Here is a 69,936-nt window from a genome sequence, read left to right on the forward strand (position 1 = left end):
TGTGACTAAATTGCAGAGAAAGTGCTCCCCTGAGTTGACAGGGAAAGTTTCCTCACCAGGAGCAGCAGACACTGATAAGATCACTCTGCTAATAAACCCCTGGGAACCTCAGTTTCTCCATTTGCACCTGCTGCTGGGTCTACTTCCCAGATTTGCGGAGATCAAAGGAGATAATGTATAGTGAGCACTTTTCCAACCTTAAAGCCATGGAAGTGTCGGTTATATGATTACTACATAATGGCAGGCTTCTTTGAAGGGCTTTCAAGGGGACCTGGGGTTAGACCAGTTCTACTTGGCCCCAGAGGAATGAAGCCAGAGCCCTGGGGGAGTGGGGGGACCATAGATTTTTGTTTGATTACAAAGAACTTCCCAGACATTGGAACTGGCTGCCAAGGGAATGGATTGGTGGCCTGGAAAGAAGGGATTTTAGGAAGGAGCTCCCCCATCACTGGAGAACTTCAAATGGAGACTGGATATTACAGAGGATTCCTGCTTAGGGATGGGTTCAACTGGATGGCCTCTGAGTCCTATTCAGCTCTGAGAGTATGTGAGAGGAGAAGGAAGAGAGAGGAAGGAGGGAGGGGAAGAGGAAAAAGAAAGGAGAGAGGGAGCAGAGCGATGAGAGGGGAATGGAAAGGAGCCCGGGGGGGGGGGGGGGGGGATAGGTGGACAGGAAAATGAGAGAGGGGAGAGAGAGGGGAGAGAGGGGGGGAGGGAGGGAGGGAGGGAGAGGGAGAGGGAGAGAGAGAGGGAGTGGGGGGGCAGGAAAGGGTAAAATAGGAAAGGGGAGACAGTGGAAAGGAAGCGAGAAGAGAGCAGCAGGCAGAGAGGGAGAGGCCAGAGGAGTGGGGAACCAAGGAGGGAAGAGGGAAAAGAGATGAAAGACAAGAGAGGAGTGGAGAGGAAGCTTCCTTCCCCAGTCTTGCTCTCCTGCTCCTCCTTTGTTCCTTCTCCTCCTCCTCTGCGTCACGCCCCCATGGCCCTCCCCCTCCCCCTCTTCTTTTCCCTCCCCCTTCCAGGTCTCTCCCCCTCCCCCCCTCTCTCCTCTCCCTCCTCCCTCCCTTTCCCCGGCCTCCTCCCTCTCTCCCCCTCCTCTCTCCCTCCCTGAGGCGGAATGGAATTTTTTTCCCTGGACCGCAGCCAGGAACTAGGGGGGAGGCCGGGCAGGGCCGGGCAGGGGCCTGGGCTGGCCGGGGCCCACCGGCGGGAGGGAAAGAGAGAGAGACACACACACACACACAGAAAGGGAGAGAGAGAGAGAGAGGGAGGGAGCCAGCGAGGGAGAAGGGGGGGGACGGGCTGGGGGCAGGGCTGGGGGTTCCGCTGTGCGGGTCCCGGAGCGTGGGGAGGGAGACACACACACAGGGAGGGAGACAGCGAGAGAGAGAGAGAGAGAGAGAGAGAGAGAGAGAGAGAGAGAGAGAGAGAGAGAGAGAGAGAGAGACGAGGGAGGGAGGGAGGGAGGGAGGGAGACAAGGAGGAGAGAGAGAGAGAGAGAGAGAGAGAGAGAGAGAGAGAGAGAGAGAGAGAGAGAGAGAGAGAGAGAGAGAGAGAACATGGAGGGAGAGGGAGAAATGAAGACAGAGGAGGCAGAGACGGAGGGAGGGAAAGGGAAGGGAAGGAGGAGGAGGAGGGAGGGGGATGGAGAGAAAGGAGGGGGAGACGTATCGAGACTGACGGAGAGATTCAGGAGGCTGAGGAACCGGACGAGAGGAAGATCGGAGCTGGCAAGCTGGGGAGACACCCCGAGGGGCAGCCGGGAGGGCAGCCCAAAGACAGAGCGTGCCTCCGAGGCCTAAGAGCCTGAGAGCCGAGCCTCAGATCCCCTGGCCGAGCAGGGATGGAGAAGGAGGCGAAGGGCCAGTCGGCCGGCAGGATCGCTAGCGGCCAGTCGAAGGGGGCTGGCCAAGGGCAGAGGCTGCAGCCAGGGAGGGGCCGCAGGTGCTGGGGAAGGTGAGTCGGAAGGCTCCCCCAGGTTGGGGGGGGGTTGAGGGAGGAGAATGCGGCCCGACCGCGTCTAGCCCATCCCTGGAAAGATGGAGACTGGGGTGGGGGCGGCGGCTGCGAGGGGGGGGACCAGGGAAGGGCCCCTGGGGGGTGAGGGGGAGGGAGAATGAAATCCTAGATTCTAGAGGGGGGCGGAGGCCGGGGTGGGGGAACAGTCAGGGCGCCTGGGTCCCCACAAGGGTGAGGGGAGCTCAGGCAGCCTGAGTCACCGAGGGGGGCGGGGGCCGGGGCTGGGAAGGAGGCTCGCCTAGGGAGCTGCCGGCACACTGAGAGTTAACGTCTGGCAGGGCGGCGGGAGCGGAGGAGGGGGAGGGGCGGGGTCGGGGGGCTGCCCGCATTAAGGGGTCAAGGGTGAGCGAAGCGGCCCGGGGGGCTGTCTGGGCTGCCAGACAGGCCGGGGTCAGCGGCGGGGGCAGGGACTGTCTGTCGGGGGAGGGGACTTGAGCATCCGGGCCCCCAGCCCCCGCCCCCTTAAGAACCCAGACGTCCCTAACCCCCCAGTAGTCCTCGAGCCCACGGGGACTGGCCTCCGCTCTCCCGAGGTCCCTAGGCCCTCTGGGACCGACCGAGGCGTCCAGATTCCCTGCCCCCCAAGTCCCTTATCCCTCCGGGACCCAGGCATCCTGAACCCGTAGTCCTTGGCCCCTCTGGGCGCCAGGCATTCTCATCTCTCGCCGTCTGCGGCCTCTCAAGAGACCCAGGCATCCGGATTCCCCCAGTTCCTTTCCTTGACTGACTGAAACGGGAATTCTGGACCCCCAGCCCCAGGGTTCTGTCTCTGTCTCTCTCTGTCTCTGCCTTTCTGTCTCTGTCTCCCTGTCTTTCTGTCTCTCTCTGTCTTGGTCTCTGTCACTCTTTCGGACCCAGGCTTCCAGATCACATCCCTCCTCCCGTCCCCCACCCCTTTCCGGGACCCAGTCTTTCCTCAGCCTCCCGGAGCCCAGCTGGAGTCCGGCTCTCGAGGGGTTAAGGGGGCGGTGCAGCCGCCAGCCTGGGTTGCCATGACGCCAGACTGTTTGGGCCTGCTCTCTGACCCCCAGGGGCTCCCTGGGGGCTGGGGAGGGGAGGGGACCCAGGCTTGCTGCCCCCCAGCCCATGGTAGGAGCCATCCCTTTTGATGCAGGTTCTGAGCCAGAGGGATGCTTAACAGGGCCCTGGGCCAGAGGTCTGGACACCTGGGTTCTCTCCTGATCGGTGACCTTGGTCCAGGGGTAACCCCCTACTTGAGCCTCAGTTTCTCCAACTGTAATGAGGGTGCCCTACTGCCTGGTTCCTCGATTCCTTTTCCCCCTCCCCCCTTCCCTGGCCTGGACCCAGGGCATGCTGGGATTCCAAGGCAGGCACAGGGCCAGGGAGGGTGGTCCCAAGGCGAGGGCAGCTGTGCTGTTGCCTCCTCGGACCCTGGTCTGACTCTGGGACTGAAAGCCTGAGCAGAGGACCCTCAGCCCAAGCTCAGGCAAGTCTTGGGACTGAAACAGCCAGAAAAAATCAATAGACAGAGATGGACACAAAAAGCAGCCGAGCCACAGGCTGAGAGGAGAGTGGAAAGAGAGAGAGGCTGAGAGGGTGAGAGGGCGCAGGAGGGGAGACAGGGCGGGGGCTTGAGAGGAAAGGAAAGGACAGAAGGAAGGAGAAAGGCAGGAGGCCACAGAAAGTGGCCACAAAGAATGGACCCGAAATGGAGAGCGCAGCCACGAGAAAGGCTGCTTGCTGGCTGCTGCAGCCTTCCTTCACCACCTCCTTCTTCTCTGCTCTCAGGCGATGAGCCAGTCCTCCTGGAACCCCGCACAGTAGCCAAAGGCCTGGACAGGTAAGGATGCCCCACCCTCCTCATCCCCTCACACCAGAGCGGGGAGGACCACACGCCTCATTCCCGGAGTGGGCTGGAGCATCAGGACCCCTGGGTCCCTGAGGGGGGTAGGGGCAGGGGGATCAGGAAGCCTGGTTCCCTGAGAGGGGCAGGGACTGGGGAATCAGGACACCTGGGTCCCTGAGGGGGCAGGGGTTGTGGCCCAGGCACCCGGCTCCTGGGGGGGCCCATTCTGCAGCCTGGCACCCACCCGTAGATCCGACCTTGCGGGGCGCCGGCCACACACAAGCTCGAGTCTGTGGGTCTGTGTCGGGATTGGCATCACCGCTGGCCCCCCCCACCCCGCCAGCCTGGTCCAGCCCCCGCCCAGCCCGGCCCTGTCCACCTCGTGCGCTGCCCGGGCTGAGGTAGTAGGTTGTACAGTTGAGAAGGACACCTGTGGAGATAACTGTACGACTCACTAGCTTTCCCCAGGCTGTGCCCTGCACCGGAGGAGGAGGAGGAGGAGGAGGAGGAGGAGGAGGAGGAGGAGGAGGAGGAGGAGGAGGAGGAGGAGGAGGAGGAGGAGGAGGAGGAAGGGCGAAGGGAAAGGAGGAGAAGGAGGAGGAGGAAGGAAGGGGAAAGAGGAGGAGGAAGGGGAAGGGAGGGAGGGAGGGTAGGTGGGGGGCTAGCCAGGGTCTGGGAGGTGCTAGCTTGGGAGGCAGAGCCCTGCCTCTCCCCCTGCCCGGGTGGCACTGGAGGAGACAGTGTCTGTGTCACTGTGTCCCTCTCTGGCCTCCACTAGCCGGATGGGCATCTGTGTCTCTCTGGGTCTGGCTCTGTCTCAGTGTGCGTGTGTGTCTTTCCTTGTCTGTCTCTCGGCCTCCGCTCCCCTGCCCCCGCTGTCCTCTTGGTCCCTGAGACCCTTTAACCTGTGAAGACGTCCAGGGTCACAGGTGAGGTTCTTGGGAGCCAGGAGGCCGGCCCATCAGCTGACCAGAGCCAGGATCTTCTGTACCCATGAGCCTCTGACCTTGGCCTTACCGATGACCCCAGCCTCCAGCCCTAACCTCCATCTGCTGGGAACCTGCCGGGGAGTTATTAGGACACCTGAGGCCCTGACAGGTGTTGGAGCCCTTGGGGATGGGTTCGTGTGGGTGGAGGGGGGCCTCAGGATGGCTAGGACCTCAAGGGGCAGGGGCCGGGCACTTGGGTGCCTCACAGATGGGGATCCTAGAGGCCGAGTACCCTCCCCCACTTTCCCTGATGACCTCACAAAGGTCATCTTCTGCTGCCTTCCCTCCCGACCTTCCCAGCCCAGGGCCCCAGCTGTGTCCCCCCTGCCAGTCAAATGGCGCCCCTGGCCTTGCACGTGGCCCTCAGGCTGGTGGTGATGAGCCTCCCAGTGTCCTGGGGCTGCCTTCTCTGTTTCACTTCGGAGCCTGAACGGCAGCAGCTCTGCCGGCTTTTTACAGACCGGAAGAGCCACCTGGTTTCCCAGTGTAAGGCCCAGCTGGAGGAAGTCTTCCAGGGCCTGGCCCACACCAAGTTCAGTGAGGAGCTCCCCAGCCCAGCTTCGCTCAGCAGCCCCGAGTCTCCCTAAGGTCTTCCCCCTTGGACATACTACTCCCACAAGAGATGTAGCTGGGCAAGACCCATCTTAGGAAGCCCCCAGGCCAGGAGACCCTGGAAAGGTCACATAATCATCAATTTAGAGGTGGTGGGGACCTCAGAGGCTAGCTCAACTCCCTCATTTTACAGATGAGGAAACTGAGGCCCAAGAAGGGTAAAACCCTTGGTCACTGGTAGTAAGCAGAATAGGCAGTCAAATTCAGACCCTCTGATTCCTCACTCAGCTAACTCCCTGAGAGAACCATGAGAAAAACACCTAGCACCATACCACCCAGATAGAATGGGCCCAGTGGTACTTCCCTAGACAGAGGCAGATCCTGCCAGCGCCCATTCACATTGCAGACTTGTCCCTAACACTTTCCCCCAGCCCCGCTCTCCAGGGGAAGTTTGGTCGGACTCTCCCCAATCACATCAGAACCCTTGGTAGCTGAGAGCCTACTTCTCAGGGGCAAAGGCCCAAGCAGAAATGAGGAGTTCTCTCCACCTCCCACCCACCCTCCTCTGGTCTGGAGCCTGGTCCAGCCTCTGTCCCCTTGCCACACTCCCCACCCCCCCACCCCCCAGATTATGCCGAGAGAGCTCGAGTGCAGGACGCCTTCAGCCAGACCATCTCCACCTTGGAGGAGAAGGCTGCAGCCAAAGGTGAGTGAGGCCTCCGGCTTCCAAGTGGGCTCATGGGGCCATTATGGGAAGGTGGCCAGGAAAGAGGGGTGGGGTGGTAAAGTTGGAATCATGGGGACATATGACAAAGAGAGAGGAAGAGAGGGGGCCACTGATGTTGAGGGGAGGGAGGGGGGAATCTGTCAGAATGCTCTGATGTTTCTGGACAGAAAGCCTGTGGTAACGTTGAAGGCCTGAGACAGTGATCAATGTGATAATAAAGTCGGGGGTGATGATCATGTTGTGTGGGGGCCTGTTTCAATAATAGATCAAGAGGAAAAGATCTGATAAGGTGAGAATGAAGGAACCTTATGATAATGTACGAAGGAGTGAAGGGGCCTGTTTTAATGATATGATAAGGAGAAGGAAAGGGAAAGTGCTAGAATAATAAAGGAGATCGGGCAATGCTACAATCAGGGAAACTGGAGGAAGTGTGGTAATGTAGGAGCAAGAGGGCCTGACCCAACCTGAGAATGAGTAGGAGCTAGAACAAGGAGATAATAAGGGGAGGGGGGAGAAATGTGAGAGTGAAGAGGGATAATGTTAAGAGCATCCCAAAATCATAGATTTAGACCTAAAAAGGAATCCTATAGACCATATGGGCTAAAGATATAATCATGTGGCAGTGACCCAAGATAATATTGCACTGGGGAGCTAATGAAATGCTGGAAGAAAAAGGAACTAAGGTCATAGCTCATGCCAGACTAACCTTATTTCCTTTTTTTTGCCAGGATTACTAGACAAGTAGATCTGGGGATCTAGTTTGCCTAGGTTTTAGCAAAGCATTTGACAAAAGTCTCTCAGACTATCCTTCTGGACCAGATGAGATACCAGATTCTGGTGATCCCTCCCTTCCACAAGGTATCTGGAGGAACTATGAGAAAGACCCTCAGACTTCTCCAATCTAACCTTCATTATCTCAGAATGAGATCGCAAAAGACCTTGTATGACATTATGTGTGTCACATAATGATCATTTGAAGGACCTGGGGCATTAAACCTGTGAGTCCTCAGGGAGAATGTGATGGTCCCTTCCAAGTATTTGAAAGAGCATCATGGTGGAAGAGGGGTTAGATTCACTCTAATTGGTCCTGGCAGGCAGATATAGGAGCCATGGGTGGAAGTTACAAAGAGGCCAACTTAGGGTTGATGTCATGGGAAACTTCCTAATGATTAAAACCCTCCCAAAATGGAACTGAGTCCTTGTAGAGGAGGTGGGTTCCCCCTCACTGAATGTATTCAAGCAAAGGCTGAATGAGCAGTTTTCAGCGATGCTGTAATAGAGGGACTCTGGTCAAGGTATAAGGCAGACCAGATGACTGCCCCAGTCCTTCCAACCCTCAACTGCTATGATTCCACAGATGACAATAGTGATGGAAAAAGGGAAACTATTCCAATGAGTGATGGGAGAACAGGAATAAAGAAAGGCCTATGATAATGATAGACCAAAGGGGGTCCATTTTAATGATGAATTGAGAGGAGATTTGATAATGTGGACAGGAAGGAATGTGGCAGGGGGAAGGCGTAGGATAATATGGAAATGAGAACGAATGTGTTCATGTTGGGGTGAGGGCGATGTGCCTATTCAGAGGTGACGAGCACATGAGAAGAATCATAAAAAATCATTTAGGCCAACACTGGAATGATGCTGAAATGAAAGGAGCTCTTAATAATATTAGAGTGGAGAGGATATGTTAATATGGGAGTGTTTTAATGATCGAGTGAGAGTAGACGTGGTAACATGGGAGATAAGGGTTCTTTAATAATGATAGCATGGGGGGCAGGGATAATGAAGAGGTTAATACTGGATTAGGGGGCAGAGCTCTTTTCATGTTGAATTTGGAAGGGAGATGATAATGATGGAGTGAGGGAACCTGCAGAAGATTGAAGAGGAAGAGCCTGTGGCAGCAATGGAGTAAGGAAAATGGAGTGGAGATCTGTTTGAACTAGGGATTTTGAGAACCAGTTTTAATTTAGATCTAGGGGCCAGTTTATTGTGGATTGGGGGAACCTGCTTTAATTATTATTTAGGGAACTTAATGTTAAAGTGAGACAAGCCTTAGATAATGATTGAATGATGGAGGATGTAACGATGTGGTGGGGACATGTGAGGAGGCCTCAACAATGGAGTCAGAAGAAACATGGTAATGATGAGGCAGGGAGAAGGGGAAGTGTGATCATTCTGGGGTGAGAGGGACCTCTGATGATGAAAATGAAAATAAAGTAAGAGAGTCTTAGTAGAAAGCTGTGAAGAGTCTGTTTTAATGATGGCGTCAGATAATATACGATAATGTTGGGCTAAAGGGACCTGCTTTAATGTTGGAGTATTGGGGTGTGTGATAATGAGGGACTGAAGAGATTTGGATTCTATAAGAGAATGGGATTGTGGTAATATTGTCAGGAAAGGGGATGTGCTGAGTAAACTTGTGATAGTGATAGAAGAGGAGAGACTATGTGTTAAAACTGGAATAAAGGACCAGAGAGTTCCTGTTGTAGAGCCAAATGCCATCATGGAGATCTTTTGTCCAGAGTTGATATGATGCTGGAGGACCAGAGGAACCCACAGTACTAATGTTGCATGGAAGGAGGCATGTCATAATGTTCAGAGGTAGGAGAATCAAGTAATAAGAGTAGAATAAGGTGGGGGGACCCGTGATAATTATGGCATGGAAGTAGGGCTTTTTTAATGGAGGAGTAAGAAAGGATGGAACGATAACAACAGACAAAGTAGACCTGAGATTGTTTAGGGGGTGGAGGGAGGTGGACTCTGGGTATGCCAGTGAGAAAACTATGATGAAAATAGCATAAAAGATCTGAGAATCTCCGATTTCCAGCTGAATAGGATCCTCAGGGTTATCTAGTTCAGAGATGGGATAATGTGGGTTAATATTGCAGCAAAGGAGTGAGATCTCTTGACATGAGAGTAAGAGGTGTTTGGAGCAAGTGGTAAGAGAGGATCCAATAAGAATGGGTTGAGGCAGGTAGTAGTGGGAGGGGCTGTATAGGGAAGGGGTCTTTGATAATAATATTAGGGTGAGGACGAATGGAAAGATCGAGGAGAATAAGGAAAGGATGTGACCATACAGGTGAGAGAGACCTGATTTTGTGGAAATGAAGGGTTATGAAACCCCAGAATCCAGAGGGAGTAATAGCTATAAGTAGATCTACATATAGAATATTAGGAGTGGGGATAATGAGAGGGACCTGTTATAATGGCGGATTGAGGGAGGGCCAAGAGAAAGTTAGGATCTCCATTATAATATTAGGGTGAGGGGATCTGGGTTGACAATGATGGAACGAGGAGGATCTATGATGATTATGCATTGGAGGGCTTGGCGGTGATAATCTCAGAATGAGGAAACCTTGTTAATAGTGTAGTCATCAGGACTTTAATAAGAAAAACCAGTATTAATATGGCAGCAAGATATGGGATATAATGTGATAATGAGACAAAGAAGGAGCAAATAGTCCTAGATTAGGACTGAAAGAAAATCATAGGATCATAGGCTTGGATATGGAAGGGATCTCAGAGGCCAAATCTAGTCTAATCTCCTCATTTTCCAGATGAAGAAAATGAAGCATAAGAAACCTAAATTACTTGCCTATGGTCACAAAACTGGTGAATATCTGAGCAGAATTTGAACCCACTTCTTCTAGCTCCAAACCCAACACCGATCTATCCACTAGATCTTGCATCCTCTCCATCTTAGATGCCATCTGTTCAAGAAATGTAATGATGTTAGCGTCAACAGGGAAACCTTTGGCAAAATTGGAGTAGAGGAAGTACCAGAGCAATGTTAGCCTAAAGGGACTTGTTTTATTGATGGAGTAAAGAGGATATGAAAATAAGAAAGGCAACAGGGTTCTACGTCAGTGTAGAAGTGAAAAGGGCATCTGGTCATTTTTAATCAGGAGCTTTGTTTAACTCATGGAGACACTGTGATAATGATAATGTCAAGGAGTTTGTGCTAATGTTGAAGTGAAGGGACCTGCTTTAATGATGAAGTGAGAGGGGATGGAATGTAATAATGGAGCAGAAGGGACTTGTGATAGTGTTGGAGTAAGAGGGAACTGTTTTAATGATGAAATGAAAGAGGATGTAATAATGATGTAGTAAGAGGACCTGTTACAATATTGGAGTGAGGAGGGCCTGTTTTAATTATGGGATGAGAGGGGTTGTGATATAATAAGAGAATAAAGGTATTTTATGATAATGATGACTCCATCATTAGGAGGACTGTTTTAATGATGAAGTGAGAGGAGATATAATGATAGAGTAAAGGGAGCTTGTAATACTATTGGAGAAAGGGAGAACCCCTTTAATGATGAACTGAGAAAAAATAAAAATTTTGTAATAAAGGGGCCTGCTTTAATGATGGAATGAGAGGATATGCTAATGAATGTTTTAAGGGGGTCTGTAATAATGTTGGAGGTAGGAGGACCTGTCTTAATTATGGAATGAGGGGTTTTGACAAAAAAAAAGAGAATAAAGGTCATTTGTGATAATGATGGAGTGAGGGGACTGTTTTAATGATGAAATGAGAGGAGATGTAAAGATGGAGTAAAGGGAACTTATATTGTTGGAGAGAGGGAGAATCCTTATAATGATGAACTGAGAACAAATGTAAAAAATTTGTAATAAGGGAGCCTGTTTTAATGATGGAATGAGTGAGGATATAATAATGAATGTAGTAAGGGGGTCTGTAATAATGTTGGAGGTAGGGGGACCTGGCTTAATTATGGAATGAGAGGGGACATGATATAATGATAGAATACAGGGGTTTGTGATAACAATAGAATGTGGAGTGAGAGGAAATAATGATGGAGCAAAGGGGCCTGTTTTAATGATGGAATGAGAGAGGATATAATAATGAATGTAGTAAGGGGGTCTGTAATAATGTTGGAGGTAGGGGACCTGTCTTAATTATGGAATGAGAGGGGACATGATATAATGATAGAATACAGGAGTTTGTGATAACAATAGAATGAGGGGATCTGTTTTAACAGTGGAATGAGAGGAAATGATGATGGAGCAAAGGGGCCTGTTTTAATGATGGAATGAGAGAGGATATAATAATGAATGTAGTAAGGGGGTCTGTAATAATGTTGGAGGTAGGGGACCTGTCTTAATTATGGAATGAGAGGGGACATGATACAATGATAGAATACAGGGGTTTGTGATAACAATAGAATGAGGGGATCTGTTTTAACAGTGGAGTGAGAGGAAATAATGATGGAGCAAAGGGACCTGTTTTAATGATGGAGTGAGAAGAAATGTATTAATTGTGGAATGAGGAGGGTCTTGTGATAAGAAGTAAGAGGATGGTGGGATGAAAGTGGCCTGTGATTACTTTGCACTGGATTGAACTGAGGCACTCTGTGATAACCCTGGAGGTGTGATGGCTCTTGAGAGATAAAGAGATGTCTCCTAGACTGGCCTCTGTGTGAGGTAATGCTGGGGTGGGAGAAGAACAATGAAGAAAGGATCCGTGGGCGTGGCATAAGAGATGAACACGTGGGAGTCCTGAAGCCCCTCTAGATATCCAATCCAATTCCATTCATCCAACTTCCATCTATTAAGTGCCTCCTGGGGCTGGGAAATGAGTGATAGATACTAAGACAAAAAAAGGAAACAATCCCTGCCTTCAGGAACTTACATTCTATTGGGAGGGGAAGGGAGAAGGGATAAAATATGTGGAAAAATAGATATTTGTGGGGGAGGAGGGGACAGCCTCTGCAAAAGCTAGGCGCCAGGAGATGAGAGGTCATGTAGGAGGCAGAGCTGGTAGGCCAGGTTGACTCATATGGAATGCAAGAATGAAATAAAGTCAGGAAGGTAATAGGAAGCCAGCCTGGGAGCCTTGAAGTGCTCAGCAGAGAATTTTGTATTTCATCCTAGAGGCCACAGGAAGCTGTCAAAAATATTTCAGTAAGGATGATACAGCCTCAAGGGTTGGAGAAGTATGCAAAAGGTCTCTAGTGACAGGCATGTGGGTGTGTCCAAAAAACAGTATTGGCAGCCAGAGTGATCTATGACTGAGTCATGGGGCTCTAAATGGGTAGGAATGCTAAGGATGAGTGATGGATGATATAAGTGGGTCTCAGGAGTTGTGAGAGGACTCCTTAGCCCTGGATGTCCCCCTCAACTTTTGGCTGAACATTTTGCTTCAAACTTAATAGAGGCACAAAGTGCTCATATTGTAGAATCTAAAGTCAGAAGGGATCTCAACTTGACAGATGAAGAAACTGAGGCAGAGAGAGGCAAAGTGACTGCATCTGGCCACATAGGTCATGAGTGTCAGTAGCACATTTGGTGTGATATATCCTAGGAATCTGGAAATAACTTCCCCTAAGAGCTCTTTAAAACATCTCCTTTGACATTCATTCTATTGGACCCCATCCAAATAATAATAGCAACAGACACAGAGAGTGTAGGGCCATGTTGGCAAATCTATGGCATGTATGCCAGAGAGAGCTGCCTTCCTCCCCCTCTCCACACCACCTGAGGACATTTCTCCCATCATCTGCTCCTCTGCCCAGTAGCCCAATGGGAGCACTTCTTTCCTCCCCTATCTGGGGGTAAGGGGGTGGCTCCCAGGCAGTGTGAAGGTTGCAGTTTGGGCACACAGTCTCTAAAAGGTTCACCATCACTGTCCTGGGGGAGGCATGCAAGAAGATGAGGACCTCAAGACCATTGCATATGAGGGTCCATTCAAAGAATTGAGATTATTAGGCCTGGAAAAAAGAAGACTTAGGGAAGCACATGAGAACCATCTCCCAAGTATCCAAAGGGTTCCTTCATGTAAAAGAACTCTTGTCCTTCTTAGCCCCCAAGGATAGAACCAAGAATAATGGGTAGATGGTGAAAAAGGTCAATTTAGGCTCAAAGTTGGGAAGGACTTCCTAGGAAGAGCGCCATTGTGAAAGTGGAATGGGCAGCCTTGGAAGGTGGCAGGTCCCCTCTCTGAGCTGAGACTGAATGGTCATTGCCAGGCATGATGGAGTGAGACTCCAACTCCTGTCCTGTGGCATGGCAAACCTTTAAGCTTGCCAAGGTGCAATATGTATATTATCTACATTAGCAATTCTGAGCTGGCTCACAACCCCTATGATGCTGATAATATGGACATTATTAACCTTATTGTACAGATGAAAAGCCTGAGACTCAGAGGGAGGAGGTGACTTGACCAGGGTCATACAGCTAGTAAGAGTCAGAAACAGACTTTGAGTCTAGGTCTCCCTGGCCATCTCTGCCCCTCTCCCCCACCCCCCATCTTGACTCCTTGGTGAGCCAACTCAACTCTCCATGGTCCTTCTTTCTTGACTCTCTTGCCCCCTTCTCATGTCACCCTACCAAGTCTCAGTCCAGCAGTCTCCCTCCCATGCCACTAGGCTGCCTCAGATAATACTGAAAAGACCAGTTAGATTGTGATAGAATGGAGGCATTTGGTGCCCTTGGAGTGATACAGATTCCTGCAGCAATACTACAGGTAAAGGAGTCTGCCATCTGTTAAGTACCTACTATGCGCCATCCCTAATGTTCATATGGGAAATAGCCTGACCTGTGGTAGAGTCTTCCAATGTCTTACTGATCTGATCAGCCAAAAGGAAATGGCAAACCATAATGTCATTTTGGCCTTCTTTGAGTACAAAGGAAAACCAACCTACTGTGTGTCAGGCACTGGAGAGCCAAGAAAGGGAAGAGTTAGTCTCTGCTCCCAAGGAACTCAGTCTAGTGAGGGATCTGGAGCAGCTCTATCCCGGCTCATATTCTGATCCACTGAGGGTTTTAATCACCTCTGAGGGGCCAGTCAGGAGGGAAGGGCTGATTGGCAGCTGCCACAGATCCCTGCTAACATGGGAATCCCTCAAGCAGAGCTCTGCTCCAGACTCCTTTCTTGCCAAACTCCCAGGGCAACTTCACTCACTCCCTCTACTGTGCAGAGGACTCCCCCGGGCTCAATCTCCAGCCTCAACCTCTCTTCCCAAGCTCCAGAACCAGATGGAAGGAAACAGAAAAGCATTTACCAATTGCTTCCATTGTGCCAAGTGCTAAGTGCAAGGGCGACAGATTAAAAAGCTACACAGTCCCTGCATTCCAGGAGCTCACATTTTGGTTAAAGCAGACTAAACACAGAGAGGGCCCCTGGGTGGCACAGTGTATAGAGTGCCAGACCTGGAATCAAGAGGAACTGAGTTCAAATCCAGCCTCAAGCCTACTGTGTGATCCTGGACAGGGGCAGGGGGAATCAGGAAGCCAGCCTCAGTTTCCTCATCTGTAAAATGGGCTGTAAAAGGAAATGGCAAACTACATTGGTATCTCTGCCAAGAAAATTTTAAATGGGGCCATGAAGAGTTGGGCACAACTAAACCACAGCACACATCTAGAAGGTTCTTTTGAAGGGTCCTTGGGATGCTGGGGCAGGGGTGATAGCAAGGCCCAGATGTCCAGAGGGCACAGTAAGTAGTACAGAAAGGAGAAGGCCCAGTGACAAGATGGAAGGTAAGGACTGGAGTCCTCCATCTTAATCAGTAAACATTTATTAAGCACCTACCATGTGCCAAGCACTGTACTAAGCACTGGGGGTCCAACAAGATGCAAAAGACAGTCCCTGCCCTCAAGGAGCTCACAGCCTAATGAGAGAGACAACAGACAAACAAATATATACAGAGAGCAATTACATGCAGGATTGGATAGACATGTATGCATAACAGAGAAAAAATACCTACAGGATTAATAGGGAACAATTAAAAATGAAGGGCAGCTAGGTGACTCTGTGCATTGAGAGCCAGGTCTAGAGATAGGAGGCCCTGGATTCAAATGTGGCCTCAGACACTTCCTAACTGTGTGACCCTGGGTAAGTCACTTAACCCTCATTGCCTAGCCTTTACCATTCTTCTGCCTTAGAATCAGTTGGTTCCAAGACAAAAGATAAGGGACTAAAATCTTAAAAAAAGAGGAAGAACACTAGAATTAAGAAGAGTTAGGGAAGGTTTCTTGTAGAAAGTGGAATTTTAGTTAGTACTTAAAGACTCCTCTCTCTCTCTCTCTCTCTCTCTCTCTCTCTCTCTCTCTCTCTCTCTCTCTCTCTCTCTCTCTCTCTCTCTCTCTTTCTCTCTCTCTCTCTGTCTCTGTCTATCTCAACTCTGTCTGTCTCTCTCTGTCTCTCCCTCCCTCTGTTTGTCTGTCTGTCTGTCTCTCTCAATCCTTCCTTCTACTAACTTTCATACTATATCTCTTCTGCCCTTGTGGCTAAATTCCTTGAAAAGACTATCTCCAATCGATGTCTCCACTTTTCCTCCTCTCCTTTCTTAACTACAATACGGTTTCTGTCCTTGTCATTCCACCCAAACGGCTCTCTCCACAGTTACTAATGATCTTTTTCAATGCCAAATTCAGTGGCCTTTTCTTAGTCCTCATTGTCCTCAACCTCTCTGCAGCCTTTGACCCTGTGAATCACTCTCTTCCCTGAAACTGTCTTCTCTCTAGGTTTTCAGGATGCCTCATCTCCTGGCTCTCCTCTCCTAAAAATTTCCGCTACATAATCTTCACTGGGCCTTCACTGCAGCAAGGTAATCCTTTTACATCTCCCTCATTCATTCATGACTCCCTTCTCTACAGGACTCCCCTTCTCCACCCTCTAAACTGTAAACTTCGCCTCATAGTTCACTACCAAAATTGAAGTCAGCCACTGAGGGTTTCCTTTTTTCCTTTGTGATCTCATCAGCTCCAATAGATTCATTTATCATCTCTGCCATGATCCTCAGACCTGATTTTCCAGACCTAACCTCTCTCTTGAAACTCTGGACTCACATCTCCAACTGTCTACTTAACGTCCCAACTAGATATCTCATAGCTATCTTCAGTAAACAGAACCAAAACTGAAACCATTATCCTTCCCCCAGAACCCTCCTCTGTTCCAACTGAAGGTGCCACCATCCCTCCAATCCCCCAGACTCTTAGCCTTGGCATCTTCCTTGGAATTTTTACTCTCTCACCCAACCTGTTGCCATTTCCTGTTGATTCTACCTTTGAGCCATCTCTTATAGATGCCCCCTTTTCTCTTCTGATACTACCAACACACCAATGCAAGTTCTCACCACCTCATGCCTGGACTGTTGCAATAGCTGCTGGTGGGGCTGCCTGCCACAAGGCTCTCCCCAGTCCTGTCCATCTTCCATCCAGCTATCAGAGTGGTCCCTCCAAAGTATAGGTCTGATCACACACACACACACACACACACACACACACACACACACACATACACTTCATTGCCTCCGGGATTAAATATTAAATCATCTTTTTGACTTCTAAAGCCCTTCACAGTCTGGCCTCTTTCCACCTTTCCACTCTTCTTACATCTTAAACTCCATTCTCCCCAAAGTATTCTGTAATCCAATGACCCTGGCCACTTTGCTGCTCCTCAGTTAGTCAATCAGCAACCAACAAGTGCCTACTAAGTGTTGGGCACTGCTAAGTGTTATAACATAGGTACAGTGGATAGAAGGTTGGACCTGGAATCAGGAAGTCTTGAGTACAAATCCAGACTCAGACACTTCCTAGCTGTATAACTCCGAGCAAGTTACTTAACCTCTGCCAGCCTCAGTTTCCTCAACTATAAAATGGGGATAATAGCACCTTCTTTATAGGAATGCTTATAAAACACTTGTTTCCTTCCCTTCCTCAAGTCCAAAGGGAAAAGATAGTCACTGCTCTCAGACAGTTTATGGTTTGGGTACAGAACACTCTATTTCTCAACTCTGGCAGGCCCCAAGCGTGATGTTCTCCCTTCTCACCCACATGTCCTTGCCTTCCCTAACTTCCTTCAAGGCTCAGCTCAAATCTCACCTGCTATAAGAACCCTCACCTGTAATCTGAGGGCCTTCTCTCTTAAGATTACCTGGAAATTACCCCATACAGATAGAGACAGACTAGATAGACAGACAGATAGCAGGGTAGAGAGATAGACCAACAGGAGGGCTAGATAGACAGACAAACTAGATAGGTGGATGGATGGATGGATAGATAGATAGATAGATAGATAGATAGATAGATAGATAGATAGATAGATAGATAGATAATAGAAAGAGTAAATGGATGGATGGATGGATGGATGGATGGATGGATGGATGGATGGATGGATGGAGAGAAAGAGAGATGGAGGGAAGGAGAGGGAGAGGGGTGGATGGATGGAAAGATCGATAGGTAGATAATATAAAGGGTAAATGGATGGATAAACAGGATGGATAGATGAGAGAGAGAGATAATAGAAAGGGTAAATGGATAGATAAACAGGATAGATAGATAGATAGATAGAGCAAATGGATGGATGGATGGAGAGAAAGAGAGATGGAGGGAAGGAGAGAGTGAGAGGGGTAGATGGAAAGATCAATAGATAGATAGATAGATAGATAGATAGATAGATAGATAGATGATAGATAGAGAGAGAGAGAGAGAGAGAGATAGATAGATAGATAGATAGATAGATAGATAGATAGATAGATAGATAGATAATAGAACAGGTAAATGGATAAACAGGATGGATGGGTGGATGGATGGATGGATGGATAGATAGATAGATAGATAGATAGATAGATAGATAGATAGATAGATAGATAGATAGATAGATAGATAGATAGATAGATAATAGAACAGGTAAATGGATAAACAGGATGGATGGGTGGATGGATGGATGGATAGATAGATAGATAGATAGATAGATAGATAGATAGATAGATAGATAGATAGATAGATAGATGGATGGATGCATGGATAGATAATAGAACGGGTAAATGGATAAACAGGATGGATGGGTGGATGGATGGATGGATGGATGGATGGATGGATGGATGGATGGATGGAAAGATGAAGATGGATAGATAGAAGGACAGATAAGATGGATGAATGGATAAATAGACAGATGAACAGATGGATGGATGGATGGATGGATGAATCTTAAAGGCACAGAGATGTTCACATCTGGTCTGTCTCATTAGACTGTGAGCTCCTTGAGAGAAGGGCCTGTTTTTCCTTTCTTTGTGTTTTCAATGCTCAGTACAGTTGCTGGGACAGAAATGCTTGTTGAATACTTGTTGACAGACTTTTTGGGTCACCCCCTATTTGGGGCCTTCTTGACTCTCTACTGCCTCCTAAGTAAACATTTTACCATCCTAATAGCTTGTGGTGTGCACAACAGTCTCTTCTAGTCTAATCTCACATACACTACGCCCTAGAGAAATTGGATGGCTCTAAGCCCCTCAAAACCTTCTGCACTCTCCCTCCTCCATGACTTTACTCATCCTGTTCCTTATGCCTAGGAGGTCCTCTCTCCTCCTCTTCCTTCATCTGATGAAACCCTGCCCCTCCCAAACATTCCTTCCTGTGTTCTCCTCCAATCAGAGATGACCAAGCCTCCTGGAACTTCACACACTGGACTTAAGCTATCAGATTTATCAAAAGAGACCATGTTTGAAGCACTTTGTAGACCTTAAAATGCTATCCAAATGCTGTCTATTGTTTTTATATTATTACTTGACTCTAGAAAGTACATAATACTAGGGGAGCAGCTAACTCAATGTTTAGAACACTGAGCCTGGAGCCAGGAAGACCCGAATTCCAATCTGGCGTTAACTACTGTCTACTTCAGTTTCCTCAACTGTAAAATACAGATAATAATAGTGCTCATCTCCCAGGGTTTTGTGAAGATCAACTAAGATGCCAAACGTAAAACATGTTGCAAACCCCAAAGTGCTATAGAAATGCTAGCCAGCAGCAGCGGCAGCATTATTATTATTATTGATTACTGTTGTTGAGTTGTTTCTCAGCAGTGTCCTACTCTTCATGACCCTGTTGGGAGTTTTCTTGGCAGAGATACTGGAGTGGTTTGCCATTCCTTTCTCCAGCTCACTTTACAGATGGGGAAACTGAGGCAAATAGGTTAAGTGACTGGCTCAGAGCCACGCAGCTAGGAAGATGAGTCTTCCTCACTCCAGGCCCAGCACTCTAGCCACTGTGCCACTTAGCTGCCCCAGACATTTATTTCTTTATTTATTATTGATTACCATCTGCTCTCATTCATTGTCTCTTGTCCCTGATCAGGCTGTGAACCTCAGAGGTTCATTCTTATCTTTTATCTATCTAAACTTCCTCTCTTCCCCAGGACCATGGCCAGGACTCCTCACTTAGAACTCCATGTTTCATGGTAGTCAGAAGGGTGGGAGACTACTGGACAGAGTGGAGTGTGCCTTTTTCTGAATCAGATGCTTTGAATGAATTGTTTTTCCTAGTCACAAGGGATGATTCATCCTGGAGGAGTTGGGGTTCAAATAACTGTCAAGTACAGATAAAAGGCACCAAGGAGACTTTTAAATGTTTCAACTTATTGTACAAAGAGTATTTGATTTGAGGCCAGGAGATACAATGTCTAAATCTTAGCTGGCTTTAGACAAGTCACCGGTTTCTTTAGCTGTCACAGAAGAAGATAAACTTGAGAAGTCTGAAGTCTCTCCAGCTTGCTCAGTCCATAATCCTGGGAGCCTAATTAGACTACAAAGTGATATGTGAAGAGCTGTGGCCTTGGCACATTTGGGGAGTTCCAAACCTGGCTTTCAGCAGTGTAGAGAACAGCTTCCCACTGTGAAAACATTTCCCCCAGAAATGGGGCCTGGCCATCCACTGGCAAATAGGAGCTCTAAGAGTTGACTGGGCGGCCCTGAGGTGTGAAGTGATCTGTTCATGGTTGGGTGTGGCTATTTAATTTAATTCAGAGGTGGGATCTGAGGCCAGGTCTGCCTAACTATGGCTGATCCAACTCTCATTTTTAGTATTAAAGAAATGTTTGGTGAAGGGAAGGCTTCTATTTGGGGGTGGTGAGAGAGGAAGAGGGAGGGAGGAAGGAAGGAAGGAAGGTAGGAAGAAAGGAAGGAAGGAAGGAAGGAAGGAAGGAAGGAAGGAAGGAAGGAAGGAAGGAAGGAAGGTAGGAAGGAAGGAAGGAAGGAAGGAAGGAAGGAAGGAAGGAAGGAAGAGGAAGGGAGGAAGGAAGGAAGGAAGGAAGGAAGGAGGAAGGAAGGAAGGAAGGAAGGAAGGAAGGTAGGAAGGAAGGAAGGAAGGAAGGAAGGAAGGAAGGAAGGAAGGAGGGAGGGGGGAGGGAGGAAGGAAGGAAGGGGGAGGGAGGGAGAAAGGGAGGGAGGGAGGAAGGAAGGAAGGAAGGAAGGAAGGGAGGGAGGGAGGAAGGAAGGAAGGAAGGAAGGAAGGAAGGAAGGAAGGAAGGAAGGAAGGAAGGAAGGTAGGAAGGAAGGAAGAAGGGAGGGAGGGGGGAGGGAGGGGGGAGGGAGGGGGGAGGGAGGGGGGGAGGGAGGGAGAAAGGAAGGAAGGGGGGGAGGGAGGGAGGAAGGAAGGAAGGAAGGAAGGAAGGGAGGGAGGGAGGGAGGGAGGAAGGAAGGAAGGAAGGAAGGAAGGGAGGGAGGGAGGGAGGGAGGGAGGGAGGAAGGAAGGAAGGAAAGAAGGAAGGAAGGAAGGAAGGAAGGAAGGAAGGAAGGAAGGAAGGAAGGAAGGAAGGAAGGAAGGAAGGAAGGAAGGAAGGAAGGAAGGAAGGAAGGAAGGAAGGAAGGAAGGAAGGAAGGAAGGAAGGAAGGAAGGAAGGAAGGAAGGAAGGAAGGCAATGGGGGTTAAGGGACTTGCCCAGAGTCACACAGCTGGGAAGTGTCTGAGACTAAATTTGAACCCAGGACCTCCCATCTCTGGGCCTGGCTCTCAATCCACTGAGCCACTAGTTGCCCCGAGATAGTGTAATTTTTAAGAAAAGCTATCCACAAAAGCTCCCAGGTTCCTGGACCACCAGTTTTTGTCTTCTCTCCTTTGATATATTTGTTCACTGGTAATTGTGCTATTCAAAATGAAAAAGAAAATCAAAGTTAAACTCGGCTAGCCTAGGGGCTGTGTAGACATAGGAGAGCACTGTGTTAAGTGCAGTTGTGATAAGCCTGTGTTGTATGGCTACCGTGGGATAACCCTGGATCTGGAGGAGAGCCTGATACGCAGGAGGTGTGAGATCACTGGATTCTAGGGAGCTATGTGAAAACTCAGAGATGTGCTGTTATCTGAATGCTTCCGCTGGGGGCAGAGGCACCCAGAGGCTGGTGGCAGCACCCAGACTCCAGGCTCTCTGCAGTCTCAACACAAGGAAAAGGAAACTCTAATTTCCAGGGAATGGCTCACTTAGAGGTAGGATGAGTACAAGGGGCTCATGGGACATCATGGTTCAGGGATCCAGCCAGCAGCTGGAGGAACAGGAGACCTGAAGGCTGGGGGTGGAGATCTGGGAATCCATGGCATAAACCCTTTGGTGAAAAAAGAAGATAGGGACACTTGGATAATAAGCATCTATTATGTGCCAGACACTGTGCTAAGAACTTTATCAATACCAGCAAACCTGATCTTCAACAACTCTGGGCGCTAGGTGCTATTATTTTTATACCCATTCTACAGATAAGGAAACAGAGGCAGATAGCACTAAGTGACTTCCCCAATGATCACAGAGACCTGATATGAACTCAGGACTTCCCATGCATGCTGGGCCACCTAGCTAAAAGGGTATCCAAGAGGACTGGCTAGGAGGGAGATAGGGAAGCAGTGAAACTAGAGAGAAAACCAAGAAAAAGGGTGACGTCTCTGAGGACAGGAACAGAGACGGGTGCCCCCTGGTCAGCAGAGGGGGTCAAGGAGGTGCAATTTTGTCATTAAGGAAACTGTTGGTGCCAACAAATTAACTCTTCCCCCCACCCACGCACCCACCATTTTTCTGGCTTAGCCAAGGCGATTTTATTATTGTACACACAATGGGTGAACCAGACCGTGAACACACAAACAGGTCCCACAGCCTTGATCTCTAATCAAGTGGAATATGGCTGATTAATCTCTACTCTCATTCCGAGGCTGAGAAGACAAAGAACGTATTGACTTTAGAGAAAGCAATTCCAGGTGGGGTTGGGGAGGAAGCCAGATTCCAAGGGGCGAATACATCCGCCGGCATTGTCAGGACCCAAAGAGATCCTGGCAGGCTACCGAACGCTGGACCGAAGCAAAGAAGCTTCCATTCAATCGGCCTAAATATCAGATCTCGCATTTGAGTTCCAAAAATCGATCTCACGTTTCCAGGCTGCGGAAGGCATGATCAGACAGCAGCCAGGCTGGAAAGAATCTGAAGCCTTTAGTGGCCTGCCAGCTCCAGAGGAATCAGCGGTGAGATAGGGCAGCTAAGATCGTGAACACGCCCAACAAAACAAGGAGCCATTGAGTGGCACTGAGAAGCATCGCTTCCCAAAATAGGGAAGTTTTAGCCCCGCAGATCTCCGCCTTAGTCAGTTGTGCTTGTTGTTGTCCAGTCAGCTTTTTTTTTTTTCAGTTATATATGCCTCTTTGTGACCCCTTTTGGGGTTTTCTTGGCAAAGATATGGGAATGGTTTGCCATTTCCTTCTCCAGTCATTTGACAGATGAGAAAACTGAGGTAACAAGATTTAAGGGACTTGCCCACAGTCACATAGCTAGTAAGTGTCAGAGGCTAAATTTGAATTCAGGTCCTCCTGACTCCAAGTCTGGCACTCTATCCAACACTGTCGACCTAGCTGCTCCACTTGGGTTGTACACCAGAGTCTTAAAAGGACATTGATAAGGGGCAGCTAGGTGGCTCAGTGCATAGAGAGTCAAGCCTAGGGACAGAAAGTCCTGGGTTCAAATCTGGCCTCAAGACACTTCCTAGCAATGGTGACCCTGGGCAAGTCACTTAACCCCCATTGCCTAGTCCTTACCATTCTTTTATTCTTCTGGTTTGGAACGAATATACATGATTAATTCTAAGACAGAAAGTAAGAATTGTGGTTTTTTTTTAAAGGATGTGCATAAGTTGGAGAGCTCCAAAAGAGAGCAACTGGGTTGGGGTCATGAAGAATCAGACACAACTAAAAATGATTGAGCAACAACAAAACCAATAATAATAATAATCCAGGAGAGAGGTGAAGAGAGCCTGAAGAAAGATGATGTCAAGTAGGACACTGAGAAAGTGATTGATGCAAGAAATTTTGTGGTGATTAGGACAAAAGGAGTTGGAAATGTGTGGCTTTGGGCGAGGGGGCAGATAAAAATCACTATGAGTTTGAGAACCTGGGAGCTGGAACAAATGGCGACTTTAGATGGATAAGAGGGAAGACTGGGAAAGGGATGAGTCTGGAGGAAAAGATAAAGAGTCCTTTTTTGAACCTAGAACCCTAGCTATAAAGCTGAAAAGGACTTTAAAGGTTGTCTAGTCCAATCTCTAATTTTATAAATGAGGAAAACTAAGGCCAAGAAAGACTAGAAGTTGCCCAAGAACACACAAGTAGAAATTGGTAGAGTCGCTGGAATATATAATTTGAAATTTTCTGTAGGCAACTAGCTGCCTTAGCTAGCAATGCAGGACTGGAGGTCAGGGGAGAGATGGAGGCTGGATACGTAGACCTGGTAGTAATAATCTATGTAGAAATGATAATTTAATCCATGGAAGCTAATAAAGTCAGAGAGAGATATAATATTGTATCATAGTGTCTCATATATACTATATACTATAGTATCATATTATATCATATTTTATTATATAGTAGCATATAGTATAGTACAGTGATGGTGAACCTTTTAGAGACTGAGTACCCAAACTGCAAACTGCGTGGAGAAGAGAAAGGGAGAAGCCCTGCTCTGTATCCCTCTGGCTTTCTAGTAACAAACTCTGAAGAACTCTGTGCTAGGGTGATGGCAGGTATGCCTATAGAGAAAGCTCTGAGTGTCCCCTCTTTGGCACATGTGCCATAGGTTCACCAACACAGGTACAGTGTATATATAACAGTGATGGCAAACCTTTTAAAGATGGAATACCTGGCCCTGCCCCCACTCCACCCCCCCCAGATTGAGTGCCATGTCCCTCCCCCCAACCACATGCCAGGTACACCCCACCCTTACCCCACACAGGGAAGGGAGGAAGCTCTCCCATTCAGCTGCTGGGTGGAGGAATATCCTCAGTGAGTATAGAGAGGGGGAGGGGAGTGGCCAAAGGGCTCTGTTCCCCTCCAGCTCTGCAATCTGTGAGCCTCCCACCTTACCCCTGTGTGTTCCCATTGGGATGTTGGGCAGAGGGGCAGGGGTGTGTGAAAAAAATGTCATCAGGCACAGTGGAAAGGGGGAGGGGAGAAGTTCTACCCAAGTCCCTCTGCCTTTATAGTAACAAACACTTGGGGGGGGGGGGTGGCTCTGTGCCCAAATAAAGCTCTCTGCATGCCATCTTTGACATCCTTGCCATAGATTCATCATCACTTGTATATAGTATAGTATGTCATGTCATATATAGTATAGTATATAGTATAATTAGTGTATCATATCAGATCTTAATATCATCATATAGTATCATATTAGCATAGTATAGTATAGATTAATATAGTATCATCTTGTATCATATAGTATATTATATCATAAGATATATTTTATAGTATAGAATCATAGTAAGCCACATATAGTATCATACTATATTTTGTATAGTATCATATTGTTATATAATATCATATATAGCATAGCATAGATAAGATATATGATACTATACTATAATATTCTATACTATTGTATTGTATTATATCATATCGTATAGTATAGAATCATAGTAAACCATATTATATCTTATTGTATAGTATCATACTATGTTCTGTATAGTATAGTATCATATTGTTAATATATAATATATGTATAGCATAGTACAGTATAGTATATTATAGTATAGTATCATGTAGTATATCTTACATATTATAGTATTGTATTATATCATATCATCATATCTTATAGTATAGAATCATATTATACTTTATCATATATATTATATAGTATCACATTATATCATATTATATCTTACCATATAGTACCAAATCATATTACATAGTATCCTTATATTGTATCTTATATATCATTTTATCATATTTTATTGTATATAATATAGTATAGTATAATGTAGTGCAGCATAGGCAAACGTTTTCAAGATTGCATGCCCAAACTGCTCCTTCAAGCTGCCTGTGAGTCCCTTGTATTACCCCAGACAGCAGAGGGAGAAAGTGCTTGCATTGGACAGCTGGACAGAAGGGTGGGGCATGCAAAAAATGTCTTTGGATGCTGTGGAGAGGGGGAAGGGAGTGTCCTCCCCCACGCCACCCTGGCATGTGTGCCACAGTTTCGCCAACATGAGTGTAGTGTAATGTATATAGTACAGAGAGAGAAAAAGGAGAGAATCCAGAGGAGAGTGCTAAGAAACCCTCCTGGTTAGGGTTTATCACATAAATGATGAGCCAGCAAAGGGGACTAGAGAGGAGCATTCAGGGGGTAAGAGGAGAACTAGGAGAGAGCACTGTCATGAAAACATGGAGAAGAGAAAGAATTCTAGAGGGGCTGGTCAGCATGGCTATTCGTTGCATTATAAAAATAAACTACTATGAGATTATTCCAACTCTACAAGCTCTTCTCATCATTCATAGCAGGCATGACCACCATGACAGTGATTGCTGGCCCATTCCAGGCATTCTCACACAGTGTCTCGAGTATGGGTCACGAAGGGGCAGTGGGGTATGGTTGGAATTGGGAATCAGGACATCTAGCACTGGCTGTGAGTGAGTGCTTAGTGCAGTGCCTGGCACATAGTAGGTGTTTAATAAATGTCAGTTGATTGATTGACTGGTGTGTCCCGAATGCCCCAGACAAGCTAATGTGATCCTAGTCTCTTCCTTTTCTGGGGTCACAGGAGGGTTTGCATGAGATACCTCCTGATCTAAGAGTTATTGGGGCCATTTCCACCCAACCCCTTGTCACTGTGTCACTAAAATGTTGTCCAGAGCCCCAGAATCACAAGATTGTGCAGCCAGAGTGAACCTGGGTAGCCATCTATGTAGCCCTTGGCTGAGAGAGAAGACCACTCTCGAGACTAAAATTCACAGAGCAGGTTTGCCTCAGTGTCCTCAACTATGTAATGGGGATAATGACAGCATGTACTTCCCTGGATATTGTAAAGATCAAATGAGATAATATCTGTAAAGCATTTGGCACTTAGTAGGTGCCATATAAATGTTTATTCCCTCTCTGATCTCCCCTTTTTTTTTAACCCTTACCTTCCACCTTAGAATCAATACTGGGTATTAGTTCTAAAGCAGAAGAGTGGTCAGGGCTAGACAATGGGGGTTAAGTGACTTGCCCAGGGTCCCACAGCTAGGAGGTGTCTGAGGCCACATTTGAACCCAGGACTTCCCATCTCTGGGCCTGATTCTCAATCCACTGAGCCACCCAGCTGCCCCCATCTCTTCTCCCTTGGTAGTAGATATTCTCTCTACCAATAAATAACAGCTTCAGACCTGGGACAAGTCACTTGCAAATATGGGATATCATAGACTTGAGGCTTAAGGTTCAAAAAAAATTTTAAGGGTATCCGGTCCAACTTTTACCTGCAAGGTACATCTAGAACATTCCCAATAACTCTAGCCTATATACAGAACCCTCCATTGATGGGGAGCTCATCCCTGCTGATCCCTAATATCACAGAGTGTTATAATCTCAGAGGACATTTAATCCACCTTGATCGGATCAGGAATCCCTTCTCCAGCCTCTCCAACAGGTTGGCATTCTGCCTCTGATCTTCAGACCTGGTTGTGGTGGTGGTTGGTCAGTTGTTTGTGCCTGACCCTATTTGGGGTGTTCTTGGTAAAGATACTGGAGTGTCTGCCATTTCCTTCTCCAGCTCATTTTATAGATGAGGAAACTGAGGCAGCAGGGTTATGGCACTTGCCCAAGGTCACTCAGCTAAGAAGTATCTGAAGCCGGATTTGAACTCAGAAAGATGAGGCCACCCTCTATCCATTGTACCATCCAGCCTCCAAGACTCCAGAATTGCCCCACCGCTCTTGTCCAGTCTGTGTAACAGAGGGCTCCATGAGAAAATGTCACAGTTGGATTCCAGCCTAACTTTCTAGTCTCGTTTCATATTACTCCCTTCATGCATTCCGATTTTCTAGACAGACTAGTCCACTTACCATTCATTGCATGGGAAAATTCCCTCTCTGGCCTCGTCTCTTTGCTCAGGCTATCTCCCAGACCTTGAATGCACTTTCTCTTCATCTCTGATTCTGAGAATCTTTAGCTTTCTAGAAGTTAGATGGCTCGGTGGAGAGCGAGACAGGCTCAGAGACAGGAGGTCCTGGGTTCAAATGTGACCTCGGACACTTCAGCTATGTGACCCTGGGCAAGTCACTTAACTCCCATTGCCTAGCCCTTACATTCTTCTGCCTTAGAAGTATTGATTCTAAGACAGAAGGTCAGGGTTGAAAAAAAAAAAGAAATCTTTAGCTTCCTGCTAAAAAAAGTATGCAGAAAAGAGCAGGAAATTCAGAGGGGAACACAGAACATTAGGATAGCTTAGAAACAAGCATTCTGAATATATCATATTATGTACTTTAAGGGGGGAAATCCAAAATGGAGGTTCGTGGTTTCATGGAGAACCCCATTTTTCTCATCTCCTTTGAATATAGAAATGCCCATGTGTACTGGCATCTTTCTGGTTCAGAACAACCCCCCAAAATTATATAAGATTTTAGAAAAGCTCGCTTCCTCAAGGCTCACCTTCTCCGGGAAGCCTTTCCTGGGTGGCCCCAGTTGCTAACACTCTCTTCTCCCTCATCAGATTCTCTGTTCTTTACTTCTCTCTTCTTCTGTTGTATCTCTCCAGATAAGCAGAAGCTTTTTAGAGGCAACAGCTGTTCTTCTCTTGTCTTTGTATCTCTTGTGTAGAGTAGGCACTGCTTGGTGAAATGTTAGCTTCTCAAGGAGCAGGGAAAGAGGGGAGAGAGGGAGACAGTTTGGAACTCAAAATTCAAAAAATAAATGAATGTTTGGGGCAGCTGGGTGGCTCAGTGAATAAAGAGCCAAGCCTGGAAATAGGAGATCCTGGGTTCAAATCTGGCCTCAGGCATTTCCTACTGCCTAGCCCTTACCTTACCACTCTTCTGCCTTCAAAATCAAAGCTTAGTTTCCATTCTAAGATAGAAGAAGAGGGGGTTTTTATGTTTTAAAAAATTGTATACATAGAGTTGAGAAAATAAAGTTTAGATGGAATTAAATAGTTGGAGGAGGGGGGCAGAAGCAACAACAAGGTGTAAGATCACCAGACCTAAAGTCAAGAAGACCTGAGTTCGAGTTTGAATTCAGATATTTACTACCTGTTCATTCCTAGGCAAGTGACTTAATTTTCCTCAGCCTCTGTTTCCTCATTTGTAACATAGTAATAGCACCAACCTCTTAGAGTTATTGTGAGGCTCAGATAAGAAAGTATTTGTAAAATGTGTTGCAAACTTCAGAGTGCTATAAAAACGAGCACCATTACAGTTATTGCCATCATTATTTTTATTTAATTGGGTTTCTCTTCCAAGGCCTTATATGTTATCATAGATTTAGAGCTAGAATGGGTCTCAAAGCCAACGAGAGAAGGCAGCCCCCACCTTTTACAAAAGAGGAAACTGAGTCTCAGAAGCATTAAGAGATCTCCCCTACACCACACAACTAGTGTCTGAGGCAGACTTGGAACCCAGGTCTCTCCGACTCCACGTTCAGTGTCCTGTCCAATGAAAGATGCTCTTTGCATCCATGTAGCAATCTCTCTGGGTGAAAAAGTCCTTCCTCTCGTGCCTCCCCCAGGCCTGAGCAGCCTCCTTGGCTCGAGAAAGCTCTGCCAGCAGAATCTACCAAGCTGGAAGAGTTCCGAGTAGGAGCCCAACAAAGACCTTGTGTCTGCTGTCCAAGGAATGGACTGGCGGGCGGAGGGCAGGGAAGCTCGTCAGGGGGTTGGCTGGATTCTTCCAGCTCCAGTAACCCTTGAGGAGCCCTTATGAGGCATGCAAGGACCATGGAAGGATGGAGAACTGACAAGTGTATTGCTTCTGTAGCCAGAGATCACTCTTACTCTATGGCTAACATTTAGAGAGTGCCAGTAAGGTTTATAAAACCTTTCCATATATTATCTGGGAAGTAATTACATATAGTAGACACAGGTGTATATTATAGATCATCATGCATTATACATCTATCTCTATATTATAATACGCATGTTATATTTGGAATATAGAATTCATATATATACTGTGTGTATAATATATGTGATATGAGACGTGTAATAAGTACACCCATGTATATTACATATATAATCCATATATTACATATAGTGTATGTAATAAGTAAATTTATATATTACATATACAATACCTATGTTATATCTAATAAGTAAATCTATAAATATATTACATACATTATATGTAATAAGTCCATATATTACATATATGATACATATAAATTACATATTATATAATAAGTAAATCCCTACATAGCACATATACAATACATATAAATTACATATATTATACCTAATTAAATCTATATATTATATGCATTATATCTAATAATTAAATCCATATGTATCATATATATAATACATATAAATTACATATATTGTATATAATAAGTTAATCTATATATTACATATATAATCCATATAAAATAGATAAGTAAATATATATTACGTATATAATCCATATATCACATATATATAATAAGTAAATCCATATGTATTTGTGTTTTATATATATATATATATATGGACTATTATCATCTCTGTTTTGCACATGAGGAAACTAAGACCTAGAGAAGTTAAGTGATTTGTCCAGAAATACTGGGACAGGCTTCAAACTGAGGTGTATCTGACTCCCAAGTCCACCATGTTACCTCACTTGCATAGATAAAGGGGAGGGGGGTGACTCCCTGCAATAAGAAAATAAAATTAGGGCAGGGCACAGAGATAGGTGGTTCAGTGAATAGAAAGAGGTCCTGAGTTCAAATCTAACCTAAGACACTTCCTCACTGTGTAACCTTGAGCAAGTCACTTAACCCCAATGTGTAGCCCTTACTACTCTTCTGCCTTGGAACCAATACTTAGTTTCAGTTCTAAGATGGAAGGTAGGGGTTTAAAAAAGAAAATGGGATATGGGAAAACTGAGAATCCCAGAGGTAAAATGACTTGCCTACAGCCACTCATAGAATCATTGATGTGTAAAATAGTAAGTAAACCTGGAAGGGACTTTGGAAACCATTGAGTCCAAAACATGTGCATGTACAAACATACAGTGCCCCCCCAGCCCCATTTTATAGTGGAAATGCCAGAAGGGGGAAGGATCTGTCCAAGGTCACAACCATGAGTTAGTGGCAGAATGAAATTTGAACCCAAGTCTTCTGACTCTAATCCCAGTACTCCCTCCCAAGCAACATTTCTTCATTTGGTTACAAAATTCTCTCAGGACCCTGTTTGTTTTTTTTTTTCATTTTTTATTTTCAATTCACTCCCCCTTCAAAAAAAAGATCATTTTCACATTCACAGCAGATAACAAAAAGAGGACTGTATACAAAACATGAAGCTCCTTTTCATACTGTTTTGGTTTTTAAGGTATATATTCAATTCCTCACATTACTTTACCTGTTCCTCTGTGCTTCCCTCTGAACTTCCTTCTGCTCCCATCTGTGCATTTTTCAAACTTTTTATGGCACTGGTATTGCCAGCCAACCTCCTCCTTTAGGCCACCACCTCCCCAAGCATTCCCTCCTTCCAACTTAAATACAAAGCTCTAAAGAAACACTGGTTTCTTTTTTCTGGAACTAGAAGGTCAGCACCACATCATCCTATAGCCTTGAACAAATTTACCTTTTTAGGTTTCTCTTGGCTCTTATATATACATTTCAAAGTTCCTACTTAGCTTTTAGTCTTTTTTTTAAACTTTTTTTTTGGCCTTTTAGCCATAAATGCCTGAAAGATCCTCCATTTCATTAAAGGTCAATCCTTTTCTCCTTTGTAGGGTTATACTCTGTTTTACAGGGCAAGTAATAGCTGGTTGTAAGTCTCTGACTTTTGCTTTTCAGAAAACTGAATTCCAAGCTCCCCCCTCATTAATAGTAGAAGTTGCCAGGTCTTGTGGATCCTTGGTCCTTTAATTACTTTTTTCTGGATACTTGCAGAGTGTCTAGGCTTTCTAAAAAATTTTTGTTCTTGAGAAGATCCATGTTGATAACTCCTCTGAACTTGTTTTCCATTTTGATAAATACCTAACTTACATTTTTCTATTTGTTTTTTGTTCTCTTATTCTTGTCGTATCACAAAGTCATTTATTTCTGTTTGATCTAATCTAATTCTCTTGTCATCTATTATCGGAGTAAGTTTTACCATTATATCTTCCAAGATATTATCTTTCCAATTCTTTCCTTCAGGACCTTTTTATCTCTTATTTCATTTCTTCTAGGTAGTCATGTAGTCACTGTGGAAAATCCTTTTTTTTTCCTTTTTGTCTCTGCTTACAACAGTTATGGAATTACGTTTTCCTTCGTTTGGGACATCTCTAGATTCCGATAATTTTTCATACCGATTAGCAATTTTTAAAATTTACGTCTCTCACCATCTTTGGTTTCCTGATGCAAGCTTTGTGCTAAGTCCAGATTTCATGCCCTGCTTTGCTTCTTTGCCTGCCCAGTCTGACCCTGAGTCCTCTGGACTCCTAATATTGACTTTTCCTGCTGGAGTTTGACCCTACTTGGATCCCTGAGGTTCAAAGCAGTGGATCTTCAAGGTCTTCCATGGCATCTAAGGATAGACAACTTGGAGCTTCAGAGCCCAGGGTTCCTAGGCTGCCCTGGTGGGATGCTGCTGTCTCTGCACCACTTTGCTCTCCAAGGACCCCAGTGTTGGTTTACAACAAGCCTGAAGCTTTCTCTGGGCCCTTCTGCTTCGGTTGCTTCTGGACAGAGTCCTCCAAGCTCTGCCACTTCTGGCCCTTCTCTGGGCTCATTATAGGAGGGTACAAGTTTGTTTGTTCAGCCTAGTTCAGCCCAGCTTTATCGGTGGTCTCGTTTCCTATTATCCATGGGCTCTTGGCTGACTTTTTGTGCAGTTCTAGGTTGGAAGAAGCCATTTACTGTGTTCCATTGGGTTTCTTGATCGTTATTTAGGCTGGTGCAAGTTTCAGCCCATTCTTCCCTGGGCTTGTCCCCTCGTCTTGACCCTAGAGACTAGCTCTTATGAGTACCATTTAGCCTCGCCCAAAGCTTCCGGGACTAAGTTGGGAGTTGGGATCATTCAATAAAGAAATGGGAACAAGAACTCCCTGAGTTCAAGAAATGTCAAGGCAAGGAGGACACTTCAACAGTCCTTCCTATCCACTTTCATTCCTTCACCTCAGGGAAATGCCTCTCTGACTGAGTGATACTGTGGTAATTTCTGCACTAGGAAGAGGAAATCCGTACATGAGGTGTGGAACAGTGAAAATAGCTCCAGATTTGAGTTCAAATCCCACTTATTATACTGTATCTTTTGCATGACTTGATTTGGAGCAAATCATACCCTCTCTGGGCTTCTGTATCTCTCCCTGTAATAGGAAAGGGTAGATTTGAAAGGCCTTTACCCTTTTAAATCCATGATCCTGGAGGCAGCTGGGTAGCTCAGTGGATTGGGAGCCAGGTCTGGAGATGGGAGGTCGTGGGTTCAAATCTGGACTCAGACACTTCCCAGCAAGTCACTTAACCCCCTTTCCCTAGCCCTTCCCACTCTTCTGCCTTGAAACCAATGCACAGTATTGATTCCAAGATGGAAGGTGAGGGTTTAAAAATAAATAAAAAAATAAATAAATCTATGATCCTATGAAGTAGATATCAATCAATTTATTGATATTTATTTAGCGCCTACTACATACCAGGCACTGTGCTAACTGCTGGATCCAAAAGAGATTTGTTAAAGGATGTTATTCAGGTCAGCTAGAGATGGGAACGGAACACGAGGAACCGACAAAACTGTGGCTTTTGTGAGCAGGCTGAATAGCATCTCCAAAGCTTTCCGGTTTTGTATCGGAAAAGTCCCAACTCTGACATGTGTTAGAGATGGCCCTTCTTTGGGGGATGGAGGGGGTAGATTCTAGGATGGTGCTGGCTGCTCCCATGACATCCAAGTCTATCCCAAGAGGTCTTTGAGCTCAGTTAAGGGGCACCTTGGATAGACAGGAAACGTTTCTTGATTTACCCAACGTGGGATGAAAAGGAATCTTATCTGTCATTCCAGATAATGTCGGGCCTCTGAGCCCAGATGGAACATTTTATCTATGAAGTATTTACTGGGAAAAGAGGAGGGGGAACTTCTCCACTGGTTTTAGGAGGCAGAGCAAGAAAAAGGAAAAAAATGATGCAGAAAGGACATGAGCCAGTCGATAGGGGCTTCCATATTCTTTCCCCTCTTCACTTCTACCTCACCAGGATCCCTAACTCTTCTAGCTTCAGTTCTAGAGCCCCTTCCTACAAGGGATCATCTTGATTCTGCCAATCCTTCTTCCCCCCATAAAATCACTACATTTATATCATTTGAGTTTTTTTTTTTTTAATTTTAAACATTATTTTATTTAGTCATTTCCAAACATTATTCATTGGAAACAAAGATCATTTTCTTTTCCTCCCCCCCTTCCCACCACCTCTCCCTCTCCCATAGCCGACACACGATTCCACTGGGTATCACATGTGTTCTTGATTCAAACCCATTTCCATGTTGTTGGTATTTGCATTAGAGTGTTCATTTAGAGTCTCTCCTCAGTCTTATCTCCTCCACCCCTGTAGTCAAGCAGTTGCTTTTCATCAGTGTTTTTACTCCCACAGTTTATCCTCTGCTTGTGGATAGTGTTTTTTTTTCATAGATTCCTCCAAGTTGTTCAGGGTCATTGCATTGCCACTAATGGAGAAGTCCATCACCTTCGATTGTACCACAGTGTATCAGTCTCTGTGTATAATGATTTCCTGGTTCTGCTCCTTTTGCTCTGCATCACTTCCTGGAGGTTGTTCCAGTCTCCATGGAACTCCTCCACTTTATTATTCCTTTGAGCACAATACTATTCCATCACTATCAGATACCACAATTTGTTTAGCCATTCCCCAATTGAAGGGCATCCTCTTGTTTTCCAATTTTTGGCCACCACAAAGAGCACAGCTATGAATATTTTTGTACAAGTCTTTTTCCTTATTATCTCTCTTTGGGGTATAAACCCAGCAGTGCTATGGCTGGATCAAAGGGCAGACGGTCTTTTATCACCTTTTGGGCATAGTTCCAAATTGCCCTCCAGAATGGCTGGATCAATTCACAACTCCACCAGAAATGAATTAGTGTCCCTACTTTGCCACATCCCCTCCAGCATTCATTACTTTCCATAGCTGTCAAGTTAGCCAATCTGCTAGGTGTGAGGTGATACCTCAGAGTTGTTTTGATTTGCATCTCTCTGATTATAAGAGATCTAGAACACTTTTTCATGTGCTTATTAATAGTTTTGATTTCTTTGGCTGAGAACTGCCTGTTCATGTCCCTTGCCCACTTATCAATTGGAGAATGGCTTGATTTTTTGTACAATTGATTTAGTTCTTTGTAAATTTGAGTAATTAAACCTTTGTCAGAGGTTTTTATGAAGATTGTTTCCCAATTTGTTGCTACCCTTCTGATTTTGGTTACATTGGTTTTGTTTGTACAAAACCTTTTTAATTTGATGTATTCCAGATTATTTATTTTGCATTTTGTAACTCTTTCTAATTCTTGCTTGGTTTTGAAGTCTGTCCTATCATTTAAGTTTTGCATTGACTTACTGGTATACATATTCTTCCTTCCTACCTACCTTTTTCCTTCTTTCTTTTTTCTTTCATTCTTTCATTCATTACTTCCTTTTTCTGTCTTTCTTTCCTTCTCTTTCTTTCTTAAACACTTATTTTCTGTCTCAGTAACAACTCTAAGACAGAAGGGTAAGGACTAGGTAAATGGAGTTGTTATTTATCCAAGGTCACACAGCTAGGAAGTGTTTGAGGTCACATTTGAACCCAGGTCCTCCCAACTCCAGGCCTGGTCCTCTCTCCACTTAACTGCCCTTTGTACATGTTGTTTTTCTTCCCACCCACCCCCCAAACCTTTCTAACTTAGATTCATATTAAGTATTGGTTCCAAGGCAGAAGCACAGTAAGGGCTAGGCAACTGAGATTAAGTGACTTGCCCAGGGTCACGCAGCTAGAATGTGTTTGAGGTCCGATTTGAACCCAGGTCCTCCCAACTCCAGACATGGCTTTCTATCCACTGAGCTACATAGCTGTCCCATGTCCATGTTTTTTTCTCCATGAACTCATCAAAGACAGGGATTGTTTCATTTGGGTTTTATATTCCCATTGCCTAGCGCCATAGACATTCAATAAATGATTAGACTGAAGTAAATACCCTTTTGCTAGAATTCTCTCCTCTTACATTTACAGCTCCCTCCTTGGGACTCTGGCCTCCCTTTCCACTTTCACCTATACTCCTCTGTCCCCCCCCCCCCCAAACCCAGCGGTCATGGGAGGAGGGACAGCCACTCCTTGCCCCCCACTGTCTCCTCCAGACTCTCTCTCTGCCCCCATCAGCCCCCCAGAAGAGAGATGCTGGTGGTTTTCTCTCAAGCCCAAGAGCATTCTCCTTTCCTTGATGTCTTCAGTGCCTGCTTGTGGCTCACCAGAGATGTCTTCTCCCCACCTCCTGCTCTCCTATCAGGTGCCTCCAGCCTATGTAGAGAGGCTTACTGGCAGCCTCAGCTCTGTGACCCAATCATCTGCTCCCCACTAGATGGCCATTAACTGGAGAGTGCCATTCATTCATTACCCACAAGTATAGATCCGCCTCCACGTTCATGAATTCCAGAAATTTCTTCCTGGCCCATAATCGTTTATCTCACTTTCCCTCTTCCTCATGAGCTCAAATCCTGTTCTTCATCCTCACCATGATTCTCAGTTCCTCCAGCCTCCAGGTTCTCTCCCTGGCCATCACCCCTGACTGGCTCTCCGCTCCTCCCTTCCCTGTCTTGGCCTCTTATTGAACCAGTCAAATTCCCCCCCCCCCCATTCTCCATCTTCAGACTCCTTACCCTATGACCAAGCTTGCCCCACCAAAGCCCAGCCTTGGATTACTCCCCCCCCCCCCTTTTGGCTGCATTCACTCCTATTCCTGTGCTGCTCAACGGACCTGGAGAAAATCATGAAACCGTGCCAACGGGTCCAGCAGAAATGTATGTTATCTAATCTCAATGCAGCCCGTTTACATCCCCTTAATCAAGTCACCATCCCACTCACCCACCACAGTGGCTGTTCCAGACCTTCTCACCTCTATTCAAAATTCCCACCACTCTCACTCCCCCTCTCCTATCAGCTGAGGGCATTGCTTCATAGTTAACTGAAAAAAGAAAGAAAGAAAGAAAGAAAGAAAGAAAGAAAGAAAGAAAGAAAGAAAGAAAGAAAGAAAGAAAGAAAGAAAGAAAGAAAGAAAGAAAGAAAGAAAGAAAGAAAGAAAGAAAGAAAGAAAGAAAGAAAGAAAGAAAGAAAGAAAGAAAGAAAGAGAGAGAGAGAGAAAGAAAGAAAGAAAGAGAGAGAGAGAGAGAGAGAAAGAAAGAAAGAAAGAGAGAGAGAGAAAGGAAGAAAGAGAGAGAGAAAGAGAGAGAGAGAAAGAAAGAAAGAAAGAAAGAAAGAAAGAAAGAAAGAAAGAAAGAAAGAAAGAAAGAAAGAAAGAAAGAAAGAAAGAAAGAAAGAAAGAAAGAAAGAAAGAAAGAAAGAAAGAAAGAAAGGAAAGAAAGAAAGAAAGAAAGAAAGAAAGAAAGAAAGAAAGAAAGAAAGAAAGAAAGAAAGAAAGAAAGAAAGAAAGAAAGAAAGAAAGAAAGAAAGAAAGAAAGAAAGAAAGAAAGAAAGAAAGAAAGAAAGAGGAAGGGAGAGAGAGAGAAAGAGACAGAGACAGAGAGAGACACAGAGAGGGAGAGAGAGACACAGAGAGAGAGAGACAGAGACAGAGAGAGAGAGAGAGAGAGAGAGAGAGAGAGAAAGCCATTCCCCAAGAATTCCTCCTTCCCTCCTCCTCATCTCACATTACTTGGATGCCTTCCCCCACTATCTCCTCCTGCACCCGTCTCCCAGATTGACATGACCCTTCTCCTTGACACAGCAGACTACATATGCAAGTAGTCCCATTCCATCCCATGTTCAAGAGCAGATTGCCTCCTGGATCATCCCCACTCTCTCCAGGCTCCCATCCCTGCCTTCCTCCTGGCTCCCTTTCTGCTCAGTGCAGATTTCAGAGCTTCCCTCCAAGCAGTCCCTCATTTTCCAACACCTGCACCACCACCACCACCCCCCAAGCACTGGTAAGGGCAGAGGGTTCATCCTTCCCTTAATAGATCTGAGAGATTTTCTTCCTCCTGAATTGAAGAACACATTCACCCTCTCTCTAGTCTATCTCCTTCTCAGGTCTGGAGAACTCCCCCAATTTCTGCTTACTGTTTGTTGGCTTAGATAAATGTGACTTCTTGCTACCAGAGATTCATTTTAGTGTAACCAGTAACAGAGGGCGGAAATGAGAGGGGGGGGAGGGAGGGAGAGAGAGAGAGAGAGAGAGAGAGAGAGAGAGAGAGAGAGAGAGAGAGAGAGAGAGAGAGAGAGAGAGAGAGAGAGGGAGGGAGGGCGGGAGGGAGGGAGAGGGAGAGGGAGGGAAGATTGGGAGAAGAGAAAGAAGGCGGGAGGGAGAGAGAAAAAACTATGTTATCAGCCTCTTTAGAGAGGTCAGGGAGAGTGATTTTTATTCAAAATCCCTAAAAGAGAGCCTTGTGCCCCTAGACTGCCAATATTTGAGAGTGATAGACAAATTTAATTCTATCACAATATCCTACATAAAGATAAGAGACAGAAAGAATAAGCGTCCAGCCATAGTCATTCTTTTACTCTCTACCAGGGAGGAAATCACCATCTCCCTTGGAGATGGGGGTGAGCCAGATCTTGGAGCAGATATAATGAATTCTCATTCCACTCACTACAGAGGCTCTTCCAAACCTTTTCATGCCCTACTCCAGCCTCCCCTGGTACTCCCTCCCCCATCCTTTCAGCCAAGAACCTTGCCTCATATTTCACTGAAAATATTGAGGCCATTCACTAAAGGCTCCCTCCTCCTCATCTCACTTCACTCAGATATTTTTCTTCACTATCATCCCACATAAAGAGGTAACCCTCATCCCTGCCAAGGCAAACCCCTCTACATGTGCCCTTTGTCCCAGTCCACTCTGTCCTCTCCCACAGATCAAGCCCTTTATCACCTCCACTTTCTCCCCATCTGCTGGCTATTTCTGTTTCTGAAAAACACACCCGTATCTCCCCCATCCTTAAAAAGAAAAAAAAAATCCTTCACTCAATCCAGCTAGCTATTACCCTTTCTCTCCTTCCCTTTGAGCCTAAATTCCTTGATAAAGCCATCTACATTGAGGTCCTTTACTTCCTATCTCTGAAATCTTTTCCCCATGCCCTGCGGTTTGGCTTCTACACTTCACCAGAAATTGTTCTTTACAAAGTTACCAATGGTCTCTTAATTTCCTAATCTAATGATCTTTTCCTAATCTCCAACCCTCCTAATCTCTGCAACCTTTGATACTTCCAATCACCTTCCTATCCTGGAGGGTTTCTCCTCTAGGTTTCTGTGAAACTGCTCCCTCCTGTTTCTCCTACCTCTCTGATCACTCCTCACTTTCCTTTGCTGGCTTTTGGGGCAGGTTGTGTCCCCCAGGCCCAATCCTGAGTCTTCTTCCTTGATACCATCTTACTCTGTGATCTCTTGCCCCTGATAACACGCATCAGTATCCAGCCCTAACCTCTCTTCTGACCTCATTTCACATTGTTTTGGATTTCTCAAACTGAATGTTGGGCAGCTCAAATGCAGCATGTCCAAAGCAGAACTCATATTTGCTTTCTCTTCTAAATATCTCTTGCTGCCAAGGACTCCACTAGCCTCCCTGATCCAAGCTGTTACCAACCCTACCCATCCGGCTACACACACCTCCAAGTGCTCCAAATGGGGACACCCTCCACCCCTCTGTCTATGTCTATGTCTGTCTATGAATTATTGTAAGAAGAGTTGCCTGAGTTAAGTGACTTGCCCAGAGTCCCACAGCCACAAGGTCAAAAGTAGAATTTGAATTCGACTCTTCCTTACTTCAGGGCCCAGCATTTTATCAACTGTGTGGAGGTGCCACTCTAAAGTATTTTTTTTTTACATTTTTGCAGTGCTTCGAGCTACAAGTAATCTAGATAGGATCATCTCAACGAGCCTCCTCGTTTTACAGATGAGGAAACTGAGGCATAGAGCAGTTAAGGGACTTGATCAAGGTCATACAGGGAGTACCAGATCTTGGAGAAGTTAGTGTTGTCATTCCTGGGGTGGGAAGGCAGTATAGCCAGAGAGATGGGCTAGGAGGATCTCTGGTCCCACGCCCCTGACCTGAAACTCCATTCCCACCCAGCCCTGGCCCCCAACTCCTACCTTCCCCCCCAGAGTCCTACGAAGTGGCCTTCCTAAAGGCTGCCCAGAACCTGAAAGATGTCGTAGACAAGCTGAGCAAAGGTAGGACCTCTGAGTCTCCTCCCCAACACCCCCTCCAGGAGACACATCCACTGAAGCCCCGCCCCGTGGAACTCTGAATTGCCTGACCCCGCCCTTTAGGGGGGATATTAAATTACATGGCCACGCCCCTCCACGGAAGGTCGCTCTGTCTGGTCCTGCCCCCTCTATCAAATGTTAAATCTCTGGTCCCGCCCCCTCCATGGATTGCCGGTCTGCCAGGTTCCACCCTTCAATTTATTTAATGTACATGCCCCGCCCCTTTGTGGTATATTAATTGCATGGTCCCGCCCCTCCCATGGAATGCTGGCCTATCATGCACCGCTCCCTCCATGAAATGTTAAATTACATGGCCCCGTCCTCTCCATGCTATGTTCAGTTACATAGTCCCTCCCCCCTCCATGGGATGTTAAGCCATCAGGCCGACATCCTCCCCGAGATGCCAAATTATCCTGCCCCGCACCCTCCTAGAGACCCGGGAGGAGAGGGAGGAGGTGGTTCCATGGCCCAGGCTTAGGGATGATCGAAGGAGGAAGCTGACGTTAGCTCTCCCCACTTTCTTTCCAGCCCCCGCCTGCGAGCCTCCCTGCGGTAAGCGCCATAAAGCCCGCCCCATCTGGATAGAACCGGCCAATGGGAGGGCTTGGAGTCGGGGTTATGTTGGAGGGTTTTTCTGTTTTTTTTTTTGTTGTTTTTTTTTAATTCATTCCGGAGTGAGAGAAGCCTGTGCAGATCCAGGACGTCTCCCTAGGCGTGCGGGGCGGAGCCTGGCCCGAAACGACCAATAGAAAGGGATAGGGTTGGAACTGAGCCTAGACTGGGCCAGTGAGGACGGCGGAAAGGGGAGGTCCCCGACGCTAGCCCTCCAGGACCCCGGACCGCCCTCTCTTCTACATCCCGAAGGGTTCCAGGAGGTGTCCCGACTCTTCCACTGCAAAGTGTGCGCTGCCCGTGACTGTAACCTCCCGCTGGAATGCCCGAGTAGGGGGTGGGGCCGGGAAAAGGCTCTGGGGGTGGGGCCATCAGGGGCGGGGCCCAGAGAGTCGGGGGAGAAGGGGGCGTGGCCTGGAGAGCGGGGCCATCAGGGGCGGGTCCCAAAGAGTCCGGGGGGAGGGGAGGGGGCGTAGCCTGGAGAGTGGGTCCCGGAGCTTCTTTGCCGGGATGAGGGCGGGGCCCGAGGATGGTAGGGCCGGGAGAATTCCACCTGGGTGGGCTAGGTTTTTAGGCAGAACCCGACCCCCTCCCCAGTTCAGGACTTGCTGGTGCCCGTGGGAGGCCAGGCTATCTTCTCCTGCTCTGTGCCCTTCCCTATTCCCTCGGAGCTGACCTACACCTGGCTGTTTGCGGGGAATGTGAGTGTCCCCGAGTGTAATTGGTGGGGGGGCATAGCTGGCCCTATCTCGAACCCTGATCTCAGCCATCCAGCCTCATCCTTTCTCTCACCTCCCTTTGAAATCCTAATCCCTAACAAAGGTTCTCTTTTTGCCTCCTCCCATACGATTCTCCACACTTTGCCTTCCATTCTCCACCTAACCTCAATTTATCTCTATACCCCCATTCCAACCCTGTCCTCCCTCCATTACTTTCTGTCTTGTGCCCCGCCATCCCCATCCCTGCCTCTAATCCACTCCCTCCATTTGTCCATCCCCCCAACCTTTCCATTCTCCATCCCCAATCCTTGACCCCCTCCTTTCATCGATCCAGCCCGCTAATTTTCCTTCCACCCTCCCCGCTCTCCCTTCATCCCCTATTCCCTCCATCTGTCTCCCTAACTTTCCTCCCAGCCTTCCCTCGATCCCCTCCCCCTCCTTCGATGCCTCTGTCCGGGTTTCTGCCTCTCGTGTCACCGACTTTTTGTTTCTCGGTGGTTCTAGGTCTTTCTGGGTCTCCCCATGGGTCTCCCTCTTCCCTTCCCACCCTCAGATTCGGACCCGGGACCTCACCTACTTTCGGGAGATGCCTAGAGCACGGGGCATGTTTGCGCGGATCCGGCCCGTTCGGCCCCCACACCGCGGGACTTTCAGCTGCCTGCTTACCCACGACCAGCAACCCCTGGCCAGGTTGTTCTTTTACATAAATGGTGAGGCCCAGCCTGAGCCCGGGCGGGCGGGCGGGCGGGCGGCTGCTGGGGCTCGGGTTAGTGGGGGAGGGCCTTGTTCCCCAGGTGGAAGGTGAGGACAGCTGCCTGAGAGAGAGAAGGGCAGGCTCTCGTCCCGCCCCCGGTCTCTGTGTCCCCAGTGACTGCTGGGAAAGATCGGGGTGAAGTCGAACTACAGACCTTGTTTCGGGAAGTGCTGCAGTCTGGAGACTCCCAGGAGGATTATGCAAAACCCTTGAAGCCCAGCTTCCTCCAGCTGCTGACCCAGTCTCAGGCCCTGACATCTCGAAACCTGCTGCTGCTTGGCCTGGCAGCTGGCCTGGGCACCATGAGCCTCATCCTCCTGGTGCTGTGAGTGATGCCCTCCCCAAGCATCGGACTCCCTGAACCTTCCCCCCAGGCGGCCTGGTTACCCCCACGAAACCCCCAGGGATCCAGGCTTCCTGACTTCCTTACCCTTTGAGGCCCGCTTCGGTCCAGGCGGAGCCTCTGAGGGCTCTCACATTTCTCCCTGTCTCACTCCCCCAGGTCACTGAGTCTTTATTTGGACAAAGAGAGCTAAAGGGCCTTCGTCCTCTACCCTCCCCTCCCTCCAATAAAGCTGTTTTCAACCCCAAGGTAGTCTAGATTCCTCAGACGAAAGCTGCCACGGCCTGGCCCAGGGATATGGCACCCCAAACCCGCCAGGGCAAGGCAGCTCTGGGCCCTCCATTTCAGAGCAGGGACTGATTTCTGCCCTAGCCCTTAGGCCTGGGCCTGGGCCTGGCCTGTAGTAGGAGGTGAATAAATACTAGCTGACTGAATTAAGGGTGCTCAAACCCTTTCCCTCTGGAGCCCACCAGCTGCAGAGACCCTGCCCCATCTCCCACCACCACAATAAGAGGCTTCAAGGACTGAAACACACAGAACTCTCAAATCCAAATCCTAGGCAGCCTCTGGAAGTCCTTCCTGGGCTCCCTGGTGTGACCGCTGCCCTCATCCAACCAAATTTAGAATCAGAACTGCCATCTAACCTCATCCAGCCTCTAGTTTACAGAAGGAGAAACTGAGGCCCAGAAGTAGTAAGTGGCCAAGGGGAGATATGAGCCCTGATCCTCTGAGTCTAAATCCAGCTTTAAACACCTGGCACCATACTGCCTCCAGGTTTAAAGATGAATGGAAAGGAAGGCTTGCAGAGGACTTCCGGACCCCAGAAGAGGCTCCCTAGGATCCTCTCCCTTCCACAGTCTAGGGGACTTAGGTGGAATCTTTTCCCCTCTTTCCTCTATAAAAAATCGTATTTATAAGGTGGGAGGCCAGGGCTCCCCCAGCTCTACGGGTCTTCCCCATTCTGACTCTCCAGGCTTCTCAGATCGCAGAACTCTCTCCTCCCTTTCTGTGGCCGCCTGAAAAGGGTTAATTCAAACTCCGAGGTCCACAGGAGCCAGGCTCGGTTGCTCATGCGCAGTAATAGGGCGGTCTTAGCCGGAGAGGCTGAGCACGGGGTGGAACCGAGACTAAGGAAGGGGCTCTGGCTGAGCATGGGAGCAAAGCCAGGAGCTTCGCTCTCCGCACATGCGCAGTTCGTGCGCGAGCTTAACCCTTTCCCTGCCCCGAGAAGATGCTACCAGTGGTGTTCGAGGTCCTATCCAAGGCAGTAAGGGACGGGTCTGAGCCTGGGATTGACAAAGGGGTTTGGTCCAAGGGAGAGCCAGATAGGCTAAGTGGGAAGCAGAGATATATATTCAGGGAGAAGCCCAGCAATGAGAACCCCAAAGGCTGTCCACCTCTATATATTATATATATAATATCCACATATTATATAACATTATACAATATATTTACATATTATATAATGCTTTTACACATCCCATGTAATATTTACATGTTATATAATATGATTATATTATATATTTTTATATAATCTTTTTTAAATTGGATTTTCTTTGTGGTGAGGGGAAAGAAAGGCTGCTGGGTTGGACTTGGAGCCCTCAAGCCCTCGTGGGAATCTCCACTCCCCACTTGCTATCTCTGGGGCCTCAGATTTCTCCCCTTGACAAGGGAGGGGATTGGACTGACGGCTCTGAGGCCCCTGCAGGGTCTCTACATTGATCTCCCAGGCAGCCTCCAGCACATTAGTGGCTGGGTGACCCCAGGCGCCGCAGAGCTCTTCCTTCACCCAACTCGCTGGAGGGAACTTCCTCTGTCCCAGAAAAGGCCCGGGCCTGTAAATCACTCCCAGATGGAGAAAGCGGCAGAGAAAGGATTTGAACCCATGTCCTCTTTCAGAGAAGCCTCTACAGACTCGATGGTGGGCAAGCTTTCAGTTACAGCTGCCTGCTTCTATGGGTGGCAGGCAGCGCCACTCTCCAGTGGGTTAGATAACAACTGTTGGCTGTTTTTTCAACGGGGATTCTGGGAGGGCTGGGGGGGAGGTATGGGACGGCGCTGATTCCGTGGCTCCATGCCCAGCCTCTTTTCCAGTGGCCTCCAGCTTCTGGGCCCAGTGACCAGACAGATACTTCAGTAGGAGGAAGTCGGAGGCGATGACAGAGAAGGACTGGGCAATTTGGCCCTCCCTCCGGTTCACTCTCAGTCAAAAGGGCGTCTCCATTCCTCAGTCCCCCCCAAATCCAGATACTCAGCAGAGGGGCCCGACATCCCATCAATCATTGAGCGCAGACCAGGTTGGAAAATAAATAAAAGTCTTTATGGTTCTTTGGGTAAATGGGAATTAAATAACATCAGAGTCAGAGGCTCCGGAGGCCTCTTCACCCCCTTCGGACAGAGGACACCCCTTCTGCCCAATAAATACCCCTTCCCCTTGGGTCACAAGCATCCTCGGCCCAGCACGGCCCGGCCTGATCAAACTGCCAGGCCCTTGGTGATGGGGGGCTGCAGGAGGTGGCCAGCCGCAAGGCTGGCGAGGATGCAATTCTCCTGGACAGAGAGAGAACAGAAGAGCTCAGAGGGGTACCCTGGGAGCTGCCTTTGCAATCTCGGACACATGGCAGGGGGCCAGAGCTCTACAGAGAGAACGTAAATACACATCCCAGCTGGCAAGAACCCGGAGTGTCCAATCCGACATCCCCCCCTTACCCTCTATTTTACATCTAATATCTGAAATCACAGAGGAGGGAGGACTGAGCACCCATCCCTGAGCTGTACTCCCCCTAACCAAAGTCGGGGGAAAGCTGAGGCCCGAGAGGGCAAGAGACCTTCCCAAAGCCACACAGATAGTCAGGGGGGGGGGGGGTGGAGACTGAGGCCGGAGTCCCAGAACCCAGCTGCCTGCTGGATAAAAGGAGATTCAAAGGATCATAAGTCTTGGGGTTGGAAAGGCCTTTGGAGATCATCTCCTCTGAGCCCCTCCTGGGAAACTGAGTCTGATCTCCCTCAGATGAGGAATCAGAGGCTCGGAGACTGGAAATGATTGATCCAAGGTCACCCAAGCAGTAGCTTGAAGCTGGCGGGGTCAGGATCACGGAGGGAGACCTGAAAGGAGCCTTCAGGATGCTCTGGTCCAAAGTACCCTCTTTACAGAAGATAAAACCGAAGTCCTGTTGAGGTCAAGAGGCTTGTCCAACATCCCCCGAAAAGCCGTGCTGGGGCACAGCAGAGCTCCTCCAGAGTTCCGATCTCCCAGCCACCTCGAACAGATGGTCACACCGACACCCGGTAGCCCCCAGCCCTGGGCCTGCAGAGCCTGCGCACTCCCACCCAGTAGAAAGCCAGCATGAGCGCCCAGTAGGCCAAGTAGGCGACTGCCCCGATGGCCAGATACCGTGCTTCGGTCCTGCGTGCCTCCCCGGTCCAGTCGGCCTGCGCCTCCTGGATCACGCTGCGCAGCAGACCCCCGAGCAGCAGAGCGGCCCATAGCGCCAGCGGCAGCGCAGGGGCATAGTTGGCGGCCAGGCGGCGGCGGCCAGAGGTGCCCCAGCCACTCTGGTTCATGGTGAGCAGCGCCAGGAACTTGGCAGGCAGCAGGCCACACATGTAGAGGGGCGCGTAGAGCGAGAGCAGCACCATGCGGCCGGAGCCCCGCAGCCACGCCGCAAAGGCTGCCTTGGCCGCCGCCACGCCCTGCACGCAGAGCAGCACCCAGAGCAGCGCCCACGGCGAGCCTGCGTAGAAGAGGCGCAGCACGGTGGCGGCCACGAAGAACGGGAAGAGACCAGACACCACGGCCTCGTAAGTCATCCACGCGTGGTGCCGGTGCCACCACAGGGCGTTGTACAGCCACTCCCGGAAATAGGACTTGGACCAGCGCGTCTGCTGGCTGAGCCAGCGCAGGAAGGACGCCGGCGTCTCCGAGTAACAGCGGGACAGAGACGTGTACCTGGAGGGGGGGAGGGGGCTCGGTCAGGGTCTAGCCTGGGAGGAGCCTCTGTGGCCATCCCCAGAGTTGGCACAGAAGCAGCCCTCCGCCAGGGAGGGGCGGCACCTTCTCTACAAATGACGACCCCACATGGGTGAGGTGGGTGACGGGAGCAAAACACCTGGTGAGGAGGGAGTGTCAGGGCAGCTAAGTGGCTCAGTCAGAAGGACCTGGGTTCAAATTTGGACCCAGACACTTCCCAGCTCAGTGACCCTGGGCAAGTCACCTAACTCCGTTTACCTAGCCCTTGCCCTTCTGTCTTAGAGTTGATACCAAAATAGAAAGTAAGAATTGAAACATTAAGTGACTTGCCCAGGGTCACACAGTCAGCCAGGCTGTCAGAAGAGAACTTTGAACCCAAGCCTTCCTGGCCCTTATCCACCATGCCACTGCTGACTCTTCCATATCTGGTCAGCCTCATAATGGAAAAGAATCCCCATTGTAACCTGGAGAAACTGAGGCATAGAGCAGTCTCCTGTCTTACCCAGAGCCACACAGGAAAGTCAGTGGTAGAAGCAGGATTTGAACCCAAGGTCCAAGCACCTTAATGTAGCACCTATGGTGCACACAGCACCATCCTCATTCCCTTTGTTTGTTAGCCTGGTGAATGGAAAGGTGGATGGATGGAAATAGATGGAAAGTTGACTTTAGAGCCAGAAAGATCTGAGTTCAAGTCCCTCCTCTGACATTGCCAGTGGGACCCTGGACAAGTCCTTCATCTCTCAGTGCTCTTGCTAACTCTAAGTAAGTTGCAGAGAGGATGCCAACATGCACTGATGGGGGTACATTCCACACCTGGCATTTCCCTATATACTAGTAAAATCAGAGGTTCTATCCCTGTCTCTATCCCTATGTCAATTAGGCTGGGGGAGCAGGAATTCCTTTCTTCCTAACCCTTTGACAATTAAGATCAAGCAAGATAAATCTGACCTCAGACACTTACTAGCTGTGTGACCCTGGGTAAGTCACTTAACCCTGTTGGTCTCAGTTTCCTCATCTGTCAAATGAGCTGATAAAAGAAATGGCAAACCACTTATCTTTGCCAAGAAGACCCCAAATGGGGTTATGAGGAGTCAGACTCACTGAAATGACTGAACCCCAGCCATGGAAGACATAAAGGAGGAAGAGGATTGGCCGCCGTGACTGGACATCCCATACAGGGCCCAGATGGAAGGAGAATTTCCAACAGATGGTGAAGTCTTGCAGAGGTTCCTGTTTGCACGTGACTTGGGGCATCAAGCCAAAGAACAATAAGGAGAAGTACACATCAACTAGGTGGAAAACCCATGGAGCTGATCCAACCGTCTCCATTTCCCAGAGGCAAAGAGCTGGGGCTCCGATCGACCAAGGGGAGGCCGATGGGTCAGATGGCCTTTGAGAAGAAGGCTTTGGGGCGGGCTCTCAAACGTCTCCCTGAAACGAGGTCGATCTATTGAACCTCAGTTTTTCCCAGTGACGTCCCATGACTTCTGGGCAGGGAATTCCTCAGCCTTGAGAGAAGTCAAGTTTGGGGCCCCACAAAGGGCACTGGAAAGGCTTGGGGCAGAAGGGAGCAGGTTACGTATGGCGCATTGAGAAGGGTCCCCAAAGGTGAAAAGATATCACTGGGCAGATGCCTGAATAGAAGATGGACCGATCAGGTGATGAGATCAAGGGGAAGCCCCACAATCCAGCAGCATCCATGTAAAGTAGAAAAATATAGGAGGAGACCACCGTTGGGTGGACCTCCTTGGGGATGCTTTTCGGAGGACCTAAATAAGAGCCACACAGACTGAGAAGTCAAGAATGGGCTAGGATGGCCTCAGACACTTCCTAGCTGTATGGCGCTGGGCAAGCCACTTAATCCCCATTGCCTAACTTACTTCTGAACAATTCTAAGACAGAAGGGAAGAGTTGAAAAACTTAAAATTAATTTAAAAAAAACAAAAACGGTCCAGGATTTGTGTCATTGGGTACACTAAAGTATCTAAGCAAGATAGACTTGAAGTCAGAAAGACTTGAGTTCAAATCATGTCTCAGACACTAGTTATCGGACTCTGGATTCTATTTGCCTCAGTTTCTTGATCTGTAAAATGGGAGTAATAATAGCACCCACACCCCAAGGTTGTTGCAAGGGTCAAATGAGTTAATATTTATAGAAAGTGCTTTGCAAACCTTGTTTTGTTGTTATCTGACCATCAAAGCAAGATTGGGGAAAGTTGTGGATCTAATTTATTTTGAATTTAAGGGGATATTTAGCAAAATCTTTCATATTAGAGAACAGCTGGAGAGGCAAAGGCTAGCTGAAAAACGATCAAGTGAATTAACAACTTGGTTGGATGGCGTGCCCCAAGATGGATGATTTCATGTCGGCTTGGAAGAGGGCCCCTGCTGGAGTGCTGCATGAATCTGTGCTTGGGCATCTGCTGTTTTACACATTTCCCAAAGCTTGGGATGAAGGCATCAATGACGGCAACAATAGCTGTCATTTCTCTAGCACTTGAAGGTTTGCAAAGCACGAGGCAAATAGCTCATTCTGTCCCAAGAACAGCCCTGAGATATTATAGATGCTCTCATTATCTTCTCTTTAAAGATGGGGAAACAGAGGCAGACAAGATCAAGGGATTTACCCAGAATCACAAAGCCAGTAAGTTTTTCAGCCTGGATGGATGGCACAAAGATGGGAGGGATATCCAGCTTGTTGGATGGCCAATCAGGGAGGAGGATCTGGATAAGCTAGAATGATGGACCACATCTCATAGATGGAATTGAGGCGGGATCAATGGCAAGTCATAGACGTGGGATTCAAAAAAATCACCCTCACAAGTACAACATGAGAGCGATGTGTGTTATTTGTTCAGTTGTGTCTGACTCTCCGTGACACCATTTTGGGAAATGTTCTTGGCAAAGATACTGGAGCAGTTCTCCATTTCCTTCTCCAGTCTGGTCTGACAGTTTCCTCCACAAATGAGGAAGCTGAGGCAAATAGGGTTACACGATTTGCCCAAAGTTATGCAACTATTAAGTGTCCAAGGCCAGATTTGAACCCAGGAAGATGAGTCTTCTTGACACCAATTCCAGCACTCTATCCATTTGTGCTACCTGTCTTCCCCTTAGGATGATGTAGCCAGACCTTATTTGAGCCCAAAAGATGTGAGTGTTTTAGTGAGCTGTAAGAGTAATGTGAGTCAAGGCCATAACTGAGCCCCAAAGAAAGCTGATGGGACCTCAGACAGAACTGAGAAAGGCAGTGTAGGAAGGGAAAAGGTAGCCTTTGCAGGACTATCTTGATCAGACCACACTTGAGGCATCACATCCTGCTTGGGGTATCACTTTAAGGAAGAGCATTAATGATGCCTAGGGAAAACATCCAGGGGTCAAGGACCAAGATGGTAGAGGGTCTTGAGACCATAGCTTATAAATATGGGGTGGAAGATCCCAGCTGTGTGACCCTGGGCAAGTCATTAACCCCAATTGCCGAGCCCCATGTTGGTGAATCTAAGGCATGTGTGCCAAAGGGGGGCTGCTCTCCTCCCCCGCTCTACCACACCAGAGGACATTTTTCACATCACCCATCCATCTTCCTCACAGTCCAATGGGAGTATTATCGCCCTCCCCTGTCTAGGGTAAGGCAGGAGGCTCACATGAAGCACTAGGATGCAATTTGGGCACTTGGTCTTTAAAAGGTTCACCAGCACTGGCCTAGCCCTTACCGCTCTTCTGTCTTAGGATTGGTCTTAGTATCCATTCTAAGGCAGAAGGTAAGAGTTTGAAAGAAAAAAAAAAGATGCATTAAAGGAACTAGGAATGTGTAACCTCAAGAAGACTTGGGGCAAGAGGGTCTTGGGAGAAAAGATGGCTTCAAGTTTAAGCAATTAGATTTTTCTCCTTGGTTCCAATGGATGGAGGCAAGATCAGTGGGTAGACAGACAGCCAGTAAAGAGAAGCAAATATAACTTAATCTCTCAGTACCTCAACTATCTCATCTGTACAATGGAATCAAAGTTATTCCCTCTCCCTATGTCACATGAGCGTATTGAGGAAAGACTTTGTAATCTCTGTCTCTTTGCAAGCAAGAGATACTTGTCTGAGTTATTGGCATAACCACCTTCACATCTTGCCTTCTTCACTAGCCCGTGTTATCCACTCCACCCCCATACAGTCACTTGAGCACAGCCATCGGTAGAATCCATTACCCATTTGGCATTGGGTACAGCCTAGCTAATTTAACGCTATCCCACTGAATAGAGTTCATCCTTCCCCCCACCTTGTCACATAGTACAGCACTTAATATACCACCCTGCTTTACCCAGCCCTCCTCTCTAAACCCAGTATATTCCCCAGCTTCCTCCTTACTTGGTGGCATAGCCCATACTGAGCATGCGGTTGGTAAGATGGCGGTCATCTCCAAAAGTGCAGTGGGTGCCCAGAAACTTCTGATTGTACCAGGCCTCCAGGAACTGCTGCAACAGGTCATTCCTATACAGACCTACCGGACACAGAGACACCCCCATAAGTGCCTGGGTGCAGCCCATTTCCCCAACCCAATCCCCAGCCCATCCTCACCTCCAATAGCACCCCCATCACCGATATCCTTCTCCATCCTCATCTCTGTCCCTATCCCCATTCCCCATGCCATGCCAAACGAATAGACAATCTTGACCCCAACCCAACCCCCTCACCACCACGGCCATCCCCATCCTCATCACCATCACTGATATCATCACCATCCTCCCCACCTTCATCTCTGCCCTTTTCTCAATCTCTACCGCCATTCTGCCTCCATCCCCATCATCTCTGTTCCCATCCCCGTCTTCCTCCCTGTTGCCCAGATCATCCCGAGCCCTCTCAAAAGCATTCTTGCCCTCCATAGTTCCATCCTTACATATACATCACCATCCCACCCTTATCCTCATCTCCTTCCCACCCGACGTCCATCCTTTCCCCCATGCCCATTCCTCTTCCTAATCCCATCCTCACCTCACTCATGATCTTACCCCAAATCCCACCTTCCACTCCAACCAAGAACTTCTCCCTATTTCCACCCCCAGCCTCGTCCCCAGCTCTGCCCTCACCCGTACCTCCTCCTTTGGCTTCTCCCTACCCCGCCCCATGCTCTTCTCCATTCCTATCCTCGGCTCTGCCCCATCCCTCCCGCCATGGCCATCCCAGGCTTGGCCCCTCTCGTTTTCCCTTTCTATCCAGTCTCCTGTCCCCAAGGGCTCCCGACCGGGCTCACCGAGAGGGCCGCTGACGCAAGAAACACATCGGAAGTAGCTCTGGCAGGCTCGCTCCACGTTGAAGGCCACCCAGTATCTGAGGCTACTCAGGAAGCTGACCCAGGAGTCCAAAGGATTGAGAATCCGCACATCCCCGCCCACAGCCCCAACAGTCATGTCCTCATCCAGCACTCGGGACAGCTCGAGCAGGGCCCTGGGATCCAGCCTCGTGTCCGAGTCACACACCTGGGCCAGAACACACGGTCAGCCACTGATGGCCAATAGCCAAGGCTCTGGAGAACCAGAGAAGGAGGCCTCCGGGCTCTGGGCAGCTCAGCCAGTTCATTCATCGGTCGGGGCCATCCTACCACCTCCAAACTCCCTCCCTCCCTCCCTCCCTGGGGACTTGGAACATTCCCAGAATAGACTCCCCTCAGCCAGTCACGGAAGCTGGCTGTCTGCTCTTTGAGCCCCCCACACTGGGACCTCTTCTATGAGGGCTGGGAGGCAGAACAGAGGGAAATCGGGGGGTTCAAGGGGCCTGGGAGTCTTGGGTGTCAGAGGGGGTGAGGAATCAAGCCGTGAGAAGGGCCCTAGAGTTCGGGTTCAGAGGCTAGGAATCGGAAGAGATTAGGGTCAGAAGGCACTGGGGGCCAGGTCGGGGGTCTGGAGTCCCAGGGGTCACCCCAGAGTCCGGGGTTCTTGGCTTCCAGCAGCCCCTCACCTGCACATAGTCCACGGAGTCCCCGAGGGCCTTGAAGGCTGTGTACATGACCTCTCTCTTGCCCCCCCAGCGCTGAGCCACGCATACACAGCGGTGGCTTCTCACCAGGGCCTCCACGGTCAGCCGCCCTGGGTCCTCGGCCTCCACCTCCACGTAGCCACAGGCTTCCAGGTCCCCAGCCCGGCCAGCGTCCCCCGACACGTGGGGGGCCCAGGGCTGGTGGTAATTCCCATCCCACACGAAGGTGGCGGGGCTCTCGGCTTCAAAAACTTCCCGGAACATCTCCACCATGTACATGTCCTCCTCCCGGTTGCCATCCACCACCAGGAGCACCCGGAGGCGCTCCCTCGGGTACTGCAGCGCCCGGGCTGACAGCAGGCACTGACGCAGGTAGTCAGCGTCCTCTTGGTAGGCGGAGATGGTCAATGCCACCCGCCGAGAGCACTTGGGCTTCTCCCGAGCAGCCCGGGCAGCAACGCGCCGGTGTTCTAGGTAGGCAAAGAGGCTCTGGGCCACCAGGTGGGCTGAGAGGAAGGCCCCATAGAGTCCAAAGGCTAAGAGGCCGTAACGATCGGAAGCCAAAGGCACCCCCACAGCATAGGCCCAAGAAATGACCCCCAGGATCAGCAGGGCAAAGGCAATCGTCATGAGCCGGCGAATTGGCCCCGTCCAGGCGCGGCGGGGACCGGATTTGGGGGTGTCCTAGAACAAAGAAGGCACAGAATGAGTTTGGATCTCGCCCCATCCCCAATTTCACTGAAGGAAACTGAGGCCCAGCCAGGGAGGGAAAGGGACCAAAGTGGGTCGGCAGCATCCCCAAAGAACTCTCCAGAGTTTACCCTGACTGTGTGTCCTCCGTTTTCTCAGACAGCCTTTGGGCTCCCCAATACAAGTCCCTGATCTTTCCTTCTGTCTGCCATCCCTTGCCCTTGTCCAGAGGGCAGAACATATAAGAGGGACCCAGGTGGGAAAAGGAGTGGATTGAATTTGTGGTCTCCTCTGGGTCCCAAGAGGCAGGAGCCTGGCACCTGGTCAGGAGGGAAGTCAGGATCGGTCCGTCTCTTCTGCCCATTTGCCCGACCCAGTAACCTTTCCCCTCCTTCCATATCTCTTCATTCCACTGGGCTCTCCCACCGCTACCACTCCCGGCTGTCCTTTAGTCTCCATGACATCTTTCCCAGATAGAGAGGGAAACTGAGGCACTGCCCTCTCCCCTCTGTTCCTGGGCTCACACACACACACACACACACACACACACACTCTTCCCACAGTGACAGCGACAGCACCATTGACCCAATCCAAAAGTACCAAGAGACACACTCCGGAACCCACCATCAAACACATCTAGACGTTTGGACACAGAGACAGTCACTCCCATATGTGTGAGGCCACACACACACACACACACACACACACACGCACACTCACACACCTGTCCCATGATCCTCAGGCTCCTTCCTCCTGCCCTTCCAGTGTCCTGCTCTCTCTCTTTCTCCTTTGCCTAGTCGGAGGGGGGGCATTTGTAGCTGGGGGCTGACGTCAGCACTGGGCAGGGCCCCCTAGGTCTGAGGTCATGGCAGGAGCTGCTGCCCCACCCGATTCCCGCTCTTGGGCCCCCACCCAAACCCCCCCACCCCCAGTCTCCACCTCAGGACCCCATCCTCTACGGGAGACAGACAGCTGCATACCTTTCTGCCTCTGGAGGAGAGGGGAGGGAGGGAAGAACCGTGGAAAGGAATTCCCCAGCCAGCCTCCCCTCACCAGTCATCTCTCCCATCTTCCTCCATCTTCCCCATCTCTCCCCACCCCAATCTGCCATCTCCCCTTGTCTTCGCCCAGGCTCCTCTCATGTTCTGCCCCCTTCCCTGCCTCCCCACATCTTCCCCACACATGTCTCCCTGCATCTTGCCCATTTCCCCCATCTTCCCCATCTCTCCTGCTTTCTCTCCAGCTGGCTTCTTCTCCTCATCTCTATCTCTCTTCTCATAATCCTCTCTCCCAATTCTTTCCCTTTTTCTCTTCTCATCTCCCCCTCCACCCCTCCTCATCGCCTTCATCTCTTTCCATCTCTCCTTCTACCAAAGTCCTCCCATCTTTCTCCCTCTCCCCCTTCTCTCCTACTCTTTCCATTCCCTTTCTCTTCTCCAGGCAAACTCCCTCCCCTCTCAAGGATGACTGAAGTCCTGAAAGATCTGAGGTTAGCAATGAATGCCAAGGACAGTGCAGAAAGCTTCTTGAGGTCTGTTAAGGGTAATGTGTATTAATCACTTGTTTATTGTTATTTAATTGTAATTCTATTTTAATAATTAATGATTATTCATCATTAGCAGAACAATGCTAAGAGGAAGACCAAAAGGTGACAAGAACACTGTTCAGAGTGAATGGGACTAAGGAAGATAATGAATAATAGGGAAGGCAGAACTACTCAAACCCTTACTTTGATTCTGTTTTTCTGCCCAAGTAAGATGATCTTCAAATAGGTAAGGGCAGAACAAAAATGACCAGCAGGAGGGTGTGGAAATGCAAGATGAGGGAGGAGAAGGCAAGGCACCACCTCAATGCCCTCTGTGAGCTCAACTCATCAACCCTAAACAAACTTGGATCTCCAGGCACAGGAAAAGCCATTGGCTGTGATTGCTGAACCCTTGTTGGTGAAGGTTCCTGGAGAATGGGGAGCTAAGCAGCACCAGATAAGAGCAAATACTCCCCTGATTTTCAGGAGCCAAACTATTATCAAACGAATGCTGAATGAACTGAAGTGGGTTCATGAAAGGCTCCCACAGTGCGGAGTACTCAGAACCCCAAACAAAACTTCTGGAGGAGCTTTTCCAAAAGGAGCACCAGGAAGGAGACGCTGTGCTAAAGATGAGTCATACTGATGTCAGTAAGAGCAAATCACGTCAGACCAACATCACTCGCCTTTTCTTTTTTTCTTTGGATCTTGTTGATAGGTCAGAGCAATGTCAGAATATTTCATCTGGGCACTTGACAAAGTTTCTCACAGTCTTCTGGCAGGACAGATGACTAGATAATGGCTAGTCCAGTCCAGTCTAGGCAATTCAAGACTAATTGAATGACCAGACCAAAAGTAAACATATCAAAGTTAGTGTCAAAGAAGGTCTCTAGTAGAGTGCCATAGGGATCTATCTTTGACCCTGTGCTCCTCAAAATTCTGACTAATGACTAGGGTGAAGGTCCAGATGGCATGCTTATTGATTTACAGATGACACAAAACTGGAAAGATGCCAAAGTTATAGGATAACAGAGACAGGAAACCAAAGGATGTTGATAGATCCAAATGGTAAGCTACACTTAGATCAGATTAAATTTAGTAAGAGGAATAAATGAGGTCCAAAAAGTTATTGGTCCAAGCACAAGATGGCAGAGGCATGACTGTGGCTAAAGCCAGATCTGGAGACTAGCCTCAGATACTTGCCAGCTATGTGATTCTGAGTGAATCATTTAACCCCCATTGCTTGCCTCATAGTCATTACCACTCTTCTACCTTGGAACTGATGCTTGGTATAGATTCTAAGACATAAGGTAAGGGGTTTTTTATGTGTAGAGGATCCTGGGGTCCAAGTGGAGCACAAACTTAATAGGAGCCAACAATGTAACAGGGCAGGCACAAAGGTTCTCATACACCTTAGCACACATCAAGAAGACAGCATCTAAAACTAGAGGAGATGGTTGGATCCAATGCACTCTGTCCAGGATATGTCATAACTGCAGGACTACAGTCTATTCTGGGGCCATGGCAAAAAGAGGGTGACCAGGGTAGGGAGAAGAGGGGAGGGCAGGACTTCACACCCCTCAGTGGAATAAGCAGTAGGAATGTGTAACCTGGATAAAAAGAAGACAAGTGTCTGTCTGTCCCATTAGATACTGGAAGGGTTGTATTGTGAGAAAGAGATTCAGAGAGAAGGGGGAGGGGGGAAAGAGGGGAGAAAGAGAAAAAGAAGAGAAGGGGAGACAGACTGACAGACAGAGGAAGGGGGGGAGAAGAGAGAGGGAAGGAGGGATGGAGACACAGAGAGAGAGAGAGAGAGAGAGAGAGAGAGAGAGAGAGAGAGAGAGAGAGAGAGAGAGAGAGAGAGAGAGAGAGAGAGAAAGAGAGAGAGAAAGGCCAGTCCAACTTGGCTTGGTTTTTCCCACCTAGTCCGGAAATTATAATTTAAGAGTATGCTCACTCTCCCTCACCCTCCTTTCTCCCTCTCTTCCCCTCCCCTCTCCCCTCTCTTCTGTCTCTCCCTTATGTCTCTGTCTCCCTCTCCCCCTCTCCCTCCTATGTCTTTCTCTTTCTTTGTCTCTCTGTCTCTCTCTTCTTTATCTATAGATCTGTTTCTATCTCTCTTCCTCTCTCTCTCTCCCCCTCTCTTCTGTCTGTCACTGTCTCCCTCTCTATCTCTCCTCCCTCTTTCTTTTTCTCTAATCTCTATCTCTTTTGCTCTCTATCTCTCCCCTTCTCTATCTGTCTCTCTCTTTGTCTCTTTCTCTGTCTCTCTTTTTTCTTTGTCTCAGTCTATCATCTCTCCCTTCTTTTCGTATCTGTGTCTCTCTCGCTCTCTCCCCCTCTTTGCGGTGTCTCTGTCTCTCTTCTTTCTCTCTCTTATTCTGTCTCTCTTTCTCTCTCCTTCCCATATTCTCTGTCTCTCCCCTTCTCTTTCTGTCTCTCTGTCTCTTTCCCCCTTACCCCCTTGCCTCTTTTGGTATCCATATAATTAAGCTTCTATGTGAACTTGCTTCAAGAGTCTGAATCTCTCTGAAATTTGTCTGAGTCTCTCTTAGGTGGGTTTCTTTGACCTGTTTCAAGAGGTGATAGATTTTGTGGGTCAGCTGGGTAGCTGAGTATATTAAGAGCCAGGCCTAGAGATGGGAGTTCCTGGGTTCAAATCTGGCCTCAGACACTTCCCAGCTGTGTGACCCTGGGCAAGTCACTTACCCCCATTGCCTTAACCTCTTCTGACTTGGAACCAATACATGGTATTGATTCTAAGGCAGAAAGTAAGGGTGAGAGAGAGAGAGAGAGAGAGAGAGAGAGATGGTAGATTCTGCTTCATTGGAGGGCTTCAAGCAAAGAAAGGCTCGACAATTCCATCCAGTCTCTCCCCTGGCATGTATAGGTTGCACCAGATGGTCATGGCAACTCCTTCAGCCTCTGTGATGCTGGCATTCCCTGGTTCTCTGCTGGTCTGGAGAGGAGGAGACCAGAAAGCAGGTTTCTAGACCAGAGTGGGGCAAGAAACAGAGAGCCTGGAATCCCTGTGTCAGACATTTTTCTCTATGGGTTTGGGCCTGGGGCAGAGAGAGGATCTTTCCTAGTGTAACAGGATGAGGGCTGTGAACTGAGCTCCCCTCTCCAGCATACACCCAAAGCTTTCTGATCCCTGGGGTTTCTCTCCTTCATGTTCTATACCCCAGCCCATGGGCAAAAGGAGGAGTCTCTGTATTTCTTGCTGGGCCAGGAGAAGGGGAAATCTAGGTCCTCCCCAAGCAGAGAAGAGGGAAGACTAGCAGCTTCCATAAGAAACCAAGGCCAAGGGTGCAGGTTTGTGAGGAAATGAAAAAGGATCCCAGAGAGTACTGTGGGTAGGCTAATCGCTTCTGGCCTTGGGCTCAGCTTTACAAGGTCTCTCTCTGTGGGAGAGTTGGGGTTTCTGTGGATCTCTGTGATTCTGAGTCCTTCTTGTGTCTCTGCATCTCTGTGAGTGTCTCTGGGTCTCTGAGTCTGTGTCTCTCTCTTTCTGAGCCTTTGTGTGTTTGTCTCTCCCAGTCTGTCTCGGTAATCTCTGGAAGTCTCTGGATCTGGATTTCTGAACTTTTATGTGTTTTAGGCTGTATCTGAGTGTCTCTGTCTCTGGGCTTCTCATATTTCTCAATTTCTGAGTCTCTGTTTGTGAGTTTCTCTTTTGTCTCTGAATCTCTGGGTGCCTCTGGGCTTTGGGGAGACTTCTGCCTGTATTTCTGAGCTTTTGTGTGCTCCTGAGACTTAATGTTGCCAAGCTTCGCTTCTAATTCTGAGTCTCTCTGAGTAAAAAAATTCTCCAGCTTGTTTGTGTCTTGGTCCTGTGGCCATCTGGGGAAGACAACAACCCCTTCATGGAATCATGCTTAGAAATACATGAGTGAAAATGCATCGTATGCCAGAGGAAACCCAGGAGCATTGAAATACAGTTAGCGAAATATTTTTAAAAACAAAAATCAAATCCCCAGGACCCTAGGTTGGGATTCCTTGTCAGGTACATCTAGGCTTTGCCTATTTGAGTCACTCGTCTGTAGGGGGTCTCTTGGACTGGACCAGGAGGGATGTGTGGAAGCATGGGTGAGGGTTAAAGGATGAAGGACTTGGGGAGGGGGGTGCAAGTGCTCCTTACTCGTCTCAGACATGAGCTCAGGGGTAGTTCAGACTCCCCTGGGAACTCTTGACAGGGCCCAACCCAGACTGGAAACTGAGTCACATTAGTGGGAAATGACCAACTTTGGGGCTACTGATGGCACTCAGGTGTCTGGCCCCTTCATTTCCCCAAGTTCATGGCCCTAACAACCCAGCTCTCCAAGTGATTGTTCCTATTCCCTCCCCACGTCTCTCTCTCTCTCTCTCTCTCTCTCTCTCTCTCTCTCTCTCTCTCTCTCTCTCTCTCTCTCTCTCTCTCTCTCTCTCTCTCTCTCTCTCTCTCTGTCTCTCTCTCTCTCTCTGTCTCTGTCTCTCTCTCTCTGTCTGTCTCTCTCATTCTCTGTCTCTGTCTGTCTCTCTGTCTCTGTCTCTCTGTCTCTCACTCTCTGTGTGTCTGTGTGTGTCTGTCTCTGTCTCTGTCTCTCTCTGTCTCTGTCTCTCTCTCTTCTTGTCTCTCTCTCTCTGTCTCTCTGTCTCTGTCTCTCTGTCTCTGTCTCTGTCTCTCTCTGTGTGTCTGTCTCTCTCATTCTCTGTCTCTCTCTCTGTCTCTGTCTCTCTGTCTCTCACTCTCTGTGTGTCTGTGTGTGTCTCTCTCTGTCTCTCTCTCTCTGTCTCTGTCTCTCTTTCTTCCTGTCTCTCTGTCTCTGTCTCTCTGTCTCTGTCTCTGTCTCTGTCTGTCTGTCTCTGTCTGTCTCTGTCTGTCTGTCTGTCTGTCTGTCTGTCTGTCTGTCTGTCTGTCTGTCTCTCTCTCTCTCTCTCTCTCTCTCTCTCTCTCTCTCTCTCTCTCTCTCTCTCTTTCCCGCCCTCCCTTCCCCCCTCTCAGTCTCTGACAAGCTCTTTTGTACTTTCTAGTGGGACAGATACACCTTTCCCAAGCTGGAGGCAAATGAGACAGAGAGACGATCACTCTCTCCTCTCTTCCCCTCCTCCCATGTTCCTTCCTTCTTCCTCTCTTCTACTTTCTCCCTCCTACACACTCCTGGGGTGGAGGCTAAATTGGGGCCAGGGCTGGGGCTGGAGCGTGTCAGGCTGTGTCAGTCAGGCGGAAATTGACCCTGGAGCCAGGACCCAGGCGTCCAGTCACCCACTCAGTTTGCCATGGGGCTGGCAGGGGGAGAGGAGGAGGGGAAGAAGGGAAAGCCTGTGAATCAGGAGGGGGAGGGGATGCAGAGCAGCTGTATAAAACCAGATGTTTCTAAAACTGGAGCTCAGGACTGAGCGCCTACAGAGACCCAGGAATGTGGGCCCCCAGCCTCTACCTACCTGATCCCCTCCCCACCAGATCCTCCAGGATCCAGACTACTGGTGTCTTCTATTCTTGAACTTCAAAGATCTTCTAAGATGGGGCTGGGGTGGGTGATTCTGAAGTTGGGTCAGAGCCATCTCCTCCCCTTGTCTTGGCATCAGGCTCTTAGAGTGTTTCCTCTCCTCTATCTCTCTTTCTCATTTTCTCTTCTCTTTCTCTTCTTCCTCTTCCTCTCCTCTCCCTCTTCCTCCCCTTCCTTCTCCTCCTCTTCTCTCCTCTCTTTCTCTTCTTTCTCATTTTCTCTTCTCTTTCTCTTCTTCCTCTTCCTCTCCTCTCCCTCTTCCTCTTCCTCCCCTTCCTTCTCCTCCTCTCCTCTCTTTCTCTTCTTTCTCATTTTCTCTTCTCTTTCTCTTCTTCCTCTTTCTCTCCTCCCCCTCTTCCTCCCCTTCCTTCTCCTCCTCTTCTTCTCCTCTCTCCTCTCTTTCTCTCCTTCCTCTTTCTCTCCTCTCCCTCTTCCTCTTCCTCCCCTTTCTTCTCCTCCTCTTCTCTCCTCTCTTTCTCTTCTTTCTCATTTTCTCTTCTCTTTCTCTTCTTTCTCTTTCTCTCCTCCTCCTCCCCCTCTTCCTCTTCCTCCCCTTCCTTCTCCTCCTCTCCTCCTCTCTCCTCTCTTTCTCTCTTTTCTCTCTCTTCTCTCTCCTCTCCCTCTCCCTTCTTCGCTCCATCCTTCTCTCTGCCTGTCTATCTTGATGTCTCCTCTCTCTCTGTCCTGTATCTGTCTCTCTGTTGCCTCTGTCCCTCTGCCTGCCTTTCTCTAAGGCTCTGTTCCTGTGGGTATCTGTCCTCCAGGAAGTCCTGAATTGGTGGAAATAAGGGAGATGTGTCTATAGGAAGGTGTGGGGTATAATGGGAGAAAAATCAAGAGGTCAGAGAGGCAAATGGAGAGATTGCTTCACTGGGCAGCTGCAGCCCACAACCCAGTCCTTTTCCTGCTCCTTCCTTTCCCACATCGAGCTGTCTCTCCACAATTTCCTCTATGCGGTGAATGAAAAAGCCTCAAAACACACTTGCCCTCCCTCAGAGACCCTGGCATCCTGAACCTCCTAGCCCCGCCCCTCAGGGGCTCTGATATCCCGACACCCCCCTCCTCCGGGTCCTAAACCAGCAACAGGATTGAGATCATCTAGAGGAATGCAAGGTTGGCCTGAAGATGGGCAAAGACTCAAACCTAAGGAGACGCAGAGCAGCCCCGTTGCCCCCAGAACTGTTTGCATCTCTTTTTCTGTCTCCTCTAAGCTCTCCTCATTCTTTCTCTCATTCTCTCTGTCCTGGTAGCTCTCTGGCTCTCGGTTTTTCTGTGTCTGTCTCCCTATCCCCCTCCCTCTTCCTCCAGTCACTTCTCCCTTGTAAACAGAGTGAGTACCCATTAGAGACAAAACTCTTCAGTGTTCCCAAAAATCCCCAATGTCAGGAAAGGGAGGGGAAAGTTCCCCAGAGTAGAGGGAGGACTAGGGAGCAGAGAAGAGGCCTCAGTTCAGGAAATACCTCGGGGAGAGAGCCTGGGAGCCCTAACTGGGAAAAGATCTCTTAGGGTCCTCCTTTCTCTGCCCTTCTCCATCGTGCCCCACATCCCATGAGTGTCCCCTGACCATCTAAAGGACGCAGTGGGTACAGATGAGGCCCTGGGCCCCTGAGAGGGGCCAGAATCCTATTGGCTCGAGGCTGTGGCCGAGAGTCCCCCTGAAGAGGGGAGAAGTGTGGCTGACTGAGCTCTTCCTTGTCCTGACAACAGCAGTTGTTGCTGATGGGGCTTTGTGCCCATTTTGACCTTAAGTTTTGCAATTATGCATCAGTCCCGGATACTCCCTCCCTGTCTTAACTGAAGCCTGAGTCAACTCCCAAAGGAGACCAGAGAGAGTGAGGCATCGGTACACTTGGTGAGTCTACTCTGGGGACCTGGATTGGGAGAGTAGGCTGGGGGGGGGGGGGGGCAGTCCAGGTGCTCAAGGGGGAAGGGAGGTCAGGGCAGGAGCGGTGAGGAGAAAGTAGCAGGGTGGGGTTAGGTGCCTTTCCCCAGCTTCATGCCTCTGGACCCTCGGGAAATCCTCAGGACTCCTCACCTAGTGGTCATGGAATCCCATTTTATATGGGAAGAAACAGGTCTAGAGAGAGGATGTGACTTGTCCAGGGCAATACAGACAGCAAATGTCTGATTCAAACCTAGTTCTTCCTTACTTTAAATATTCTATGTTCTCATTACTTGACCCTGCTTGGGAGATCTTAGAATATAAAAATTTTTAAACCCTCACCTTCCATTTTAGAATCAATGCTGTATATCTGTTCCAAGGCAGCAGAGTTGTAAGGGCTAGGCAATGGGGTTTAAGGGACTTGCCCAGGGTCACACAGTTAGGAAGTGTCTGAGGTCATATTTAAATCCAAGACCTCATGTCTCTAGGCCTGACTCTCAATCCACTGAGCCACCTAGCTGCCTCCTTTAGAATATAAAACTTAAGAAATGAAAGAACTAACTATACTTGAAAAACCTTTGAGCTTTCACTTCCAGATTTTGGAGGGGGAAATAACAGAGCTGGGAGGTGTCTTAGAACAAGAATAAGGGTTAGGGTGACTGCTTCTTCCCAGTTTATTTAGCTAGTTCATCTTCTTACCCTATGGATATGCTCCCAGGCTCTGTCCTGGACCGCCTTCCTCTCTCCCTCTCTCCCTCTCTCTCTCTCTCTCTCTCTCTCTCTCTCTCTCTCTCTCTCTCTCTCTCTCTCTCTCTCTCTCTCTCTCTCTCTCTCTCTCTCTCTCTCCCTCTCTCTTTCTCTCTCTCTCTCTCTCTGTCTTTCTCTTTCTTTCTATCTCTCTTTTCTCTCTGTCTCTCTATCTGTCTCTCTCTCACTGTCTCCCTGTCTCTCTCTCTCTTGCTGTTTGTCTCTATTCTTTCTCTCTGACTCTATCTGTCTGTCTGTCTGTTTCTGTTTCTGTCTCTCTCTTGCTGTCTCTGTCTCTCTCTCCTCCCTCTCTGTCTGTCACTCTCTGTCTCTGTCTCTCTTTCTCTTTGTCTCTCTCTCTCACTGTCTCTCTGTCTCTGTCTCTCTCCTCCATCTCTCTGTCTCTGTCTCTCTCCTCTCTATTTCTCTGTCTCTGCTGTCTGTCTGTCTCTCTCTCCATCCTCTCTCTTGTTACTCTGATTAACTCCCAAAAGCTCAATTATCTCTGTTGATGATTCCCAGATATTGACTTCTATCTCTAATCTCTTTCCTAAGCTTCATTCAGTTCAATGCTCCCAAACTACCTACTAGGTAACCCTGTCTGCACATCTAATAGGCTTCTCAAACAAAACATGTCTGAAACAGAGGCTATTGCATTTCCCCCTAAGCCCATCCCTTCTCCAAACTTCCCCTACTCTATTGATGCAATCAATAGTTTCAACCTGAGAGCCACTCTTCCTCTTCCTCTGCCCCTAACCACTCTATCCAAGCAGATTCTCAGAGCTGTCAACATTTTCAGTACCCACACCATTCTTTCTACCCCTATAGTCTCTCCCCTAGTTCAGACTCTTATTTTTCTAGTTCTGACTCTTATTTTTTGGCCTGAACTACTGCAATAGCCTCCTAGACAGACTCTCTGCCTCCATTTTCCAGTTATAGAGCTGGAAACAGAGAGAGACAGAAAGAAAAACTTAGGGAAAGGAAGAGGGGGGAAAGGAAGAATGAAAAAAAAGAGAAAGAAACAAAGAGAGAGAATGAGGGAGGGAGGAAGGGAGGAAGGGAGGAAGGGAAGGAAGGAAGGAAGGAAGGAAGGAAGGAAGGAAGGAAGGAAGGAAGGAAGGAAGGAAGGAAGGAAGGAAGGAAGGAAGGAAGGAAGGAAGGAAGGAAGGAAGGAAGGAAGGAAGGAAGGAAAGAAGGAAGGAAGGAAGGAAGGAAGGAAGGAAGGAAGGAAGGAAGGAAGGAAGGAAAGAAGGAAGGAAGGAAAGAAGGAAGGAAGGAAAGAAGGAAGGAAGGAAGGAAGGAAGGAAGGAAGGAAGGAAGGAAGGAAGGAAGGAAGGAAGGAAGGAAGGAAGGAAGGAAGGAAGGGAGGGAGGGGAGGGAGGGAGGGAGAGAGGGAGGGAGGGAGGGAGGGAAAGAGGAGGGAGGAAGAGAGGGAGGGAGGGAGGAAGGAAGAGAGGGAGGAAGGGAGGGAGGGAGGGAGGGAGGGAGGGAGAGAGGAAGGGAGGGAGGGAGGGAAAGGAAGGGAGGGAGGGAGGGAAAGAGGAAGGGAGGGAGGGAGGAAAAGAGGAGGGAGGAAGAGAGGGAGGGAGGAAGGAAGGAAGAGAGGGAGGGAAGAAGGAAGAGAGGGAGGGAGAGAGAGAGGGAGGGAGGGAGAGAGGAAGGAAGAGAGGGAGGAAGGAAGGAAGGAAGGAAGGAAGGAAGGAAGGAAGGAAGGAAGGAAGGAAGGAAGGAAGGAAGGAAGGAAGGAAGGAAGGAAGGAAGGAAGGAAGGAAGGAAAGAGGGAAAGAGGGAAAGAGGGAAAGAGGGAAAGAGGGAAAGAGGGAAAGAGGGAGGGGGAAGGAAGAAAGTGAGAGAGATTGAGAGAGAAAGAGAGCATTTTTAAGCAGACTATGCTAAGTATTAGGGACAGAAATACAAGCAAGATCTCTCTTAATGTCAAAAAAAAAAACAACAACCAACGTATATTCTAAAGGAAGACAGCACATAGAAGGGAAGAGCTGGAAAAGGTGGGTTATATTAAAATGGCCAGAAGTGAGGTGGAGGCCTGATTTTAGGCAAAATAAGGTGAAACCTCACTAACAGAACCCCATGTTCCAGCAATGGGATCCAAGGCTCTGTTGTGAAGGAGATGAAAATGATGGGCAGAGGGCAGGTGACCTGGTGTGGAGAAGTTAAAGTGATTTACTATGAAGTCATTTCCAAGCCTGGGAAGGTAGGTGGGAGCTAGACTTTAGAGGGTGTTAAATACCAGGAAATTACTTTTGCATTTTATCCTGTAGGCAATAGGGAGGCAGCGAAGATATTGGAATAGGATAATGACATGGTCCAAATTGTGTTCTGGGACTATTAATTTGGGAGCTGTGTGAACAGCTCAGAGAGGGGGACTCTGAAGGCAGGGAGCCCAAATATGAGACTATCCAATAGTTCAGACTAGAGGAGATGAGATCAGGACTAGAATCATAAGAGCCTTAAACAAGGGTAGGGATTGCATAGGAGAAGAAAATAGGGCAAATGGTAGAAATGTTGTGAAGGGAGAATTGACAAGACAGAGAATCTGGTTGGATATGGTTGTCAGGAGAGTCAGGAAATAAAGCAACTTTAAAGAATAGGGCAGCTAGTGATAGAAGTGGCAGCTACAGACTTTTCAAAGGTTCCTTTCTCTAAGACCAGCAGAGAGCTGTCTCTAAGGGGAAATTCATGCAGATAGTCGACTAAAAGAGGATCCAGTAACCAAGAATGGAGAATTTCTCCTTTGCTACAAATACTTTCTTTTTTTAAGTTAAATTTATTTATTTATTTTATTTAGAATATTTTTCCATGGTTACATAATTCATGTTCTTTCCCTCCCCTCCCCCAACCCCCCCCCCCATAATTGATGCACAATTCCACCAGGTTTTACATGTGTTATTGATCAAGACCTATTTCTATATTACTGATATTTGCACTAGGGCGATCTCTAAGAGTCTACATCCCCAGTCATATCCCATGTGATCAAGCAGTTGTTTTTCTTCTGTGTTTCTGCTCCCACAGTTCTTTCTCCGAATGTAAATAGTATCTTTCTCACAAGTCCCTCAGAATTGTCCTGCATCATTGCTTTGCTGCTAGTAGAGAAGTCCATTACATTCAACTGTGCCACAATGTATCCATCTCTGTGTACAATGTTCTCCTGGTTCTGCTCCTTTCACTCTGCATCAGTTCCTGGAGGTCTTTCCAGTTCACATGGAATCCCTCCAGTTTATCATTCCTTTTAGCACAATAGTATGCTTCAAATATTTTCTACAAAAAATGGCTTACCACCTTTGTATTTTAAGTCTATGGCTACATTCCCCACTGTGATAAAGGATTAAAAGGTTTGCAATTTGCAAGACTGTTAAGGTAGAATTCAGGTAAGGGAAACACAAGAGGAAAACATAAAATTTCTGCTTTATTGTTTTGGAAGAGTAGGAAAGGAATAAGGGTTTGTTCTTAAACTTAATTTAAAAGATTATAATTAACTAAGCTATATAAACTATGCTACTAAACCAAATATCCCAATCTCACACCAGGAGTCCAAATAGAGCCAGGATCTTTTGTTGTTAGATGCCCAAGTAAGTCCAGACTGATGCTGCCAGCAGCCAGATCCAGAAAAAAAACTCCTTCCTCTGTTGGTCACAGGCAAACTCCTCTTCAAGGTCTTCCAGGAGAGCAGACTAGGTCATTCAAGGAGATCAGACACACTCAGAAGACAAACTGTTGGGCACAGAATCTTCCAGATCCCCAGGCTCAGGCTCCCATGTGACCCTTGGTCACATGCTACTGTCAATCATTTCTGAAGTTTGCATTTCTCAGTTTTTGCAAGTTTTGCAAATTACAAACCTTTTCATCCTTTATCATACCACATACCCTATGTTTATTTATGGTACATTATGTCTCAGATTAGATAGGGGGTAGTATAGTTTATTCTTGTTGTTCCATCTTACTAAATACATTTGCTAAGAAGCTAACGAAAGCTGGCTGATTAATCAATTGAAAACACACTGGTAGGGGCTCTTGAAAAACAGCATTAAAAATCCAACCCATCACAGATACACCTAGATTCTGGAAAGTAGAAGGCTCTGATTAGCTGATTGTGAGAACTGGGGAAGTAATAATATAGCTGCTACAACTCTGAGACGTGGGGCAAGTCACACCTGACCTCCTTATCTCCTTGTCTGTAACACTGCTCCCCATCCTGGATTACTGCAATAGCCCATTGGTGAGTCTGCCTGACTCTCATAACTCTCCCCACTCTAATTTATCTTCCATTCAGCCACCAAAATGATTTTCCTCCAGCGCAGGTCTGATCATGACACCCTTGCCCCCTACTCAATAAACTCCAATGACTTATTATCACCTCCAGGATCAAGTACTAAATGCTATTTGACACTCAAAGCCTTCCATCATCTATTCCCTTTCTACCTTTCCAATCTTCATTCCCAACATCTTTATTGAGACTGGCCTCTTCGCTGTTCCACAAACAAAACCCCACATCTCTCAGTTCTAGGCATTCTGTCTGGCTGTCTCCTATGCCTGGAATGAACAATCGCACTTTTCCCCCAACTGCTGGCTTCCTTTAAGTCCTAACTTAAATCCCATCTTTCAGGGAAAATTCCTGAAGCCCTTCTTAATTCTAGCACCTTCCCCCTGTTAATTATTTCCTGTTTATCCCATACATACATACATATATATATACATATATATATATATATTTGTTTACATGTTGTCTCCCCAGTGGATTGGAAGCTCCTTGAGGGCAAATACTATATTTTGTCTCTCTTCATATCTCTAGCACTTAGCACAGTGCCTGGCACATAGTAGGTGCTTAACAAATGGTGATTGATTGATTATCTGTAACACAAGGGTGTTAGACTAAGTGATCTCAAAGGGAATTTCCAGCTCTGGTAACCTGAGAAATATAAGAATCTCCCCATCTATGCCATAGAACCAAAAATCCTAGTGCCACAGTGGTGAAGATATGGCACAAGTACAGAGCCGGCACTCAGGGAGCTGCTCCCTTCCCCCTCTTCCCAACTCTGGAGGACCCTTTTTGCATGTCCCACCCCTCTGTCCAGCTGTCCAAAGCAAGAACTTTCTCCCTGAGCTCTCTCCAGCAATGTGGGGGCTCACAAACAGCTTGAATTTGCCCTCTGACCACTTGAACTCCTTAAAGATTCAAGGATACTGCTGGTGTGTTCAAGGCCTTAAACACTGTGTGGTCCAACAATCTTGTGACACAACTGGAAACAATGAGTCTCTGGGAGGGCAAGGGATTTGCCCCAGACACAAGGCAGGACTCTTGATATGATATGTAGGAAATTTTGAGAAAAGGTCTCTTGTAAATTCTAACTGTGGGGGCAATGATCCTAGGATCCCAGCACCTAAGTGAGGAATGTTCTGAGCTGGGAAAGGAACCAGAATCAAATGACCAGCCCAGGGAGAGCACAGGGCTAGGTGGCTGGAAGCCTTAAAGGAAATCTTTGGCCAATCCAAACCAAGCCAACAGGCATTGATGAGGGACCTACTGTATGCCAGGAACTGGGCTTCACACTGGAGATATAAAGAAAGACAAAACCAGTCCCTGCCCTCAAGCAGCTTCCAATCTAATGTTATTGGTGTGTTCCAGGTCTGAAGATGATGGAGAACTCCTTGGGGCTCCTTCCAAATGCTTCAGACATCCTCTTCCCTGAGGAGCCTTCACCATCTATCATTCACCAAACCTTCTGGACCATCGCTCTCATCATCTACTGCTTAGCCTTTGTGCTGGGCATAACTGGCAATGGGCTGGTGATCTGGGTGACAGGCTTCCGGATGACTCGCACAGTCACCACTGTCTTGTTCCTCAACTTGGCCTCAGCTGACTTCGCCTTTATTGCCTTCCTGCCCTTCATCATCATCACTACAGCCCTGCAACCCCATTGGCCCTTTGGTTGGTTCCTCTGCAAACTCATTAGCTCCCTGTCTGTCTTTAATATGTCTGCCAGTGTCTTCCTGCTGACACTCATCTCTCTTGACCGCTGTGTCTCTGTCCTCTGGCCAGTGTGGGCCAGGAATCACCGCACACCCGCCCGGGCAGCCATGGCTGCTGTGGGGGCCTGGATTTTTGCCCTGGCTATCTCTTTCCCAAACATCATCTTCAGATCAACACACACAGAGGATGATATCACCCTTTGCTACTCTGACTTGGACCCCTGGAATGAGACAGGAGTTGACGAGGACCAATATGATGCCCTGGCTGAGAGCCGCCTCTGGTCCCTGGCACTCAGCCGATTCTTCCTTGGTTTTGTCATCCCTCTAGTCATCATCAGTGTCTGCTATGCCCTTATAGCAGCCAGGCTCTGCAGTGGAATGAAGATGGTCAAGTCCAGTAGGCCCTTCAAGGTCCTCACAGCTGTGGTGGCTGCCTTCTTCCTCTGCTGGCTCCCTCATCATGTGATGTCTATGATAACGGTCTCTGTGTACCAACAGCCACACCTTGAACATCTTTTGCCTTCCCTCAGTCCTCTCTCCTCCTCCCTGGTATTTCTCAACAGTTGCCTCAACCCTTTGCTCTATGTCTTCATAGGTAGGGACTTCAGGGAGAGACTCCTCAGAACCCTGCCAGCTGCCCTGGAGCGGGCTCTCAGTGAGGAATCTGGCCCAACGGGCATTACAGGGAACAGTTCTACCTCTGCCCCTGCAGCCACTGATGTGGAAAGCCAGGGGTTATGAGGAGGCCCCTTATGATCTTTCTTTGTGGACTGCCTCAGTGTGATCTGTGTTCCAAGTTCTAAAAGAGTCTGCCATTTACATTCTAAGGAACCTCTCACTGGTGGCATTTCTAGTCCTAAGGGCCCTCTCACTCCTGACATTCCAGGTTCCAAGAATGCTTCCACCTCTGACAATCTGTGTGTTTTCACATACCTCCCACTGAACCCTTATGTTGTATTCCACATTGTTTAGGACCTTTCATCTCTGGAGTTACCAGCTCTGGGTTCTAAGCACTCATCAGTTTCTTCTGGCTTCTGACATAGCTTCACTGATAGAGTTAAATATAAGAATAAGGAATGATTGAGGGCTCTGCTCCCCAGTTCCCCCTCTCAAGAAGGCCATTCCATCCAAAATCCTGGGGGCCCATCATCCCTGAGTCACAGTGGCCTCTAACCCTGCCCGAGGAGGCCCTGGCCCCCATTTAGTAGATGACCCCTTCCTGTTGTGCCCTTGGGGTCCCAGATATCCACAAGTTTCCCATGCAGTCACTGAAGTTTGTTTCCACCTTGCTCTCCCTGCCTTGGAGCTGTGGCTCTCCAGCCTTCCCAGCAAAGAGAGCCCTGGGGGAAAGGGAGAATAGCAGGGGAGGAGAAGAGGGGGTCCTCTCCCAGGTCTGGGAAGAAAGAGGGCCGGGGAATTGGTCTGAGGCTGAGAATACCAAGTCTGTGCTCTGCCATTGTGACCTCGACTTAATATTAAATGGAAGCTGAAGTGCCACTCAGGCAGCATCTTCAAGATACCATTTCTCTTTTTAATACATGATGTTTTTTATTGGATTTACTTTTTTTTACCCTTGTTTTCTATATTGGAATCAGCTCTAAG

The 69,936-nt window shown here is 48.1% G+C and overlaps 3 protein-coding genes across 5 annotated transcripts in view; 2 read left to right on the forward strand and 1 right to left on the reverse strand.

Annotated features, from left to right (window-relative positions):
• Positions 1–2,486: 2,486 nt before the first annotated feature.
• SPACA6 (sperm acrosome associated 6) lies at positions 2,487–42,336 on the forward strand. Of its 3 annotated transcripts, none has more exons than XM_056796962.1 (9): positions 2,487–3,817; positions 15,578–15,660; positions 39,556–39,624; positions 40,189–40,212; positions 40,525–40,602; positions 40,870–40,973; positions 41,545–41,701; positions 41,860–42,070; positions 42,248–42,336. In XM_056796962.1, the coding sequence occupies exons 1-9, from the start codon at positions 3,675–3,677 to the stop codon at positions 42,279–42,281; spliced, it is 903 nt and encodes a 300-aa protein (XP_056652940.1). In that variant the 5' UTR covers positions 2,487–3,674; the 3' UTR covers positions 42,282–42,336. The 3 variants fall into 3 exon arrangements, with proteins under 3 accessions (XP_056652940.1, XP_056652941.1, XP_056652939.1); XM_056796961.1 differs by lacking the exons at positions 2,487–3,817; positions 15,578–15,660 and adding exons at positions 4,475–5,349; positions 5,993–6,070; XM_056796963.1 differs by lacking the exons at positions 2,487–3,817; positions 15,578–15,660 and adding exons at positions 4,471–5,349; positions 5,993–6,070 and having other exon boundaries at positions 41,826–42,336.
• Positions 42,337–44,389: 2,053 nt separating this feature from the next.
• HAS1 (hyaluronan synthase 1) lies at positions 44,390–52,695 on the reverse strand. Its single transcript, XM_056796960.1, has 4 exons — positions 51,999–52,695; positions 51,295–51,520; positions 50,412–50,544; positions 44,390–46,037 (listed from the first exon to the last, which is right to left on the reverse strand). Exons 1-4 carry the CDS (start codon positions 52,644–52,646, stop codon positions 45,362–45,364), a joined length of 1,683 nt encoding a protein of 560 aa, XP_056652938.1. The 5' UTR covers positions 52,647–52,695; the 3' UTR covers positions 44,390–45,361.
• Positions 52,696–59,548: 6,853 nt separating this feature from the next.
• LOC100028680 (N-formyl peptide receptor 2-like) overlaps positions 59,549–69,936 on the forward strand; it is a 15,673-nt gene continuing 5,285 nt past the window's right edge. The window contains exons 1-2 of the mRNA XM_056796964.1: positions 59,549–61,572; positions 67,991–69,936. The exon at positions 67,991–69,936 is cut by the window's right edge and continues 5,285 nt beyond it. Of these exons, the coding sequence (XP_056652942.1) occupies positions 67,999–69,075 (1,077 nt within the window). The 5' untranslated portion in view covers positions 59,549–61,572; positions 67,991–67,998 and the 3' untranslated portion in view covers positions 69,076–69,936. The remainder of the gene's footprint in view (positions 61,573–67,990) is intronic.

This window comes from Monodelphis domestica, chromosome 4 (genome assembly GCF_027887165.1).
Source record: "Monodelphis domestica isolate mMonDom1 chromosome 4, mMonDom1.pri, whole genome shotgun sequence".
Classification (NCBI taxonomy): domain Eukaryota; kingdom Metazoa; phylum Chordata; class Mammalia; order Didelphimorphia; family Didelphidae; genus Monodelphis; species Monodelphis domestica.

Coding starts and splice junctions, on each gene's coding strand:
- HAS1 (XM_056796960.1), bottom strand. CDS start 52,646: ATGACGATTGCCTTTGCCCTGCTGATCCTGGGGGTCATTTCTTGGGCC. Junction 51,521..51,998: donor ACTCCGTGGACTATGTGCAG/GTGAGGGGCTGC, acceptor GTTCTGGCCCAG/GTGTGTGACTCGGACACGAG. Junction 50,545..51,294: donor TTGCGTCAGCGGCCCTCTCG/GTGAGCCCGGTC, acceptor TGTGTCCGGTAG/GTCTGTATAGGAATGACCTG.
- SPACA6 (XM_056796961.1), top strand. CDS start 5,148: ATGGCGCCCCTGGCCTTGCACGTGGCCCTCAGGCTGGTGGTGATGAGC. Junction 40,213..40,524: donor CGCCTGCGAGCCTCCCTGCG/GTAAGCGCCATA, acceptor TACATCCCGAAG/GGTTCCAGGAGGTGTCCCGA. Junction 41,702..41,859: donor GTTGTTCTTTTACATAAATG/GTGAGGCCCAGC, acceptor CTGTGTCCCCAG/TGACTGCTGGGAAAGATCGG.